The 68,160-nt window shown below is 53.4% G+C and overlaps 2 protein-coding genes across 2 annotated transcripts in view; one reads left to right on the top strand and one right to left on the bottom strand.

Moving 5' to 3' along the window:
- Nucleotides 1-12,577, top strand: part of CLIC4 (CLIC family member 4) — a 22,422-nt gene extending 9,845 nt beyond the window's left edge. Inside the window, exons 2-6 of the mRNA XM_088531150.1 lie at nt 3,206-3,315; nt 7,433-7,558; nt 8,592-8,698; nt 10,945-11,126; nt 11,905-12,577. Coding sequence (XP_088387276.1) covers nt 3,206-3,315; nt 7,433-7,558; nt 8,592-8,698; nt 10,945-11,126; nt 11,905-12,069 — 690 coding nt within the window. The 3' untranslated portion in view covers nt 12,070-12,577. The remainder of the gene's footprint in view (nt 1-3,205; nt 3,316-7,432; nt 7,559-8,591; nt 8,699-10,944; nt 11,127-11,904) is intronic.
- An 18,805-nt stretch (nt 12,578-31,382) lies between these two features.
- Nucleotides 31,383-55,799, bottom strand: RUNX3 (RUNX family transcription factor 3). Its single transcript, XM_088531019.1, has 5 exons — nt 55,454-55,799; nt 54,253-54,409; nt 51,277-51,381; nt 42,057-42,221; nt 31,383-31,906 (listed from the first exon to the last, which is right to left on the bottom strand). The coding sequence occupies exons 1-5, from the start codon at nt 55,712-55,714 to the stop codon at nt 31,383-31,385; spliced, it is 1,212 nt and encodes a 403-aa protein (XP_088387145.1). The 5' UTR covers nt 55,715-55,799.
- Between the last annotated feature and the right edge of the window lie 12,361 nt (nt 55,800-68,160).

Below are 68,160 nucleotides of genomic sequence, written 5' to 3' on the forward strand. Positions count from 1 at the left end.
TTTATCCAGGGGAATGGTACTTTCTTGGTGGTATAATCAAGTAGCTTCATTAGACATCCTTGGCAAAGAAGTATTTTGTGATGTGCTTCTCTAAAATGGTGTCCTAATGGTTTGGGGATCCTTCTAAGTGGTTATTTCCTCCTTTATTGAGTGGTTCTTTCCTCCTTTCAGTAATTTCAGCACCTTGGTAGTGGTAACCTGCACAGGTTGTTGCTTGAGAGTCAAGCTTATTTTTGTTACTGCAATGAAGTGCACTATTATTTAAGTTTTTTGTAACTCTTTTGTTCTTTTTTGAACATGCATCCTTATTTAAGTTTCTTTAAAAAGCAGCCCTGGTTCCACATTATACTGCAGCGTATGTGCTGCAGTGGTGGAATGCCCAGTCGTTTCCCTCAATGTCATGTCTAACAGTTAATCTAAGGTCCATTTTGTCACCTTTTCAGCCTTCTATTTTAAGGTGTCCTGGAGGGTGACAGTTTTGTCCAAGGCAAGTGAACATCTTTAACCTTTTCTCGCTGTGACAAGTTCTCTATGGCAGATGTTGGCTCAGTCTGTCGGGTGGTGTCTGCAGCAAAGCACGACTTGGTCGTGGGTCTTAATCAACCTGATGTTCTGTTTAATCTTTAAGCAAAATATTCACTTATTAGTGAAAAATACCCTTTTGCCTTGGTGTGTGCAGTGCATGATTTACAACCAGACAGGGGAAAAAAAATGCAGCGAATGCAATACCTGGTACTCTGTTGTAGTTAAGAACTTCATGCTGCTCTTATGTTCAAGTCCTTTGGTGGATGATAGCAGCTTCATTACAGGATAATGGAAAATAGTCTTTAATGCAGGAAGGTTTGCATCATTTTGTCTTAAAGAATAGCCTGAGTTAGTATAGAGAAGTCAAGACTTAATGTTTTCTTTACTCCTGTGAAGTGAAGTTGGTGGTCGTGGGGGTTAAACACTGAAGATGCTGCAGAATGCTGTGGCCTGAATTCAAAGATACATTTTCTGGCTAAATTTCTGCCTTCTAACTGTGCATTTAAGAAAAAAAATATTATTTGATTCATCTCTTGTGTGACTAGTCACATAAGATTTCAGAATATTGTTACAAAATGGAAAGACTTGTAGTTTAGTGTCAGCACAGTTCTATTCCAGTGGAGAAAATCAGCTCTCTAAAACATCTACCAAGTTCATCTCCCTCTGAAAAAAAAAATAATAATAATAAAATAATAATAATAATAAACGCTTTTGTGGTTGAAGGAGAACATGTTGCATCTCCAGGCTGGTGTTTCTCTTAATGACTGGTCATAAGAGATGTGGTTGGTAGCTCTGGGTGCATCAAATAAAGACGATATTAGACGAACCTCTCGGGTAAACAGTTACAGAGCAGAATTCCTCAGCTCAAGAGCGCTGAAGCCAAACGTTTCTTGGCTTTCCAGCCGCATTCCTTTTTCAGTATGTGCTCAGAATAACTTGGGACTTTTTGGAACATAAGTGGGACAAACTTTTGAAAGTAGACATGAAGATGTGTGCTCAGTTTAGGTATTCAGCTGCAGCTGTTGAAATGCGTTAGGTTTTGTTTGACTTACTGTATGTTAGCGGACTGTAGTTTTTTTCTGATTCAAATTATCCAAGTAGTTCCTCTTGCTTAAATAAAAACAAATGCTCTTCATTAAGCCCCTTGTTCATTCTGAGTATTGTGTTTGCCTGGGGAGAGGAGAAAAGTTATTGTAGAAGCTTGTACTAAAGTGTAAATGCATTTTAATGCCTCGTCTGTGCGGTGATGACAAGCAGCTGCATCCAGCGCTTCTTGGTTACATGGCTTTATTCTTTCTATTTCAAGGCTTCCTCAGTTCATATAAAACACGGTTTCTGGCAATGTATGTCATGTTGAACCAGTCTGCTCTCTGGTTTACAGGGCAGAAGTGCTGAATAAAAGATGAAGGCTAAGGAAAGCTAATCTGCCAGCCGTGTACTGGCTCCTGTGAGTAGGACAGGCTGAGAACACGCTCCATGGGGCAGATCCAGGCATCTTCTCTGACAGCAGCAACGTGAACAGTTGCTGTAAGGTGACTTAAAGCTTCATGCCTTAAACGTGCTTGCTTTTCCATCAGAATAAGTGAGATAAAGCTTCACTGACACTTACTGGACAAGGACATGCACGCTTGTGCTATTGCTGCAGCATAACTCATGTACTTTTATTTAAATAACATTGCTGAGGGTACTATTAATTCTAGCCTGAGGTCAGTTCTGAAGAAATAATGTCTTTCAAAGCAAGAATCAGCATGGGCAGTACAAAAATTTTCTTTAAATTGGCTGAAGTTTGTAGCTTTCAATATTGTTTTTTGAAGGAAGTAGGCTCCAGAGTGAACAGTAGTTCTTAATGTTCACATGTTACAAGGTAGGAACACATTCATTTAAATAGTTGGCAGAATTCTTAAAACTGTTATACATACAACAGGCCATGATTTTCACTACTATAACACAGAATGTCTCATTTTAACCACACTTTGCCCCAGATTTCTGCTTTGGCCCTTTGGGCCTTTGCAATGTGCTTCACTGATGTGCTGGGGGTGAGGAGCTTGGGCTGCTTTTTGAGTGTGTTCCCCGATTGTGTGTGCACGTCACTTCTTCCAGACCCCGAACGCCACGTGCCAGCTGCCGGGACAATCTGCTATTGTTCATCTGCTGAAAAGTTTTACGTAACTTTCCCAACATAAAGAAGGCAGTTGGCGCTTGAGCAAAAAGACAGCTTCTTTTCTTTTCTTCTTGCAAATCTTCATTAATGAAGCTGGCGAAGGGTTGAAGAAAAATAACTGTGTACTCAGGGCTGGATTTTGACAGCGAGGTTTAAGGTTTTATGAGTGTCTGAGACTTGTTCCCTAAAAACTCAAGTTTTCCGGCTCAGCAATGCGTACTTCATTGTCGGAGAGCGCTCATGAGTCGATGCTATCACTGAATGTCCTGGAGTGCCTTTCTGTTACTGTTGTTATGCAATGGACTTTTGTTGTGACAGGACAAAGACTTATTGATAAATTGCCTATAAAAAGTGCCTTTGGAATATTACTGCATTGTCAGTTAAGTCCCTATGTACTTACAATTATGTCTTTCCTTGCAACACCTGCGATGTGATAAAGACTTATAGCTCTGGTTGCCTAATTGCAGAACTGCACAGGGACACAAGTGTCTAACAGAGGTGCTGTGTTCTCTTTTGCAGGCTGGCAGCGATGGTGAGAGCATAGGAAACTGCCCCTTTTCGCAGAGGCTCTTCATGATCCTTTGGCTGAAGGGAGTGGTATTTAGTGTCACCACAGTTGACCTGAAGAGGTAAGGAATCTTTGTTTCTTTTTTATTTCTGAGAAGCAAAAGTGCAATGTTTGGTGTTTCCGGGGTTTCTAGATCTTGCATGATTTATTTTGTGAAGTTTCAGAATACCAGGAGGAGGCCACCTTTACATAAATGCTGTCTTCGTTGATGGCTACTTGTAAATGTAACCGAAGAGACTTTGTTCTCTCAGGAATCTCGATTTCCTAACTCTGGGTGTACTCTATTAAAAGTGGAAATGTTAAATTCAGCAGAGCCCTTGTATTTGTTTTCAGTATGAAGTAATGTTTTCACACCGCTGGTGCCCTGTTAGTCACTTAACTCCCTGGAGAAAGGGGAGACTGTTCGTGCTTCCAAGCCTTATTTTCAGAGATAAAGCCAATAGAAATATACAGTGTGCTTCAAAGAATAAAGCTAGTAAAATGTGTAAGGAAGAAATTATATTTGCTACACTTAACCCCCTTTTGTAACTTTTCTGCAAGAGAAGTATGTTTTCCCTTTTTTTCTTTAAGAAAGAACCTCGCTGCCCCTCATCCCTTTTGACTTGGACAATACTGTTTTTCAGCCGACAGATGTTACCTAATTCCGTGCTGCTTACTTCAATGCTGGCAACTACTGTATATATTTACATGAGTAATATGGCCGAGGCAGAGGGCTCAAAAGCAGAGGGGAAGAAAGCAGCCTTTGTGCAGCGTGCATTTGGAGCAGCTTTAGGCTTTTCTCTGGCCTCTGTGGGATTTTCCTGCAAATATAATTGTTGCTGCCACACAAACCATGTGCATCCTCCACCTAGCACTGCCTGTGGTTTGGAGCTTGTGCTTAAGTAGTGCTTGCAGTTGTGGACTTTTTACTTTTAATGTTGACACACACAACCTACTGCTGCCCTCTCGGAGGCTGGGCAAGTAGGAAAGGTAGAAGGAACTGTATTTTATTTGGAAGTGTTAGAACTGATGAACCATTCTAAGAAATACCATAAAAATGCCAAGGGTTCCTGTTGAATTGGCCTTCCTTTTGTTCTTTTAACAACTTGGAGCTTTTTTTCTTGTGCCTAATATAGAAAAGACACAAATACACCAGAAAACTGGGTTCTAGTGTTTTATGCATCCAAATTTATTTTGCTAGCCAAAAAACTGTGGGTTTGCTTGCAAAGCATGTTCCTGCCTCATAGACGGTGCAATTTCTCTACAACAGAAAGGCAAATTTTGGCTGGTTTTGAGACTCGAAAGGTCATGGCTGGGTACAAAAGTTCACAAGTAACTTGGGACACATGGAAAAACTGAATTTAACTTCATTGCCTTTCTATGACATATTTTTCCTTTCCGTAATTGCATTAAACATAGTAATACGCTAACAAAAGAACATTTAGCAGATCTAAAGTCTACTTTTTATAACTTTGAACACAAAAATGTGCACAGAAAAACTAAGTGGGACACATCGCCCTTTCAAATCAGTCGTGCCATTCTGGCTTGTGTGCAGGCAGACAGAGACTTTATTCTTTGCCGCTCGCAGCAGCGTTTTGGCGTGCAGAGCTTGGACTTGCTCTGGTGACTGGGGCAGGTTTGTGGCACACGAACCCTTTGGTAGCCTTGGAACAACGTTTGAGGCCAGCTTGGGTTCAGCTGGGTTTGGAAATCCAATTTTGAACGTTTGATCGTGTGGTTTAACAATTACGTTGAAGGACAAAGACTAAATACAGGGCTTGGTGAGTATTAAATACAGCCCAGAGGTGAATGTATCTTCAATTTAGGGCTAGGGACAGGGCGCTTTTTCCCTGCTGGCATTTTTTCTTCACATTATTCTCCAAACCCTCATAGCAGTATTAATGTAACTTATGTATCATTGCAGAGCATGTTGCATCTGGGGGTGGCTTTTGTGTGATCTTCAAGAGACTGTTTGGACTCTAATTGCTCTTCTGCTTTGTGGCAGAGCCATGGGGTGTTTAGAGCTCAACTCTGATGTTAAGCAGTTTCCCTGTTTTAATTAACCAGCAGTAGCCAGGTATTTCATGTGGTCCTACCACCAAATACACAATAAATATAGGGACGGTTATGACACAGACATGACCAGCTCATGGAAGTGTTTTGAGTGGTTGCAGAAGGGAGGGCTTTGTTTTAAAAGTTTTTTTTCTTTTGTACTGCCCCGTTTTACCCCTGAAGTAAACTTCCCTATAGGGATTATTTTTTATTTCTTTATTGCCTTCTTGTTTGAACTGACACCCTTGGCCTTTTAAGGATATCCCAGTGCACTCATGGGGCTCTGGGGACTGGGGCTTGTGCGTGAGGAGCCAGGGATTGTTCACAATCTACTGGCAAGGGAGGCAAACTGGAAGTGAAACCCTGTGTCATGTCCGAGCTTTGGCTGTGGGATGTTAATCTCTAAAATTATTATTTATGACAGATGCAGGTGACCCAACTGGAATGACCAGAGGGGTTAATAGAAGAGCTCTGGTTCTTTGGGAAACTCTTTGGATATTTCATTAAATTCTCTGTTTCTGAAATGAAATCTACCCTTTGCCTGCATTGCTGCAAATCCGGTGGTCTTGCCTCCTCAGTTTGTTTGTAAAATAACATTCCTAAAGAGGAATTTTATCCTTCCGACAGGCAAAACTGGAAGAGAGCCACAATGACTTCCCGTAATTGTTGTGGGTTACAAAGCTGTATTTAAATGAAGTGTTAAGCTGCTTAAAGCATTAACTGATGACAGACTTTAAATCCTAAAAGTAAGAGAGTGATGGCTATTTAGTGAGAAATGACTTTTGGGAAGCTTGAAAATGAATTGAAAAATATCAAATTTATAAAAAATGTTAATATCTACCATCTGTCACCTTGCTAAAAATATTGTGCTTAATGCTCCCGAGTGAAAAAATGTTTTCTTTAGTTTTACATAGTCATCCAAGTTGTATGTCACAGGTGCTCTTTGGAACTATATACTGATAAGCTGCCATTGTCCCCTCTCTTCCTTGCTTAAATGCTCCATTTGTGATAAGGGAATGGGATTCCAGGAGGGGTTCCTGGTTCTGGAAGTCTGGCTGAATGGGGCCACTGTTCAAGGGTTATTCTCCCGTTTGGGTTTGTTCAAACAGTAGCAAAGGGGCAACTTTATCTTGGCCAACTTCCTACCAGGTCAGATAGCGTCTGTTGTTCCTCGTTGAGTGGAAAAGATCTCAGAAAAATCCGTGCTCGTGTGGCCGAGCTGTCATCCCGGGCTGCAGTCAGTAGCTTTATCACAGGAAGTTTTAAGTGCTGCTCCTGAAGAAGTGCCAAGTGGTGCCAGAATTTAATTTCTACTCGAATCGAGGCCATTGCACTAGCATGGGGGTAACCCGTATCGTGGTGGTTTACCAGGGAAAAATCGACTGCAGCTTTTTGGGTGATGCTTAGGATTTTATAGCTTGCAGTAAATCCACTTCTCGTTATTGGATTAACTTCAACTTTTTATCTGGCCCTACTGATGAAACAAATACAAGAGCTTTACGGCGCAGGGACCTGGGGGCATGGCCTAGGTGGGTGCACACGTGTGGCCGGCGTGCAAGGCTCTACGTAAATACCTGCAGTGTCATTCCTTGTCACTCTGGCATCAAGACCCAGGTAGAGGAAAGAGGGTTCTCCTCCCCTTGCCAAGCATTCAGCTCTTAGTAAGATTTTCCACCGAAAGAAGTTTTGATCTTGATTATTTTTATGTGTTTTTTTTTTTTTGAGCATCTGTCACCTTGCCTAGAAGCAGAGCCCATGCACACTTACTAGGTGTTTTATACATTGTACTCACTTATTTCAAGAGAAACTCTGTGCAAGGGGTTAGGATTATCACTGATCTCAGATTATGCTATTTTTAAACTCCATACTGTAGACCTTGACAGAGATTGGATGCCCAGAAGAGGGTGATATTTTATTCCCCCTCAACTGCACTATTCAACGTTGAATTATTAGCTTGGGATAAAACCTAAAGGAAGGAATAAGGAGCAGGTTTTAAGCACTTTAACTGTTATTGAGGAAATACTAAAAATGCTATGCTGTAGGGTTTTGAATTTCTGTTCATTTGAAATACCATGAAAAGACAAACCTCAGGCCAGGGTCATGGAGGTCCTATGCTTACTTTTGTATTGGTTTGTATTTCCATGCAGAAAACCAGCAGACCTTCAAAATCTGGCTCCAGGCACTCATCCTCCCTTTATAACGTTCAACGGGGAAGTGAAAACAGATGTGAACAAGATTGAAGAGTTCCTGGAAGATGTTTTGTGTCCACCCAAGTAAGTGTTAAGATGATAATAATTTGGTTATTTGCTAACAGTTTCATTCGGTAGTCTTACCTTAGATTAGATGGTGTGTTCAGAGAGAGGTTTCCTGCATTGCTTAGGAAGTTCTTCAGTGTAGCCATTCTTCTAGAAATAAGCTGGTATTTCAGTGTTGAAGAACTGGTCGTATTTCTGTTCTGTCCAGAAGTATCAAGAACTTCATGTTTCATGTTAAATATTTCCCAGTATTCCTCGTGTAGCTTTCTATAAGTAGATGGACAGCTGCTAATTGTACAAAACTGGTGATTGCTAAATGCAAATTGGAAGTAAGCTTTTAAAAATACAGCTCTTTCACACGAGGCGTAATGATGTGCCCTGGAGATTCAGTCTTTAGGGTTTGGAAGTTATGATGGGAAATGTTGAACAGTGTTTGATATAATTAGACCACACAGTGCAAGCGTGGGATGTGCTCGAGTGTTCCCTGAACTCTTGGCTTCCTTCTCCCTCAACTGGCAGGCAATGGCAAAATTGAGGCACTGCCTCTAGCAAACTGAACTGCTTTTGTCTTTTCAGCATGGAGAAACATTACTTTTTCATTATAGGATTTGGGATCCATGATCTTTTAATTTAAATAAGCAAAACAGCTCCTGTGAACAGAACAAACCTATCAGACAGTTGTGTGTTTGGTCCCTAACTGTGTTCTTGTCTCCAGGACGGGGCTCTGGCCTTTGGCAGCTCTCTGTGCTGCGGGGAGGGAGGGAGCTGCTCTAGCCATGGCCTGTTTCAAAGACACTGCTTGGACTATATGCCTGATTTGGAAAGAAGAAATGTGCTTTGTTACTCCCTGAAAAATGATTCTAAAAGTGCTGGGTTTAAAAATCTTTAACTCGGAGAGGATGTGTGATACTGCCTGTGAGATGTCAATCTTCCAAAGTAATCTGAAAGTTTAAAAAGTTGATGAATTAACTTTTTTTTTTTTCATGCTAACAAATATGTGATGATCATTGTTCTCCCAAATGTACTGAAGATTTAATCCTTTCTACTTTAGGTACCTAAAGCTTTCACCAAAGCATCCAGAATCTAACACTGCTGGAATGGATATATTTGCCAAATTTTCTGCATTTATCAAAAATTCTAGACCAGAGGCTAATGAAGGTAGGTTATTTGGGGCCAAGTGTTTCATTGTCTGGTGTGGTCAATAGCGGTCTTGCGTGCTGCCTTTAGAGCTGCTCCTTGCATTTTGCTGCCTTTCTTTCCTGCTCCTATTTGCCCTCTCAAGGCTAGGGCAGGATATGATGGTATGTTCAGACAATATTGTTACTTAAAGTAACTTCAAGGGAAAGTCCTCAAGAAGCTGTTCTATCGAGAAAAAAATCTGCAGATCTCTTTTGTAATACATCAAACAGTCATCTTGCAGTTTTAATGGCATGGACAAATATTCTGAAGAACTCCTGAGGATTGTGTGTACAGTTAAAAACAGCACTATTTATCCTGTCTTCCTCTTCTGTTTTGGAACCAGCTAGTGGTAATAACTGCTTCTGAGCAGTTTAATACAACTCTACACCATGAAGATTCACTGTTCTGTAAGTGCTGTCACTGTTCATCTGATGATTAACCCTGACCCACTCATTACTGCAGCACTTGAGGGTTGTAAATGTGCAAAAAAGCAAACATCATGGCAGATCTTGGGGCTTGTATTGTCTAGATCAAAGTCTTCCTTTATGGGAACACGTAGCTTTTAATCCTTTGGAGCAATAATAGGATGCAAGAATTATTAGTATGCCCTGACAGAGCAGTCATAAGATTCCAGCGACATGCTGGGAATGCCGCTCAGTCATTCCTGAATTCCGGCCCCTTAACTCCAGGGAATGGGAATGCGTTTTGAGAGGCTACCTTGGAAGAGATGCAGAGCAAGGCTTGTGGGTTTTCTCTGCAAGTTGCTCACCTTCATCTTCAGTATTTTAGTCGCATACGTTGAAATACTCATGTGTAAATCTGTTAGCTGTGGGGAACGACTTCAGTTTTCTCGGCTATTGGACGCCTGAGATATTTTTATCTCTCCTTTTGACAGAAGTTTTCAGTCCTCTGCCTTGGCCTTAATGGATGCATGAGGGTGGATGCATTTCTCAAGAAAGAGGCACGTGTAGAGCCTTAGTGATTTCTGAAGGGAAGCATGGAGGCATTGCTCCAAAATGTTACCTGGAAGTTGTGCAAGACAATGTCCTAACATATTGACAGGGCTTCTCTTTGTAGTCAAACTAGTTTTGCAAATATGCAGTACAGGGACTTTCTGCAGCTCTTGACTGCTGACTTTCCCCACTTTTTTTTTTTCACGTTTTCCTTTCTGCTATTATAATCTTGCAGTCAGTATTGCGCTTCTGAAAATGCACAGCACTTTATAGTTTAAACAGGCCTTTAGTGCAGGTCACTAATCATGCTTTGAACTCTCCATAGTGGGAGTGGAACCCGATTCGAAGTCCACGCTGGAAGGGCGCTTTCCATCTGCTCCCGGTGTTGGTCTCAGTTTCACCTTCGGTTTTTCCGCGCGGTGCACACACAAAGTCTCATTAATCTAAATCCCTTGTGCAGCGAGTGGATTTTAAGTCATTTAGCACCAAGCTTTCACTCTCCAAGCTCCGGAGTCACGCAGTGGGAATGCCTTTCCGCAATATTTCAAAGGGAGGAGGCAAAACACTTGCAAATAGTGATATTCTCGCAGAAGTTGTTCCGTTTCGCGGGGTGTGCTGCCCTCTGCCGTTCCCAGCTACCCTCTTCAAGTGCAATCTGCACGTCCACTTGTGCCAGTTGAGCTGAACACGTGACTTAAACAGATTAAACTTAAGTGAATGCAAGCCCTGGAATAGCTTAATTCTCGTTAGTTTAAACCAGTTAGGAGGAGTCTTAAGAAACTGGCATAAGCCACTTTTAAACCCAAAATAAATGCTTGTGGACAGCCCTAGCTTATTTAAACCAGTGCAAGCTCATGTATAAAGCAGCTACTAGTGACCACAAAGGCAGCTCCGGTGGTGGCATTGCCACAGATTGCGCTGGCCTTGGGAATCCTTCCGTGCGTGCTGTGTCCTGGGTGCTCCAGGAGGAAAGTTGTTTCAGGAAGCCTGAGCTAGCAGCACTGTGGGGAGGGGGATGATCCTTCTGCTCCAGATTTCCAGGCTACATCTTTATTTTGAAAATACATCCTGGTTTTAGCATCTCTTGGAATGGAGTTTTATGAAATTTTTAATGATTTATCTTTATAAACCTTTCTATTTCACTTTGTTTCCATTCTTTGACTCTGTTTCAGGACTGTTGCTGAGTGTTCTAAATAGTAACCTGCTTTGATACGTGTGTGCATCATGGCTTGACTGTTTTTCTTGTTTTTAAAACTGTTTTTTCCTTTGTAGGCTTAGAACGTGGCCTCTTGAAAACCCTCCAGAAGCTGGATGAGTATCTGAACTCTCCTCTTCCTGATGAGATAGATGAAAATAGCATGGAGGATATTGCAATTTCTACCCGCAAGTTTTTGGATGGCAATGAGATGACATTAGCAGACTGCAACCTGCTACCAAAACTACATATTGTCAAGGTAAATGACTTGTGACATGTTCTGTGTTTTAACACGATAATGAAGTGAAAGGTGCTGATGGTTTATGACACTTGGGTGTCCATCTCGTTTCAACTAGATGCAAATTCCCAGATAATTGTGTCTCTGGTATTAAACATACATTAAATTAGGTGAGAGTTGAGTTCAGGGAAGGTGTGAACAGGCAGGTGAGCAGGATAGCAGGTGGTTCAAGCCAAATCCCGTTTTACTGCACCGGCAAAATGCTCCTGTGGAGCAAGTTGCGACACTTAATGAAGTAGTGGAAGGAAAATGAGTGTCATGTGGATGTTAAGTGGCTGCTTTCTCACCTCTGGAGAGGAGACTGCTCTATTTGTTACAAAGTAAATAGCACGATGCAAAATACAAGGATTGTAAAAAACGAAAACATTGGAATTCTTGAAATAGGTAGTACAGGATAACTACGGGAGTGAAGATTTGCCCATATAACAACAGCTTGGTTGCTTTTCACCGTCTTGCACGATCTCTGTCAGTTCTGTACTGCAGATGGAGCTATAGATTAAGTTTCTGCCTTCTTGTAGAGGTATTTATCTCCTATGAGGGCAGTAATACAGACTGAGCAAGACAGCCTGCTGCCAGGTCCAGGCACATCCCAGAGGGGCAGGTCCTACTGAATGTAGAAGCAGCTGTGAGCTTACACTTCGCAAGGATAATGTAAGAAGAGTGAGCTGGAGTGGACACAGAATGGCAAGTTGGTTTAAGCTGAAGCATATGAATTCATAACCTAATTCTTTTGTTCTAGGTGGTGGCCAAAAAATACCGCGACTTTGAGATCCCCAAGAATATGACGGGGGTTTGGAGATACCTGACGAATGCTTATAGCAGGGATGAATTCACCAATACCTGTCCTGGAGACAAAGAAATTGAAATAGCTTACAGCGATGTAGCCAAGAGACTCACCAAGTAAACAGCACTTGCAAAAGAGATGACTTCTTGCATATCCCATAACAATGCTTCTAACAGACTGCTCTTCTCGTATAAGATAGCAATTTTTTTTGCATGAACTTGCAGTTATTCAAAGTTATGGTGGATAGACCAGGTACAGTAATTACCTAAAGTTTGCAGACTTTAATTATAGGCTTGTTTTTCCTTACCTCCTTTCATAGCAAGTCTGAATATCATTAATGCAGTTATGTTAATATTGCATGGGGGTGATGATCCTTCAGTGTGAAGGGTTATCCTGCCCCCGCTACTTTTCTTTGCAAACATTTGGTCCCTGTCTATGAATTGGTCTAGGATCCTCTCTTTCTGTATGGTACAAGGAATATTTATGTATTTTGGAATTTACTGCTTTTCCAGAAGATTTACACAGAATTGTCATATCTGTGGCGCATTGAACTGTACCTGCTCATCTATGCCATTTACATGTAGAAGGGAGCTTATTATCAAAAAGAGCCATTTGTAGAATATTTGGCCACAAATTTTTCTTTTCTTGGATTTGAAATCACAGGGATGATTAAGAACGGACACAAATGGGGAAACCTGGATTTGAACAACCTCAGGGAAGTTTGAATCCAGGCCTGAATGCTACAGGGGGGAGCTTGCAGTTCAGGTAGTGCTTAGCTGTGTGTCTTCAAGAGCTTGACGGACTCAAAAAAAAACAAAAAAACCTCCATTTGTCCTGAATTCTGAGTTGCTGCAGATGAATAATGATCGAGATGCCCTTTTACTTCATGAAACCAAAAGAACCAATGCTTGCCCTCTGTTCACCTTAAAAATTACAAGTGGCTTTCTTTTTGGTAGCTAAGAACCTTTGTTTTTGTGTAGTTCTTTCTGGCAATATTTACTTAGAAAAGCCTGTACTGTCATAAATGAAGTACCTGTAAACATTAATGTTCTAGTTGACAGATAGCTACTGTATGTGGTGAGTAGTAGTGCAATGATTAGTTGATATAAGACCACACACTTACAGCAGGTAGAGGTGGAATCTTTTTAGGAGCTTTTTTTAAGCTATTTTTTTTCCTGAAGAAAGCTAAAGTGACCTTTAAACATAGCATTTGCCTTAACTTATATTATGCATTTTTTTTTTCTGAAAGGAAACTTTTAGTTACTCTTGTAAAGCAACGGTGCATGAGAACCTGGTCCTTTACATTGGATTGGATCTGAATTGCTTTTCCACGTATGTGGACTACAATTTTGCATTATCATAATCATTGCACTACTATACATAATCTTTTTACAGCAACACTGAGGAATAGCACTGCAATTTTTTTAAAAGCAATTTTCAAATATTTCTAAACCAGGGAATAGTTTTCTTGTTTAAAATTAATGATTTTGATGCATGAAATAAACTGCTAGGTTATTTTTTAAAGACCATCATAAGCAACTCCAAAGAATGCTAGACTTATATGCCTATTTTTTTGTAAAGATACTTTTATATTTAACTAATTTTAGAAGCTGGAAAGTGCTATTCCTTGTAGGTTGTTTTTGGAATATTTAACATCCTGCAATAACATGAAAATGCTCACATAAACACTTTTATACACTAATTTTTTTGGTAAGCACTGGCTTTATGAAAAACAGCCCGACTTTTCTAAGCGTCCTACTGCTTTTGCTACTTTATATACCCATGAGGTTAGCTTGACATATAAGAGGTAAAGATCCATATTTGTATACATGGCTTGTGGTGCCTTGTCTTGCCTTCCTAGAAGTAGAATTCCAATATAAAGGCAATTAGCAGTCCTGTTTACGTGGCTTTCGAAGACAACCATAGATACATTTAGACCCTATTATGATTTATTACGAGTATATAGACACAGGGGAAAAAAAAATTCTGCCGAGCAACCTGTTTAGGAAAAGCTTAATTGTAGCCATTCTATAATTCCTGTATTCTAATGTCACGTTCTCATCCTGAATAAAGTTTCTCAGCAGTAATAACCCTCTTTAGAGGTTCAGTCTTTGCTATAACGTGACATCTAGAAAGAGGAATGAATTCCTCTCTCGATGGATAAAAGCAGTTTTACTGAAACACAGGGTAAAGAAAAAACCTCATTGGTCTGGTGCTTTTTGCCATTGTACAGTCAACCTTTAACAACAGAAAATAGGAAGCATTGTAACTGTGGACCTAATTTTGCTGAATTTCTGCCTCTGTGTTAAAACCTAGAACAGACTGGCTCTTGGAAGTTGGCTGAGGTTGGAGTAATCAGGTCTTGCTCCTTTTAAAAACAAATTAGCCATTGTTTACACACGTTTCATAGCCAGACAGCATGTGCATATGGTCATGAAAACGCTTTCGTGCAGTTTTCGAGCGTGCACTGCCTACATATGAATGCACACAAAGGCTTACCTTGTTAAGATGCCAGGCTTGGTCTCTTTTATAGATAATATATTCTCTCTATTTTTAGGCAATCTTCAAACAATTGTAATATGTTATACTCAGCACTACGTATTTTAATGATTGTGTCTGAAAGCTTGTAAACAAAGTCGAAGCTCTTGCTGTAACTAATGTATTTCTTATCTCAGTACAGTGAAGTATTGAGTGTCGGAGCCTTTCCCTTATAGGTGTAATTCAAATGAGGACCAGCTTAGCAAATTATAAGGTGGTTACCAGATGATAACTGTTACCTGTCCTATGTGAAAGGATTTGGTGTCTTCCAGGCTTCCTATTGCACAGTTCAGTCGTGTTGTAACAGGGGCCGCCGGCCTCCGCGGAGCCAGGAATCTCATGGAGAGGAGGGAATATTTTCGCCTCGGTAGGTGATCCCTTCAGATCAGAACAGCTAGGGTGGTGTGTAAAGGCTGAGCGTCTGGTGTGGGTAGAGCACTTTCATCTGGCCCCAATCACCAGCACTACATTAATTAAAAAAAACCCTTTCATAACTATGTAAATTCTTGAGTTCTGTCAACTTGTTTACAATCTGATCTTTAAATGCATTTTTAATTTCATCAAACAGCAATTAATCTACCCCCTGTTTAAATTTAAAATGATGCTTCTAGCCCCTTCTACACTTGAAAAACAGCAGTTACCCTTTCAAGTAGGCATTCCAGTTTGCGAGCTGGTTGCATGTATTAGCATGCTGAATAACTTACTTTATTCTCAAGCTGAAATATTCAATTCGCATTAAAACAGGTGACTCGTGTGTTTCCTGAACATAAAGGGAAAACCCATCATCTTCACCCTGTTTTTGTGTGGGAGCACAGATATATGCATGATTTTTCCTTAACAAAGCTTTCCTTCTTGAAGAGGCTTCTTGTGTGTACAGAGCTGCCTGTTGAACAGGAGGCATGTGAACTTCTGAAACAATTTCATGCACTCCAGAACTTCCCTATGCATCTTCTGTTCCCCGCTGCTCTGTACAAACGTCCCACACGGACAGTTGCAGCCCTCTAGCTTCAACATTTGTATTTTCCCATAAAATTGGTGTTTTTTCCGCAATGGGCATGTCTAAACTGATTGAGTGAGAGTTGCGTGCAATTCCATGATAAGAAGGGAGATATAATCAAGTTTTTATGCTAAAGTAGCAAATTAGCATTTCATATCAAAGGAACACAGACATGAATAAATTGAAGATGCTTGAGCCAAACCCACTGATGCCTATCTCGATGTAGAACAAAAAGTGGCTAAGTACAGTCAACTTTTTATAACTCTTTGCCACTCAGAGTAGTATCTGAACATATCCAATTAATATTTTGCAGAAGAAAGCTTTATTCCAAGTGAAAAATATTTAATCTGCCTCAGAACCTGTGCCACCAGCTATTACATTTTGTTTCTGGAGGGTGTCGGGGGGATGTGAGAATAGTGGAGCAGAAGAACATAGAGAGACTGTCAAGACAGGACCTCTAGAATTGGAGCATTGTATACAGGAATACTTGAAGAGTTGATACAACTTATTGTAGTTTGCTTATGTCTTTCACTCTCTGGAACATCTTTTACAGATATACCAGTATACTGCTGGCAGCTATTGTTAAAAATAAAATTATATTTTCACTACCAAGCAGATCTTTCTGTTATTTCTAAAGGCTCCAGTTTGTGTATGTGTAAGCTATGAGTAGCATAGAGTGTGCTGAAGTATAGAATGACACTTTATAGTAATTATATTTTCAATTTTTGGCTTCCTTTTTTCTACCAGAGGCATGTGACTCGAGGCAGAACATGTGCCATTTTTTATGTTATAATGGGTTTATATAATGCTCCTTAACAGAAGGGAATAGAATGAGCTGGGAAATTCTCCTACAGAAACTCTGAATTTTCTTTTTTTTTCCAGATTTGAAGTGGAAAGCTTGAGAGCTCACATTTTGGTGGCTTGTTTTTGCTCTGGAATTCTAGATTCTCAAAGTTAAACTGGGTTCAAAGTTCTGCTATTTGAGAAGTGATTAAATATGTCAAGAGGAAAATCATATGTTTGCTTGGAGAAACGCATTTATACCCAAATAGCCCAATAAAAATAGCCACTTCAAGAGCCAAGGTTGAATTGATGTTTCTAAAGCAACCGCGAATGTCCATTTGCAGCGCTCGTTTTCTGAGCTCCGTTGTGGTCTTCTGCTTTCAAGTCCATCATGACCCGCCATGGCCAACCCTACCCCTGCCTTTGGGTCGTGTGGGAACTCCCTACGAGGCCTTCGAGGTCACCAGGTGCCAGTTGGTGTTTTCTGCAATATTCCCTGAGCGTTTCCACGTCAGCCTGTTCTGTGAGTGTGTGAGGTGCACCTGGGCTCTGATTTTTGTTTTCAAAAGGAGATTTGTGGAATGCAGAAGACGTTCCTGGCGCCTGCAGACCGGGACGCCTTCATCATCGCCCTGCCTGGAGTAGGAGCCAGCACGTGGTAGGGGGACGTATCTGTAGCCCTGTGTGGTTCTGACCGTGGCGCTCGTGATCAGAACAGGGGTTTGCAGGAAGATTCGCAGTCACCTTGTTTGAGTTTGGTCACGTTTGTCCTTGAAACGCAGCGCTATGGACCGTGGTGACACCCTGTTAATGTGAGGAGCAGACTGAGAGGGAGCAGAGCTACGGAGATGCTCTTCCTGCCCGGCAAGGGCAGCAGACTCGGGTATCGGGTATTTATTACATCTGTGTTTGACCACCTCATTATCCCTGTTCTCAGGGATAACCAAATAGTCTTGAACTTGAAACCTAAATCCAGGTTTCATAGCTCTGGTCTGTGTCTCTCCCTCCAAAACTGTTACCACGTTCTATAAGGAAAACTCCTTAGGGCGCTGTGTAGCTGCCGATTTGGGATGTGGAGCCGGGTTATGGTGTGTGGCAGCCGGGAGCAGCCACGAGGAGGGAGAGCGATGGGGTCAGAACCGCGGCGACCGCTTTGGGCGGCCCCACACGCTGTCAACAGGCTCCAGGCTGGACCCCGCTCCCATTTAAACGATCTTTTTCTTTCTATTTCCACTCCGACCTCTCGTAATTCAACCTCGTGATGTGCTGAGGGTTGTGTTAGTCTATGGTACCAAGCCGGGGAAGGAGGATCTGCTGCTCCTGACTACTGATTCACTCCCTTGGCGGTGTCCATCGACTGTGTTGGTACCAGCTTGGAATCCCATCTGGAAATACTGCTTTAGATACTAATCAGCTTATTTTTGTGACATTTCACTGAGAATTTCCTAGAAATAAACCAGATTTTTGTTAGCGTAGTTCCATTGATTTTATCTAGGGCTAACACATACTTTTCCGAAGATGGATCTGATTTGTCTGGTTCATTCCTTCAGCAATTGCAGCACTTTACCAGGGTTCCAGGCTTTTCATTATAAAGAGGCTAAAATACCCCAGTTGCCAAACGCTGCGATAATAATTGTGCTGTGGAAACTCCAGAAACAATTTTCTAATTACTTCCTCAACGCAGTTTTCTTATAAACAGCAGTAAAATGCAGCAGCTTGAAGGCTCAGGAGACCCTACGAGTATCTCTCTGGGGCAGGAATAAACCAATTTGTCAGAGGATAGTCAAGATTTTCATGGAAGGAAAAAGAAAGCTGGGCAAAGCTTGGTGTGATAGAAAGGAGCTCGTTTGGCGTGGTTGCCGGAGGGCTTTTGGACACTCATTACAACGAACACTGGGTATGAGCCGAATGTCTAAACATTTTTGCTGTCTGTGAAAGTCTCCAGGAGAAAGGGTGGATGGGGTGAGTCACGAATTAAGAACACGCTTCGCTCCAGCGGTTCCCAAAGTCCCGTCCGTGCATTCCAGGTGGTCCAGGAGAGCAGGGAGGGCTTTTATGGGCTTGTAGGAAGCAGGGGATGGTCTCGGCAAACGGGATGAAGGGTTCTGGAAAAGTTGGCTGGTGTTTTTAATCCCAGAAATTTGGGAACTGCTGCTCTGGGCTTTACTTTCTCTGAATCCTTTCTGGAAAAGGAAAATTCTTGGGCAGTGCCTAGTTGACACCCAAGTTCGCAGTTTTGGGTGGTCTCCTGTAATCAGTAGATACCGTGATGAGACTTAAAGCACTTTATTATATAAAGAAAGGAAGAAGGAAATGCAGCAGCATTGGCACCAGCAAAGCCTAAGAGGTCCCTGAGCAACTCAGGGTCGCGATCACAGCGCTCAGGAGTAACCAGAAGCCGGAGGAGGGAAGTCAAGTGCTCCCACCAAGCGCCACGAGATGAATCCGGAGGCTGAAGGTGACCCGGAGCCGCCTGTCTCCTGCTCCATGTGAGAAAATGAAAACTCTGGGGGGAAGGAAAGGGCTTTTCTCTCTGCAGATCCTGCTGCACTTGGTCCTGCTAAACGTACGAGCTCCCAGAGCTGGTGCTGGATGGTTTCCAGAGCCGGAAGAAGAGAACTCATGATTCTTTGAGTCAAGAGAAGAACTGCTGTGTTCTTACCACTGGACACAGAGATGAAAACGGTTGCTAAACAAAGATCAAACATGTGAACTTTATAAATAAACAAACAAAATTGATGCTAAGGGACGTCTCAACTCGTTTGCCTAAGGCAAAGGGCTTGGCAGGACCTAGGCGAATGACTTTGTCAGTTCGCACACGGAATTCTTATTTTGAAGAGTCTGATTAAAGCGATACTGCTCTAAGAGTTTGGAGGCCGCGCTGGTTCAAAAGGCCCCAGTGCATGAAGGGGAGAAGAGAAATCGCTGCTGAGCCCTGACCGTCCAACGGGGCAGGATGCGAAACGGGCCGTGATTGAGGGGCTGCTCGGGGTGGCCGTGGGCCCAGACCCGCTCCCGGCAGCAGCGTCGGGCGCTCGAGGGCGTCCCCGTCCCCACGGGCTTCTCGTCCGCCCCCGTGACGTGGGGCCCTGCGTGGGGCGGGAAGGGACCGTCCCCCGCGACGCTGCTGTGCGGGTGGGAGCAGAGCCCGGTAGCGCCCACGGCGGCGGCGGGGAAGCCCTCCCGGCCAAGGGTGGCCCTGCCAAAGGGTCCCGAGGCCGACGGGGCAGCAAGGTGGTTCCTTCTCCCTCCCCAGCGTCGCCCTTTCCTTGCCTTGGAACAGGGGAGCTTTTCCTTTGACAGCTTCCTTGGAAGGTCTGGCCGCGCTCTCCCTGTCTATCTACCAGCAGGGAAAGCCTCAAAGAGAAGGAGGTACCTGGGCCATCCCCGTGCTGCAGAAGCCACACGGGGCCCCTTGAAGGGCAGGACGTTCTCCCGGGCAGCAGGGCTGGCTCCGGGCACGTCCCGGTGCCTGAGGTTGCCGCAGTGGCGAGGGTACGCGAGGATGGGGACGCGCAAGGACGAGGATGAGCGAGAACGGGGACACGCGAGGACGGGGACACGCGAGGACGGGGACGCGCGCCCCGGGCCAGCCGCTCTTCCTCCATCGCTCCCCGGTGCTGTTTATCTCCCTGCGGACGCGGCTCCGCGGGGGGAGGCGGCCGCGTTCGCGACGGCTCTGCGGCTTTCGCAGCTCCCGTTTGATCTGTGCGGCTTCGTCTGCACCCCGGAGCCGCTGCCCTGCTGCGCTCGAGGCCGACCGAGCCGCAGAGCTCGGGATTCTCCTCCCGCTGCTCGCAGCACCGAGCATGACAAGGACAAACGTGGCCTCGCTGCGGCAAAGGGGCACGTGGAGCCGGGACACGCGGACCAAGGTCGCAGGGACGTGGGGTAGGAGCCTGCGGAGAGTTACTGCAGGTTCTGCTCATAGCCGTGGGTTTAGGTGTAGGCGGCATCTGCTGCTTCAGCTACTTCTTGGTTTTGCTTTCCCCAGGCAACGCTTCTTATAGGGCCTGGGAGTTCCTGCAGTCGGGGTTTTCATTAAGGCAGCGGTTGCTCTTTGTGTCGCTGCACCCACTTGCCCGGGAACGGGGATCCGCAGCAGGAGCGGCGCATCCGCAGCGAGGGGGCCGCGCTCTCCTCCGCAGCTCGCAGGGTTTTCAGAGCCTGTTCTGGGTTTCGAACCAGAGACACCCGCGCAGGAAAGGCGGTGGCAGGAGGGGATGTGGAATACGCTGCTCTTGGGTGGATTTTGTGCTCCGCCAGGGAGAGAAATTTCACCCCTGCAGGATGGAGACCGTCCCTGGCTCCCAGGGCAGGAGGACTAGTGCGTGTGACAGCGCTGGGTTGTCTGTGCCCCTTCCTGCTCCTGGCAGGGCAAGATGCCCATGACCAAGTGTTCCCCCTGCTCCGTAACGTCTCCCTGCTTTCCATTTGCTCTCCTTTCCCAGACAACTTCCATCCGCATGTTGGGTTTTGCTGAACTCTGGGGTTGTTCTGAGGCAGCCGGTGTTTCACGGCGTCCTTGGGAGCGCCAGGGGTTGGGGACTCGGAAAGGCGCCTTGTGCAGCGCTGAGAAGGAAACCCAGAGCCCTAAACAGGGCTCCTCAGGGCAGGACCTGCCTGGGGCCCTCAGCGCTGACCCGCAGGTGCTCGACGGCAGGTCCAAACGGTTAAGGCCGCGTTAAGGAGGCAGGGAAGGGCTCCCAAAAGTGTTGGATGGTTGTAAGCAGGATCCCGAGTATCGTAACGCGACTCCGTGTATTGGAAGCCTTTGAAGTCTTCTCCTGACATCCATCCCGTAGCAGCATCTTTCATCCCTCGCCAGCGCTTCCCCAGCTGAAGCTATTAAAGGGAAACTACAGAGGCCGTAAATCTTGGCTGTTAACATCTCCAGCGGGAAGATTGCACAACGAGCCCGAGTTGCTGCGAAAGATAAGAGGAGGCCTTGAAACCGGGGCAAGTTGCGACTGGCTCCGCAGAAGCGCTGAGCTCCACAGCTTCGTTGGGGGTCCCTCAGGGTGACTCCGCGGCACCGGCGCACGTCGGCGCAGGAGAGATTCCCCGGGCTGACCCGGGTGAAGCCGCACGGGCCGGGCTGCGGCCGGGCCGCTCCCGAGCGCCGATGCCGTCGTCCCCGCGGGGCGCTCGGCTCCCGGCGCTGCCGGGGGCAGCCGAGGGGTCGGGAGAGGCTCCAGCCGCATCCCCGGGGTCCCCTCTCGGGCTGCCCCCGCTGCGGCGGGCGGCGAGATCTGCTGGCATCGCCACGCCGAGATAAAGCAGGCGCCTTCCTGCCCCTATCGGGCCAGCGCGGAGCGGTGATTCCTGGGAATGTTTCCTTGAGAGAATGGGAACGTGGTTAGCGGGCGAGCCGGAATGGAGGGGAAGCGCAGCCCTGTTTACACCCCTGCCGCGATGCCGATCTCGGCCCGCCCGGAGGTCGCCCCGTCGCCGCGCTCGGCTCCGCGGGCCGCGTCGCTGCCGCCCGGCGCTTCCCTCCGCGGGAGCCTTCGGTTCTCGCCAGCACCGGCCAGGCAGGTCCCCTGGCCCAGGGGGGCTATAGGGAGAGCGTGGGTGCCCGTCAAGAGCTGGTGGCACCGGGCAGAGCCCTCGGAGGGTCTCGGGGCTCTCCGTGGCAGCCACTTCCCCGTCACTGCTGCCGTCGGCCCCAGCGAGGCAGAGGGACAGGGAGCAGCTGCCATTCCCGGGAACGGCTCCGAGCCGGTTGTCCCGCTGGTGCCGTTGGCCTCGCTCTGCCCCTCCAGCGGGTGTTGTGTCCATGGGGCAGGTGTTGTGCCCATGGGGTGGATGTTGTGCCCACAGAGCGGGTGTTGTGCCCATGGGGTGGATGTTGTGCCCATTGAGGGGGTGCTGTGCCCATGGGACGGGTGTTGTGCCCATGGGGCCAGTGTTGTGTCCACGGGATAGATGCTGTGTCCACGGGGTGGGTGTTGTGTCCATGGGACGGGTGTTGTGTCCCCGGGGTGGGTGTTGTGTCCCCGGGGCGGGTGTTGTGTCCACGGGGCCGGTGTTTCCGCCCTGTGCCGGTTCCTTGTGGCCCGGCTGCACCGAAGCCGCTGGGAGCTCCCGGTGCCTCCGAGCGGAGCCGCGAGGGCTCCGGGGCTGCGGAGCCCCCGGTGCTCCCGGCCGACGCGCAGGGGAGGCCGCTCCGCTCTGCGCCAGCCGCCTCCGCGTCCTCCTTCCCGCGGGGACAGCGACGCCCCCACGGACCTCGCGGGGTCCGGACGCTGCTCCGCTCCGGACGCTGCCGGGGACCGACCGCAGCCGCCTGCAGGATCCCCCCGGGACGCCCGGGATTTGGGCCGGCGCTGCCGCCAGGGCCGGAGCCGAATCCTGCATCCGTGCGACTTCCCTTCCCGTTTCCCATTCCCGGTCTGCTGCGCCCAGAGCCACTGGGCGTCAGGACTGCACAGCCCCAGCTCTTGGCAGGGCCACAATTTCAGAGCATTTTTCTTACCATTCCTCTTTTACTTTTTTTTTCTCTTTTCCTTTTTCCCCTCTCTTTTTCCTTTCTAAATCCCCGCTTCTGTGCATTTTGGACCCAGCTTGTCATATTTCTTTGGGCCTCCTCCATCCTACAGACTTTCTGGAGTCCTCCTTGTTAGCCCGGGAACTGCATGATTCATTGTGTGCTGGAGATTTAATACTGCACGTAAAACATTCCCCGCTCCCGTTTGTTTTCTTTCTTTCCCCCACCTCCTGCTTTTTCTTTTTTTCCTTGTTTCTTTTTTTCTCCCTTTTTCCTCCTTTCTTGGCTTCTCGCTTACACGCTGGAATTTCTTTGCATGATATAAAATAAATACATTCCCAAATACGTCCAGGAGGAAACGGCCCACTCGGGGGTTTCGGCTGTGGTTTCAGGGCCCTGCGGCCCGTTGAGTTCGCTCAGGGCTGGATGAGGGTGGTTTTCATGCTGAAAAAGCCCATTTTGGGGCAACCGACCTGCCTGACGTGTCCGAGTGGGTAGAAGAGATGGATCCGGGAGGAATCGCGATGCTCCTGCTTTGGTGGCGCTGGAGGGGAATGCGGATCTGGGGGAAGGTCTCGGAAGGGGGTTCCGGGTTCCTGGCCGGAGCCGCCTCCTCGCGCCGGATTCCCCCCACACCAGGTGCCCTCCAAGCGCCCTGGCCGTGGGCCCGTCCCCATCCGGGTTTTCCCTTGTGGTCCCTGGTGACACGTGGCTGGAGCCGGGCGCTACTCCGGGCTCCTGATTCCTAATCCCGGCAGGAATTGGGCTCCCCAAGCCTCTCCCTTGCATTGGAAGTGGGTGACGTTGTCCCCACCGCATGGGGACACCGGCACTGCCGCTGGCCCGAGCAGTTTGTCGTCTTTTTTTTTTTTTTAATATATATTTCTGCTTTTCTTTTTCTGCCGCTATTTGTGTCCCCTGTGGTTTTGGCAGCCCCGGCGTCATTGTCCCGGCTCCGGGGCGCAGCCGGGCCCGGCGGCTCCTCGCGCCCTCCGCACGGCACCGGGGACGGATTCGGCTCCCTTCCCGCTGCCCCCACCGTGGAGCCAAAGAAACCTATAAATAACTGGGTTTATTCTCATTATTCTCCTTATTTTCTTTGCACCCTGCACCGGACCCGGCGTTCCCGGCCCTGCGTCGCAGCCGCTGGCTCAGGGTCCCCCAGGGCTTGGCCTGGGCTCCCTTCCAGCCGCTCCTTTTCCATCTCTGGAGCTGAACCTGGGCAGGGTTTTGTTGGCAAACGCCAAAAAGAAAAAGGTTAAGGAAAAAAAAAAGGAAAGGATTAATCCTCGCCTGCAAAAACAGCTGATTCAGATCCGTAGTATCTTGATGTGGCAGAAAGAAATTAGCTGCTGCATGTGGGCTGAGCAAGGCGGCCGCGCCGGGAGCGCGGGGGCGGCCCGGCCGCCGCGCGGCTCCTGCTCCTTCTTCTCTTTCCCTTTCATGATTGGGATCTCGCTCCTCGCCGGGTTCGTTTGCTTTGGAGGCGCGTGGGGACGGGCCCTGCGGCGGGTCCCCGCGCCAGCGGCCCCGGGGCCGTTGTCACCTCCTTGTCCTCCCCACCAAGGGAGCAGCAGCCGGAGCATCTCTGTGCCTGGGCCGCCCATAAATTGTGACTCTTGACACCCGCTTTTATGTGTTTTTCTGCTTTTTCTTCCTCCAAGAATAAAAATTCCTTTGTAGACGGGAAGCTGGAGTCTTGCAGGGTGACTGCAAACGCTCCCAAAGGCCGGGAAGCAGGACCCATTTGCGGAATGGCAAATCCAGCGGGAAAGGCCAGGACCCTTGTCCTGGGGCAGGGAAAGGGGAGCTGAGCCCCAAACTGGTTTCTGAGCCCATTTCCTTTCCCTCTCCAGGCCCATTTTGAGCATCTCCTGTCGCAGCATCACCCGCAAGGATGGAAAGTCACCCGGCGAGCGGCCACAGAGCGCGGAGCGGAGCCGGGGAGGGAACAGTCGGAGCTGATTTTCACACCCGAATACGTTCACAGCCTTCAGATGGGAATCGAGGCTGCAGCAAACGGGGCTTCTTAGGGTCTGCATTTGCCATCCTGGACCACGGGGCCAGCTTCGAAAGCCAAGTTTATTTGTAAAGTTGCAGCAGGCTGAAGTAGCTGCTCTTAGGGGTCTCTTTTAAAGACACATATATATATATGTATGTGTGTATATATATATATATATATATACATAAACTTCAGCCTTTTGAAATGACTGGGCTGGGGAGGAGGGAAAGGCTTCATGAAGAGGGGCTTGTTTTTAATCTAATCAGCGGCCTCCCCCCCTAGGCAAGTGCTGGGGCTCATCAAGGCCGCGCACATAGAGGAGCCTTTGACATCTTCCTGCATAAACCGGGATTGTTCGGAGCGAAGCAGCGGATACGGCAGGACCTGGGGGGCTGGGGGCCCCGGCGGCCTCTCTCCCGGGGGCTCGGATGGCTCCTTGGGAAGCCCCATCCCTGGAATAGCTGGGAAGCCCCATTCCCAGAATATCCCAGCAGGGCTCGGAGGAAGCAGCATCCACCTCCTCCGCGGGATCTGGGGGGTCTTCCTGCCTCCCTGCATCACGGCGGCTGCGGTTGATAACGAGGCAAGGGAAAAAATATTAAAAGTTCATTTCATATATATTCAAAATTCATTCTATTTTATTTATATAGACTATATTTAAATGACCCACGCGCTTGTTCCTGGCGGCAGGAGGCGATCGGGGTGGGTGAGGAGGGAACCGCGGCCGGTGCCGGGATTTTCCCGTGGGCAGCGGCAGCGGAGCGGGGCCGAGCGCCGCGTGCCGCCCCCGGCAGCGGCGGCGGCAGCCGGATCGACCGGTCGAGCGGCGCCGCCTCCATCCCCGCCAGGCGCTCGGGCATCGCCGGGCGCGATGCGAGAAGAGCAATAATACAAAAATCCACCTCTGAGGAAATTCCTGTGGCGTTTTCCACCTTCTTCTCCCCTCCCTGTCTGTTTTTTGGGGGAGGTTATTGGCTTCCGAAGCCGCGAGAAAGTAGCAGGGTGTTTTTAAAGCAGACCTCGTGGTAAATGGAGGCGATGGTGCCACTTCTCCTGCCTTTCCTGCGCAACTGGGGGGGATAATAGTAATGGTGATAATAATAATAATAAAATAATCCCCACTGGCACTGTCGTTTGTTGCCGATATGGGATAGAGAGGTGGAGAACATTCTGAAATGCTCTGAAAACATTCGCTCGGCTGGGAGAATCAAAGCCCCATTGAGAGCCACAGAACCCCTCACATCGGCGGCTCTAATGAAAACCAAATTTCTCCCTGCGCGTGTTTTGCTTTGCGCCGATTTCCAAGGGCAGGGAGCTGGGCCGGGGCTCTGCAGTGCCCGGGAGGCCTCTCCTCTCCTCTCCTCTCCTCTCCTCTCCTCTCCTCTCCTCTCCTCTCCTCTCCTCTCCTCTCCTCTCCTCTCCTCTCCTCTCCTCTCCTCTCCTCTCTTCTCCTCTCTTCTCCTCTCCTCTCCAGGAGGAAGGCCCAAGTTCAGGCTGGGATCCGGGCAGCTGGAGCATCTTTGTACCCCACATTGGGAAAAGCATTTTTGTGCCAATTTCCCCCACATTCTGGGAGGGAAAAGCATCGGCTTTGGCTCGGCCAAAAGGTTTTGTCACCCCTGTGGTGCAGCGCCAAGGTTCTGCTTCCCTCCTTCACCCAGCTTCCATGCCAAAGATCCCGGCAAGGAGGGAACGGCCCTGGCACATCCCTCTTTGGAGCCCTATGTCCCACCAGGAATGACCCTTCCCAAGCTCTTCTCCATTGGAAAAAGCCTCCAGCCACTGGACCACCCAGCACGGGGAAGGGGCGCACGGGGAGCCCCCGTTCCCGTTAATCCCCTCGTTAACGCTCCCCTCCAACAATCCCCCCTTTCACGGAGGCTCCCGCCGCTTTCCAGCTCATTACACTGATGACGGCGGCTCCGGGATGGATTTCACGGCAGCCGGGAACGCCTGGGTGTTCCAGCCGCCCGCAGCCCCGGGAGCCCCGCGGCCGAGCCAGCCTTTGCTTTTTTTTTATTTTTCCTCTCCTATTATTCTTTCCCCCCAATCTTAAGGAATTAAATATATCTACGTTTTCAGGGTCCCACAGGGCTTTGCAGCTCGCTGGAAGGGAAAGGAAATACCCTGCCTAGTAGTGCCGGTATGAAATATTCCTGCTGGAGCTGAGCCAGGAGCGGGACGGGAGCCGGAGCTGCCATTCCCAGCCCCATTCCCAGCCCTCTCGGTATCCCCGCGTGGATGAAGCCGGGACTCGGATGCCCTCATCCCGCATCCACTGAGGCCGGTGGGGAGAGGCTGTTGCGTTTGCAACCCCGGGCTGATGCTCTTATTGGGATGGGCTTATATTTTACACATACATACCTATATATACACACATATATCCATATATATATGTATATGTAATCCATATATATATATATATATATACACACACACACACGTATCTCGCCGAGGCGTGCGGTCCCGCTGAGCAGGCAGATGTGGCTGACGCGGAACCTAGCGCTTTCCCTCATTAATTTTCTGTGTTTGCCACCGTTGAGCTTCTAAATAGGCAGTGTTCAAAAAATAAAATGACATTTTAAAAAAGGAAAAAGGGGAAGGAGCCCCCGCTCCGTCTGCTCCAGCAGGATGTGCCACGAGCGCCTCCCGGACAGCGGATTGGGTGTCCAGGTGCCGTGGCCAGGGCGCCTGGCCTTGGAAGGTGGAAAATCACCCGGGGCCTTCAGGTGTGGGTGATCTTGGGCATTGGCTGCTGGCGCTGGCGTTGGAGAGTGGCCGAGAGGAGCCTGAGGGCCTCTGGCTGCTGGTGGCCCCGTGGAAGCTGGTGGTAGTGGTGGGAATGTGGTAATGGTGGTGGGCACATGATGGGTACCTGGTGGTGGCGGTGGGTACATGGTGATGGTGGTGGAGGTGGGCACATGGTGGAGGGCACATGGTGGTGGTAGTGGTGGCCACATGGTGGTGGTGGTGGCTACATGGTGGTGGATACATGGTCATGGTGGTGGGTACATGGTGGTGGTAGTGGGCATGTGGTGGTGGGCACATGGTGATGGTAGTGGTGGGTACATGGTGGTGGGCACATGGTGGTGGATACATGGTCATGGTGGGGGGTATGTGGTGGTGGTGGGTACATGGTTGGTGGGCACGTGGTGGTGGGTATGTGGTGATGGGTACACGGTGGTGGTAGTCGTGGGCACATGGTGGTGGTGGTGGCTACATGGTGGTGGATCCATGGTCATGGTGGTGGGTACATGGTTGGTGGGCACATGGTGGTGGCAGTGGGCATGTGGTGGTGGTAATGGTGGGTACATGGTGGTGGGCACGTGGTAGTGGATACATGGTCATGGTGGTGGGTACGTGGTGGTGGGTACATGGTTGGTGGGCACATGGTGGTGGTAGTGGGCATGCGGTGATGGGTACATGGTGGTGGTAGTGGTGGGTACATGACGGTGGTGGGCACATGGTGCTGGTGGTGACATGGTGGTGGTGGCAGTGGGCACATGGTGGTGGTGGTGGGCACATGGTGGTAGGCACATGGTAGTCATGGTGGTGGGTACATGGTGGTGGTGGGTACATGGTGATGGACACATGGTTGTGGGCATGTACTGGCACTTCATAACAAAGGGCTGCTTATTCACCTTCTTTCTTATTATTTCTCCCTTCTCTCTTCATGAGGGTTTTAAATGAGGCCGTGAGTAACGAGCAGGTCAACGTGGGCTGCAAAGCTCCTCCGAGGAGCAGCTGCGCTCGGGGCCTCCTCTCCGTGCAGAGCGGGCGGCTGCGGTTCTGCTCTGCGCTGCCCTTTTCCTTCTGCTTTTTCCTTAGTTTTAATTTCTCTGCGCTCCTGCGGCCATGGGCAGGTGTCTAGAGAGGAACGGGAATAACGAAGCTGATCCGGACACGGCCCCGCGTCACACGGGAGCATCGGGATGGGAGACCCCGCGGGATCCTTGTCCCCGGAGCGGGTCGTGCCGGCACAGAGCGAGCAGGCGGCGGGAGGCTTTGAACCGTACGTTTATTATTCCACATGGAAAGGCATTCAAAGGATTACACGGAGGCCTGACAACATCGCCACGTACATCGGCTAGAACACGGATCACAGAAAGCAGCTCCGGGCCCACGGAGCGGCTCCGGCGGGAGCCTCTTCCCGCTGGCGCCGGGAGCAGCCCCGGCCTCGCCGTCCCCAACCTCCCCCCTCCCCAGTGACAAGTGCTACACGTTAAAAACATGGGCTACATATTAAATATAGGGCATTACCTTCAAGTAGGGCTGGTACCTTACACAAATAACCACATTATTTGGTATTCCTAGCTCGTTTTCTTTTTTTTTTTAATGTCCATCAGAAGAGTCCATTAAAAAAAAGCAATAAAACTTCCTCCTTCTTTACCTAGAGATCTCTGTTCTCGTCTCCTTAGCTGCTTGGTGCTGTTTTTTACCCTGCACATACAAGTATTTATTAGAAGCATTATTAAGAATCGGATCCTTCAACACATTTAAGAATTATATTATTATAACAAATAAGACCAAAAATTAGATTTTATAGTTAAATATTCTGAGAGCCAGACAAAGGGGTTTCACTGTACAAGCGATTGTGCATTTCTTTCTTTTTTTTTTTGTAAAAAAAAAGCAAATTATAGTGCAAAGCAAAAATCGTTGGCCTGTCTCGTGACCACTTGCATACAACAGAGGTGCGGATACTTACACCTTCACATGACAATATGTCATAACAACATCGTTGCCATTGCTTTTTTCTTTTTTTTTTTCTTTTTTTTTTCTTTTTAAATTCACTCTGAACAGTCTTAAATTAACCTCGTCCCGTGAATGCCTTGGTTTTTCTTTGTGCTTTCAATCAGTGGTAGGAGAAACGTAAATGCACTGAAACGCAGGCTGCTCGAGCAGCCTCAGGCGAGGGCAGGTTGCAGTTTGCTGGGATAGGGTGGGTTTTTTTCCTTTTTTTCTGTAGTTTTTCGCCGTTTTTCTTGGCGGTTTCGCTCAGGAGGGGTCAGCGAAGCCTCCCGGCTGTTTTGTGATGCCCCCGGGGTGCCCCAGTGCGACCAGCTGCAATTTGGGTTTGGCGATGGGGCAGCAGCGTGTGCGAAATCCCTGCGGATGCAGGATGGAGCGCGAGGCTGGTCCCACGCGCAGGGGCTTGGAGGTAAAATCCCGGCTGCCTCGGACCTTTCCCAAGCATCCGGGGCCAGGAAACCCGGAGCCAACCCTAACCCCCATGTCAGGCACCGATGGCTCAACGTAAACCTGCCACTAAACCGGGCCTGGGACTCCCCTTCCTGGTGTCCTGCTGCGCGTTGTTGGGGTTGCAAATCCTCCGGGAGCTCATGGAAGTGCCCTGAGCACCAGGAGGCTCCGGGGGCTGCTTTGTGCTCAGGATGGGCCAGGACTTGTGGTGGCCGTTCCTCAGTTCATCACCTACCCGTGCTCTAGTGCGCTCTGCGGGAAAAGAGGCCGGAAAAGAAGGGGATGGGGTGGAAAACACGGGCTAACATTGCGTCACTCTGTGCCCACCACCAAGGGGTCTGATTAGAGATCGCTCCGGTCTCCAGATCTCAGCGAGAGCTTTGGAAAGTCCTTTCTTAACGAAAAAAGAAAAAGCATCATGGGTGAAAACCCGGGAAGGGATCGTAACAGAAAGAGGAGGCTTCGCCACGAGCTGCATGTGCATCTCCCACGATCCGGGTCGTCCCGGCCGCCGCTCCGGCCACCACCGTGGAGCCGCGCGGAGAGGTCGGGACAAAGAGCAAAAGGAAACACAACGAACCACATCTCATTAAAAAATACATCTCGTTTGTAAACATAGAGCGGGGGGGGCGTCAGGCCTGGGATCAACCACGGTCCTGTCTGGAAAACAACAGCAGTGACAAGAAAAAAAAAAAAATGAACAAGGCAACCTCTGGCATCGAGGACGAGTGGCAGCGACGGCGTCGCCGCTGCGGGGACGGGGCTGATGCCGACGGAGCCTCCCGGCCCCGCGGGCTGTAAACCAGACTCGTGTGCGGCCCCGAGCTCTTTGGTGGCCAGAGGCCCCAAAGTGGCCAGGAGGGAGGGAGAGGAGACAGAAATAGATGTTTTTCTTTGCTTTTTCTTTTTTTTTCCTTTTTTTTTGTTTTTTTGCAGTTCAGTCTTCCTGCATTGGCTGATGGGCAGCTTGGCCGATTTCCTGCACTTTCCTCCTCTCTGGACACCTCAGGCTGTGCAGAAGGGCAATTTTTTTTTTTTTAATCTTTTCACCGTTTTGTGTGGGGACGAGGGGGAGAGTGAGATGACTGAGAAGTGTTCTGTAATAAACAAATATCTGATTCCACACAGCTTTCTTAAAAAAAAAAATCTGTTCCCTAGCTACAACCCACATTTTTCAACCACATGGGAGGAACCACATCAAGCGACACATTCAAGCCTCGAGGACGTTCATCTTGAAATGTAACGCAGGGCCGGGGCCGTCTTCACTTGATGCTCGCCCATGCAAAGGATCCTGGTTGGCTTTCGGTTTGGGAAGACTTTGGTTTATCTGTTCCCTAGGCATCGTTTCGCTCTATTCACTGCCCAAAGGAGTAACGTACCGGTGGCTGTCGGATCAAGTTAAAGCTATCGGGGTTGAGTTCCTCCTAGTAAGGTCTCCAGACAGACTCATCCATCCTCCCGGTGGTCGTCATGGCGGTTGGCGAGTTACTGTGGCTCCCGTCCGCGTCCACCCCGTCACTTTGGTTGCCCAGGTTGGGATTCATCAAGTTGTTCCCCGCCGAGGCGCTCGTGCAGGACGAGAGCATCCGGGTGGGCGAGCGCTCGCCGCCGGCCACCATGGAGAACTGGTAGGAGCCCGAGGACGTGCCGTAGTAGAGGTGGTAGGGAGAGGGGTTGGCCTGGAAGGGCCCGCTCTGGTTCTGCGTGGAGCCGGGGTAGGGGGGCGGCAGGTAGGTGTGGTGGAAGCGCGTCGTGGCCGGCATGCTGGTCATGCTGATGCCGCCGATGCCCGTGGCCGAGGGCGTCGCGGTGTAGGGGAAGGCGGCCGACATGGCGCCGGGGTAATGCATCCGCGGGTCGGAGAAGCGCGTCTCCGTGAGAGCTGGCAGCGCCGGGAAGGAGCGCTCGAACTGCCGGGGGTCGGAGAAGGGGCTCAGGTCCGACGTGCCTGTGTGGGGGCAAGCAGAGAGCGGGCCGTTAGGGATCTGTTCATGGGTATTCCCGGGAATCGCCGGCCGCTTCCATGGAAAAGGGCTGCCTGAAGGCCGCATGCCCATCCCTGCGTGCAGAGAGGCAGATGCAGGTCCTGTGGCTTGGGCACCACCTGCCCGAGGAATCCAATCCATAGGGAAAAGCCCCTCGGATCAGCCAGGAAGAGAGCTGGGGAACTTCAACACAAAATCCCCAAACCATTTGTTTAAAAGTTGGTCCCATTTCCTGTCCTAAAATTTGTTACTTCCTACCCAAGAAGGGACACGACTAAGCTGACTTCTCTAGGGGTCTATTCATCTCTGGCTGCTTTTAAAAAAAATCCTCATAAACACAGGGAAAAAAAAATGTTTAGCCTTTACATGCTGTGTAGTAAATAAATGGAGGCAGGCCCCAGACGGCGGGTCCCCGAGCTGGTCGGCGCTGTGTATACACACGCACACGGAGGCAGGGAGCGAAGCTGGAGTCCAGACCAGCCTGCTAAGCCTTCCTGTGGGTGGCCTGTTCGTGCTGATACCATCAGGGGATGGAGCTGATAAACACACAGCTGAAAGCTCCCAAGCGAGCAGCCACCAGAGCCCCCTGCTTGCTTTTCGCTGTGTATTTTTCTCCTTCCAAGAGGATAAAGAGAGTGAGAAATTCAGGGTCTCTTCTGCTGGGGGGAAGGGAGGGCTGGGTGAGGCTGGTGAGACCATGTCCAGCTCCTGGAGGACCCCAGGATTTCGCTTCTGCGGATATAAACCCAAAGGCACCTTGTTAACGGGATAGGGATACGTGCAGGGTGCTGTTGTTCCCGTCCCCACTAGCAAATCCACACGGGAAGCTCCTTTGAGCCCCTCAGGACTTTTGGGGGTTTGTCCTTCTGTCCCGAAACCTGTGCCATGGAGACCCACCTCTTTCCCCAGTCCATGCTCTGAAGGAGAACACAAACTAAAAGGCAGGGTGAAAAACCATAAAATAATTGTGTTGTGCCAGGGTCTCCAGCACATTCAGCATATTTACAATGCTTAGAGCTAACACATAAAAGCTTGTTTATCCCCAAAAAGCAAACCTAGCCAGAAAGACTATTAGCTATCACTGCCTGTCACATCAGCTGGATTCTCAACCAACTCCTCACAGTGAGAAAATGTGTGATGAACACAATAAACTCATTCGTTATTCTTAGATATGTATGTATATACATACATATATACATATGCACATTTATATTTATATTTGTATGTATACAGATATATGTTATATACATATACTTGTTAAGATGAAGCCATTTTAGCTTCTCAGAGTGATCAACAGCTTTTATTCCCCTCCTCAGCACGTCTAGAGAGGAACTTAAATGGAGGTGCGTTCCCGTTCTTGCAGGAATGCTGGAGGGCGCCCCTGCCCTCTGCTCCCTTCTCCCCTTGAGCAGCCAGGATGGTGCTCCAGGCCCCGGTGGAACAAAGCACCCAAGGAAACCCCTTCTGGCAAACTAATGGTGAAGGAGGAGCAGATCGGGATGTTTGAGCCCTCTTGTAACCCTGGGTGAATCCCTCAGCCACTGGTCCCCAACTGGAGAACGGGCCATGGGTTCCTCTCTGCGCTGCAGTCGTGGTGCCACAGGATAAGGTCGGACCAAAATCCTGGCTGGACTTGGTGTGCAGAAGGAACTATCATGGTGAACAAACCTCCTCCTCACATGTCCCAGCAGCCGGGCGGTTTGGCTACATGCTTGGACTAGCCCCAAAATCCCTGGTGGCTCCCCCGTCCCCCCGGCTTGGCCATCACCGCCTTTCCTAGTGCAAGGCGACCATCTCCAGCGAGCAGCATGCTCTCCTTCATCAGGCTTCATACGCCCATGAATAATATCCCATCAAACGCAAATTGAAATGAAACGCAAGTGCTCAGGGCACATTTCCCTGTTCCTCTATAACACTCTCAAAGGTTTCTTTATTTTTATTATTCTTTTTTAAAGGCTGTGTTTTATTGGCCCGAATTTGCAACATTTGGCAATCAGCGCTGGCTACTAATTTAGAGGCGAGCAAGGGTATTAATTACGGGCTGCGTGTGAGGGAGCGAGGGGCACCCGGCACTGCCACCAACTCGCGCTCTCCTCGCTGCGCCTTGAGGAGCCACCCAGCATCTGCGGGCTGCTCTGAGGGATGCTAAAAAAGAGTAAAATATAATAAAACACCCTCAAGATAACTAAAAAAGAGGAAAGTCCGTAATGGCAGCCCTTGTTCCGCCCGATCGCCACAGGGTTCCCGCCGGCCTCGCCTCAATGGCCGCTAGAGGGAGCCGCGCGCGCGGGAAGGCGCCCGCGCGGGGCTGCCCCTCCATGGCGGTGCCCCCAGGGCGCTGCCCCCTCCATGGCGACCTCATCCCTTCCTCCATCTTCCCCCGCAGGGTCTTTCCGAGGGCTTTGGCACCCCATGGCGCCGTGAGGCTGCTCTGAACAACCCGAACGCCCTCCGCGTCCTGGCGGATCAGAGCCCCGTCCTCAGCGCGCTGCCCAACGCCGGCGGGGGCTTCCCTGGCTCCACAACAGCGCCAGTGTTTCCAAACCAAACATCTGCACCAACGTACGCCATAACCACCTAATTCCACAGCGGAGAAACCCTCTGCCACGTTCTGCCAGTTATCAAGCAGCCATCCAGAGCGAACAACAGGCGCCGCAAATGCCAGGAAAATAAGAACCGCCAGAGCCTTGGGCCCCACGCCGCCTTTGCAATCGCAGCTGACAACGCGTTTTAATGTCACATCTCATTGTCTCCTTCTCAAACACACACAGAGCACAGCGCGTCTAAAACACACATCTGCGTGGTAGCGTCGACGCCGAGAATTTACTACGGTTTGCCTTGCTTACTCGCTGTCCAACCCCCATTTGCTTTTTTGGACCCTGGCAATCCGAGCTTGAGTATTTCAGTTGTCCAGTTGCCAATCAAAATATTTGAAGGAAATGTTTATTTTCTTCTCGAAATCACACCAGCTGCTGCACTAACTGAATAAGCCCATTTAGCTGTAAGAATTTAACCATTGTAAGAGTGAATTGAGTCCCCCAACCACTCCAAAATCTGACCCAATCTATCAGCGGAAATGTCAATGTTTTGGATGGGAGTTTGGGGAAGTGTGGAATGTGTATTAAATAAAAGCCATGTAAAGGTCAGAGCCCTGATTAGTAATGCCACTGTCTCCTCATTAAGACCGGGCTGCCCAGGGAACCCTGTAGGCCAGGACACACCCGAGTATTTAATTGTGCAGCTGTAATTTGCACTTCTCGAGGACCCTCGAGTCCCCCCTCCCGCGTACCCGGTTGCGCGGAGATATGGGCGATCGGAGCCCTCTTCCAGATAAAACAACTGTGCTCAAGTGACAGCAGCTTTATTTTCGCCCCAGCCTTGGAGACAATATAGGCCTTTTCTCGGCTCGATGGCAGGGAGATAAATGGGAAGGGCCACGTTTGAGCGGCTGCACAGCGGTGGCAGCCAGACTGTGGCAGGTCTGTGGCGAGAGCTGGGCTGGGAAGGAGGGGACCGGCTGCAAGCACCGAGGTTGGGAGGCTGCAAACCGCAGAGGACGGGCTGGGTGTGATGAGCCGCCTCCCTTTAGACCAGGCCTGGCCTGGGAGCTTCCTGGGGTGGCCCAAGCGGCTCCCCGGAGCCGGCAGCGCTGCTGGCTCCATTCAGCCTCCCCTGGAAGCCCTTCTGGAGCACAACCATGTGGATGGATGCACCGTGCTGCGCTCGCTGGGTGCAGAACGGCCTCTGGGGAGAGCCCGTGCCCTTGCCTAGGGTGGGCACCCCCAGGGCACAGTCTCTGCTAGGTTAGCTGGCCCTGCTGCTTCTCTCCTTGCCCTTTTCCTCTTGCAGGGCCTGCCCCAGGAGTCCCTGTGCTGGGATGCGTGGCTACCTGTCCAACAACTTGCCTGCCTTTCAGATGCCCCTGCAAAAGGTTTTGAAAATGAGCAGCACTTAAGTGTGTCCAGCCCAGCACAGCAGCTGGGACTTAACTTTGGCTCCAAACATGGGGGAAAAAAAAAAGTCTGTTCTGTCTGGATGGCAAACAGAGCAAAAACGAGCTCAGCACCTGCCAGGGCTGCAGCTTTTGAGGAGCACTGAGGGGCAACTAAACAACAAGCTAATGCAGTGCCCGGAGCACAGCATTAAGGATGCGCCCGGCTGCAGCAGGAGCAGCGCTATGTGGGGACAAGCAGTCACATAAGGAACGTGATAACCCCATGGCGCCCCAAATATTACTGTGTGAACCCCTTTTTGGGGATGGAGACATGGGGAACACACAGGGGCTTCTCCAGGCCAACAGCAACAAACGTGAGCCTGTGCATGTATCGCACAACGCAAACGAACACAGAGAAAAGGGAATTTAAAGGCAGCTTGATAGCATGGCCCTCGCCTACTACATCTAGCATATAACTACCTTGAGCATATCTCACTGTTTTATTTATATGCATATACATGTCTTGCTAAATTGTCATGAAATGTCTTGCCCGGGGCGGGGGGAAATCTCCCTTCCTGCCCGTGATGATTGACGACAATGTAAACACTAAGGATAAAACACATGCGTGCGCGAGGCGGAGCGACGGGTGAAATCCTCTCTTTACATCCACCTCCAGCTACTTTTTCTGATCTACTTGGAGCTCTGAGTGTCTTTCAGCATTTTCCCGACCTCTTTTCCTGTCTGCTTCCATCCCGCTAGCCCGATGGCTCCGAGGGGAGCAGGAGGAGGCAGGTGGCCCAGAATGCCGGCGCGTTGCAGCGGCTGGAGACACAGCTCATCTCTAGAGAAGGTGCTGCTCTCCCCGCCGCCCACGCGCGCTCTCACGCCTCTGCCGCCTATGTGAACAAGTTCATTCGTTTCCAAGTCAGAGCCAACTAAAAAAGAAAATGGCCCCTTCCTCCCACCCTGTGAAAAATAGAGCAAAAAAACCCTTTTTTGGGGGGGGACGGGACGGGGGGGAGGTGTTGAAAAAAATGAGGGTGTGAACAGCATCCGTTGTTACACGCCCCGGGAGCAATTGTTCTATATCTGATAGAAGCAGCTCACGGACGGGGTGCAAGAACTTCCTCTGCAGGGTCTGAAAAGAAAAAAAAAACCAAAACCCAAAAAACACAACACCCAAACCAAAACACAGCAGCGCACGGAGCTGTTCGCGGCGCTGCACGGCAGCTCCGCCGAGCACGGCTGCTGCTCGGCTTTCCAGAGCTCTTGAAAGAACCCGGCCTTCTGTGCAGATGCTCTCGGCCCCAGACCTACTCACAACCCAGTGCCACCTTTCCAAGCACTTTCAGTCAGATTCCAAACACCCCGGGCAACGGACCCTGTTCTGCGAAAGGGAGCGAACCGGGGGCATTCCCAGCTCTTCGTGCCTTGGGGAACCATGCGCCACATCACGGTGTCCTCTGCAGACTCAAGGGCCACCTGGTGGGTTTTCCCTCTGCCCCAAGCTGCTGGGACGCACCTGGATTCTAACAGCCACCCGGGCCAGTTCAGCCCCATCTCCTGTGCCAACACTGTCCTTCCAAGCTGCATTAGCCTCTCCCTCCGCAGTGTTTACCCCCTTGGTGTATTTATACGGAGCAATCCCAGCCCGCCCTGTGCTAGACTAAACAAGCGACGCTCCTGCAGCCTCTTCCCGTCCCCAGCGCCCCGTCTCGCCCCGCGTCCCCTCGCTGCCACCCCCCGCGCTGTCCCGCAACGCTAATGAAGAAGCTAACGGTGCTAATTGGAGCAGGTGGGTGGGCTGGAGGGGAAGAGGAGCTGCAGTCGCGCTTTGATTGCAGGCACTCCCTCTGGCCTGCCTGTGCTTTGCTCCTTACCTGTATTCAAAGGGTATTAAAAAAAAAATTAACAAGCCCTGACTACATAAAAGGAAGTAGCTGAATTTACAACCCAGCCTGCAGCTAGACCACCTTGCCTGCCGAGCAGGTTTGGGCCAGGCCGAGGCTGCCCTGGGAAACCCGCGGGACGCGGCGCTGCCGGGGGAGCTCCCGCCGCGGGACGCGGCTCCCGCTCCCGCTCTCCTGCGAGGGGGCCCTGCGGAGCCTCCGCGCGCGGAGCGGATCCGCACGGCTCCTCCGCGCGTGGGCGGCGAGCGCCGCGGGGCTGCGTGCTCTGCAGGGATGCTCCGGCACCGCGCTGGCTCCCGTCTCATCCCTGCCCACTACCTGGCAAATTAATTGAAGGGACATCCATCGTCCAGCGGGCAAATGTAATGGAGAGGAGCAGAAAAGTAGTTTAAAGATAGGCACAGAAGCATTCAGAGCCTGAAAGGAGGCAGGAAACCCATCTTAAGCGTGTTCCTTCCTTTGAGGCTGAAGTTAAATCCCACAATATGTTTTCTTCCCACTAATGCTTGCCTAGCTTCCTTTGGAAACAATTTAGTCTCTGCCCATGGTAGAATGTTTTTATCCATTAAGAAACGGATATTTTAAAGAAACCATAAGTCGATCTGGACAGGGATTAGGAAGCAGCAATTCAGTGTATTTGCTGGGCCCATAATTCAGAACTTAACCTCAGAGCAGCCACGTTGCATTTCGGAAACAATAGGGCACTCACTGCCTATGCCAAGAGGCTTCTTAAAAGTAACATAATACTTTAAAAATGTATATTTAAAAAGAAAAAGAGGGAGAGATTTGACTTTAAATGCATATGGTGAAGCATTCTGCTGATGCCTGGCCTACATTAAAAATGTTGCACTGCCTTTAAGTAATGGATTGGAAACCAAGCTGGTTAAAACCGTGTAGTTTCCACATCAGGCGCTCTGAAAGCTTTTCACCAGCAAGGACAACATTTCCACAACCGCTTAGCAGAAACTAAGGCTGGGAGCAGCAGGATGGAGTTTGCAAGAGGATCCAGCATTTACTGTTTGCCCTGCGAAGCCAAAGGAATTTGGTTTCGCCAGAGTAACAGAGATGCTAAATGCGTTCATCAAACCAGCTTGCTCTGCTGCAAAGTAGATCGAGCTTAAAATCACTCTGCAAGTGTCCCCGTGAACGCAAGGCCCCTCCGTGCCGCCGGCCGCCGCGCACAGTTGCTCGCGAGCGCTTGAGGATGTTTCCACCGCAAGGCTGGAGCGCAGGAGCCGGCTGCGTGGGCGGTCTCGCTGTGTTGCAATGCGAACAAAACGGTTCCGCACGAACCGCGAGCGACGGCGGGGCCGGGCCGAGCGCCGCGGCGCGGAGGAGGGGGCCGCAGGGTCCCCCCGGGGATGTGTGACACTTCCCCAAAGCGCCGGCGTCCCCAGGAGCACCAGGGGGGAGGCAGAAGCAAGTTCCTTCGGCCGCTTGCTTGGCTTTCCCGAGCTCCTTGGTGCGTGCCGGGTGCTTTTTCAAGCTGCAAGACCAAACTCGAAGCGCAGCACGCAAGGCTCTGGCTTCGCGTGCCCCGTAATAAGGAACCATTTCCAGCCATCCTAATGACAGCGTGGTGTCTCGCTGCGGAGACGGGAGAGCCAGCCCTGCAAAACCTCAGGTTTTTCAGCCCTCACTGCAGGGGCGTTGGGCCAAATCCTCCCTGGAGGCAAATGGCTCTGCCCAAGGCAGGGCAGCAGCCCGGGCTGGCGCTGCGTGGGGCTCCTGGCTGCCCTACCTGCCCAGACCAGCACCCTGTGAACACAAAGTGACTGTTTTTTTCCCCCAAAGGCTGTGGAAATGAGAATAAAAATCTGCTGCATACAGGGCTAGCTAGAGGAGTAAAATTAACTGGCGCGCAGGCATGGGAATGGATGGATTCTCTTATCTGCAAGGTGTAAAGCAAAAAGCCGGTAAGATAAACTGACACCGAGCAGTGTGAAACCAGAGTGAGAGCAGGATCTGACCCGTGTGGCCACAGTGCTGGGCACGCTCTCCTCCCATGTTTCCTGGCGTGCCCTTCAGAAACGATTGGTTTGCTCTCACCAGGAGGTTTTTGGTTTGAGACCATTTAACCTCAGCACGATCGCTTTACGCAGGGGCTATTTATAACCTCCCGGGGCTGCTGCGCTGCAAGTCTCGGGGAAGCGGCCGAGGGCCAGATCCTTCTCCCGTTTATCCCTGCTTGCCCTGATCTCCACTGCAGCCACGTGGCCTCCCTTGCAGGGGGACAAGGCTGGGGACCGCCCGGGACACCCACGGGGACAGCATCACACATTGGGCAGAGTGTCATTTCACGGCGCTGCAAGGAGGTAGCCACCAGCACCAAGGAGCCTCCGGCTGCTCCGCATCCCACGGGATGGGACCGGCTGCTCCGCATCCCACGGGGTGGGACCAGCACAAACACCTCCAACCACCACCCGTGCTGGGTTTGGGAAGTCCTGGAGAACCGGGTAGCTGGGGCTGGAGGGCTGCCCCGCTCGTCCCTCCTAACCCAACATCTCGCTCTGCTTTCTCTAATCGGCTTCTCGTGTGCGTTACCTAAGAACGTGCCAAGTCGTGAGAATTACGGGCCTGTTAACTCCCGTGTTGTTCTTGGCACGGGCCAGGCTCCACTTGCTGGGGTAAAAATTATGTTCTCTGTGAATAAGCCGTGTGTGTGCGAGAAGGGTGTTTTTTTATTATTATTATTGGTTACAGTTAGTGTTGTGTCAAAAGGGCACAGCTGAGATTAAAATTACTAAACTGATTCTGCTCCCAGTTAGGCCAGTCTGAACTCACAGTAATGATGATTTTAGGGCAGTTCCTTCAACTTGAACAACTTGAACCAGAGTCCTGAGCAGCGGGTGCACTGACTACGCTTTGCATCAATCTCCACACTTTGAATCTCCTCTGCAAGGAACAGTTTTAGACTGCTGATTTTCTGCATCTCCTTTCCTGCTGTCATTTGACGCTTGAGAATTTGGCACAGGGAGTGACTGGGGCCAGTTTCATTTTTTTTTTGATTCTGTGTCATCACCTGATTCTCCGCACTTGCTCTGAACGGCGCTGTTCGAGTTCCTGGCACCACAGGGGACTTTGCTAATTTAAAATACACATCTATTTTTTTTTTCCCCCCAAAGAATCTCTTTATTATAGAGCCAACTAGATGAGCCTATGAAGCTCCCTCTCAGTGAAAAATCAAACAATAATCCTGCACAAACTGCTTCTTTTCATAACCTGTGCTAATATCAATGAAAATTCCAAGCATAAACATTTGCATTTCAATGAGAAAGAAATTAAACCTTCACAGTAATTTTGGGGTTGGGAGGAGCAGTGCAACTTCTACAGTTCAGGTAACGTTTTCAAACATGTTTGTTGTGCCCGAGACACCCTCTTTGCCAATGACACCGAGGTTTTCAGACATCTGCATCGCATTTGAAAATGCAACATAAAGGCTTTTGAAAAATTTAGGACCGAAACCCTCTGATAGGGTTCACCAAAACCCCAAGCGCAGCCTGCTCAATTTGCATCCCTTAAATCCCTGTTAGCCTCTCTGCTGATCTTCAAAGGCAAACAACAACAGGATTAAAGCAGCAGGGAAAAGGAGCACGTGCAACACACAGGCGAGAGAAAAGGCTTCTTTAGTGCATCGTGGTGGGGTTGGGAACGTGCTGGGAAGTCCAGGATTGCAAAGCACCTGGATATTTCCCAATACAGCGCCTGGTTTGGGGTGGAAATTCAGATGCATGGAAATAGGAGCAGCCCGACCTCTCTCGGGCAAATACCTCGAGGACCAGGGGCAATCCCAGCGTCTTCCCTGGCTCCGATACGGGGGATGCCCGAGGGCTCTGCTCTGCATGGAGGAGCAGGGCTGCAGGTGTGCGCGCGCCGGGGAAGGCCGCTGCCGCAGCGAGGTGCTGCATCGCCGGGCTTGGCACGAACGCAGCGCAACAAGATAAGAAACCATCTGGATTAGCATGCAAAGAGCGATACACCCTTCTGGTTGATGCTTAACCGTCTCCGCGGGTACGTTCATGTCAAAAAAGCGACTGGATTCAAAGGGCCTCGCTTAGATCTCCCTCGCATTCCTCCAGAAACGGCTGCTCGGTTTTCCCTCGCCCCACATCAGACGCTGCACGCGGCGAAATCGCCCGCGTTTACGGTGCGGCCGCCAAGCACCGGGATCCGCTCGCGTGACGGGAGCCAAAAGGCCTCCGGGGCCGCGAACCCCAACCCAGACCCTCCCGGTTCTCCTCGGGGTTCTCAGAGCGGTGGGACGGGTACCTTGGATCGGCGTCTGGGCCTGCGAGCCGAAGTGGCCGGGGGTGCTGAGGGAGCCGCGGGGCGCGGGCGTCGTGGGGGTGACCCTCATGGACTGCCGCAGGCGCTCCAGCTCTCCGTAGCGGTCCGGGAAGGGCTTGCTTTGCTCCTCCAGCTTCTGCCGGTGCCCTGCAAGGCGAGGAGAGAGTCTGGGGTGGCCAATCGCATCCCCGTCCCCGGTGTCCCCTCGGGAGCGGGACACGGCGCCGGGGGTGCCCCGCGCCGGCTGCTCGCGCTGCCCCGATGGAGAAAGGGGAACGAACGTGCGCTGGGAGAAACCCCGTCATCCCACCCGGCTGTTTGGAGAGCAGGGACGCAGCGAGGGAATGGGCCGCGGCTCCGTGCGGCCACCGGGCGCTCCCGGGGCGGCAGCTGCGGCAGGAGGGCCATAATCATTAAATCCATGCGAACCGGCCCGGGGCGAGAGGCGCGCGGAGTGCGACGGGCGCGCAGCCCTCGGGTTTGGCTCTATTAATCATCGCTGACTGGCTTCACTCTCTCTCTGGGCCGGCTTCCAGTCTCAGCTGCACCCGCACAAAGCTGGAGGGCCTCCAGGGAAGCCGGGGCCGCCGCGGCCCTGCCCCGGCGCCCGCCGCGGCCCTCGCGTCGCCCTCGCTCCTCACCGGCCGCCGCCTGGCACCTGCCTGAGGCACCTTGGTGGAGCGGTCGGTGCGGAGCGACACGAGGGGCCGGCGAGGGGCTCGCCACGTCCCTCGTCACGTCCTCGCGTAGGGACCCGCAGGGCCTCCAAACAGGAGCGGGACCCGCTCAGGGCGAAGGCGACAGCGTCCCCCATTTTCCACACACACGACGATGGTGGCGGCGCCACCCGTCGCGCTCCGCGTCCCGCCGAGCTCTCCCGGGCTCCGACCCGCCTGGGTGGAAGCCCTGACTGAGCTGAACCGGGCGGCCGGCCGGGAGCAGAGCTCGGTGTGAAGGATCCCCCACACAAAGCAACACCCGACGCTATTTTAATTCCCTATTTTCCCTCCTGTGTGAAGCAAACCAAGGAAACCTCAAATCAACATCACAGAGGATCTCTCCTACTCTCCACGTGTCCCTGGGCCTTGGGCACCTCGATGTTATCCAAGGGGCTCCCGAAATGCAAGCTGCAACTCGGGGCCCACAGTTTATTATTTTAACTTGTATTTTAACACACAAGGTGGAAAATTGGTTATGTTTCTGCTTTAAGCAGCTTCTCGGGCAGGGGTTGGCAGAAAGGCTGAAAAGCCAATCCCCCCAAAGCTGAAAATCTCAGGTAAAAAGGAGGTAGAACAGAAACAAAATGAAGGCAAACATGGGCTCGCCCGGGAGGGCAAGCCCAGAGCGGAGCGACGCCGACTTTCCCGGCTCTCCCTGGACTTTCTCTGATTGACACCGGAGCCGCCACAGCTCCATCTGTACAGGCAGCCCCGATCAGCATTCCGACACCCTGAGGAAGCGAGTGAGTTAAAACCCAGCACCTCCAAGGACAGCGGGACTGCACTGTTGGGCACCCATGGTCTCGCCAGGACGTCCTGCCCGCTGTCGCTTACGGCCAGGGCCCTCCGGCTCGTCACGCGAGAGAGAATCGCTCGCGATGGGTTTCTCTCCTCAGAAGGACCCGGGTTGTTGAGTTTCTGCAGCCGCAGCTTCGGCGCGAGCCCTCGCCCGTCTCCCCGCCGCTGTCACGCAGAGGAAACCAGCGCCGCCAGACGAGCGGCGAGAAGGAAGGTGGTTTCTAACGCGACTGACTCAAAGGCTGTGGGCGGATTCGCAATCGACTTCAAGCAGCTCCAGGTCCCATCCCAAGAAACCGGCCAGCGACGCGCTAACCACGCCGGCGGGCGACCTTTGTGCGCGCGGCCTGCGGCCACCGCGGAGACTTTCCGATGGGTTTTCTCCCGCGTTTTGCTCCTCTTCGTCAGCGCCGTCGTACTTCTCGCTTGCAGCGCGGTATTTGCGGAAACGACGGGCTTTCCTGCTATAAAGCGATGGCAGCTACTGACCCCAGGCATTTCTTGTCAACGGAGAAGGGGGTTTAAAGACAGCTCGAGTTTCTGAATCGGATGATATTCAATATGACAAGATGTAAACATTGACAGATCTCTTTAGATCCCGATGGAGCAACAAGATCGGTATCGGCCTCTCACACAAACGAGGCCATTGAATATTTCCCCCCTGGAAGAAGCGATGTGAATTTGACACGTTAGGGCAGTAACAAGAAGCATGTTGGAAGTTTAGGATGTTTCCTTGGAAGGCAGACAGCAAAGCAGTGCATGCTGCAGGGAAACTCTGGCCCTCACAGCCCCAGTTTAAAGCTGTGCTTTCTGCTTTAAAACACTTCAAAGGCCAAGTTGAGTCCGCTCTTCCTCGCGGCACCGCACAACCTGACGGGGCCTCCGAAACGGGAACCTACACGGGCTTTCCAGGCTGCACGGGGGTAGTCACAACATTCTGCAAAAACTACTTATTTCCCCAAATTACCAAGATGCAAAATGCAAGCTTGATCAGAAAAGGAGCTCGAGGAAGCTCGTGGCTTGAATGACACCAACAGCCCGCCCGGAGCTGGCGGATCTGCAGCGTGACATGGAGACCGGGGCCATGTGCTGGAGCCCGGCAGCCTCGGAGCTGCTGGCCATGCTGGTCCCCAGCTTGAGCTCATGGAGCTTCAGCACATGGAGCTGCTGCCGGAGACGCACGCCGCGGCCTCCTGCTTGGCAAGCTCGGATCCGGGCGTCACGTTCGGGCCGGTCCCCCCTCCCGCGGCTCCCAAAGGAAGGGAGAGCAGCTGGTGGGAAGTGGCTTGGCCCTCGGCGGGCGCCTCGCCGCGCGGCGCTGGCGGCAAGCTGGAGCGGAGGAAGCGCCGAGCCGCTCGGCTCGGGCAGGGGGTGTTCATTAACACGCACATTTGCAGCTCATTTCCTTCGCTCCGCGCGCAGGAGACGGTAGCCGGGGCTGGGGGAAAGCTCCGACGTGCCGCGGCAGCGGCTCGAGCGCAGCCACCAGCTGCACCCCACGCGGCCACCTTTCAAGTGTGGCTCCGGAGGCTCCTCCCGGCCCTCCCCCGAGGCGCTGCTCAAATATTAATAGCAAAACCCTCCGGCGAAGCCAAGGAAGCAGCTCACCGGGAGCAATCCCTGCTGCACACAACCTAATGGCTTCGTCTCTACATGTCCATGAGAACGGACCACAAGAAAGCAAGCAGCAGCGGAGAAAATTTCAGCTCAGCACACAAAACATACCTCTCAAATCCTCCCCGTAGCCCTCAAAATAGGTACTTCAGAGAGACACCAATCCTCCACAGAGGGTTGAATTTGTTCCCAGTCTGAGGCTCGGCTAGACCATCAAGTCCCAGCATGTGCTCCAGAACGAAGCCACATGTGAAGCGCTCGTGTTATGGGAACATCAGGCCTGTCACTTGGAGCAGATGCTCAGGCACTTTTTATCTTTGCGCACCTCTAAGGCAAAACGCGGAGGAATGTCCCCCAGATTTCCCTCGGAAACCCACCTCTGGCTCAAGACTCCGTATGGGAAAATTGCCAGCCGAGAGGAATTTGGTGGAGAGCCCTGTGACCGCTGAAACAGGGGAGGGAAGGGCAGTGGGAACCAGGCTGGACGCGACTCAACCCTGACATCTCTGCAGAGGAAGATGGAGATTTCCACCGAGCTCCTCGGAGAGCAACAGCACCCGGCAAGCGCCAGCGCCGCCTCCAAAACCCAAGCCCAGAAGTTCACAGGAGGGAGCAAAAGGCGGAAAACATTAGGGGGACCCAACCGAACAAAGCGGAGCACAGATAACTCCTTATTCACACGTTTGAAGCTGGCCTGCTTGCGCCGTTTGGAAGGAGGATCGGTCACGGCGAGGCTTTGCTTCGGTTTCCTCTGGCTTTCGGGAGACACTGCAGCTACTGTCTCGCGGCGGCGGCGAGGAGGGGAGTGTGTCGCAACGCGCCGCGGCCCAGCGCCTGCCAGGACAACGGAGGGAAAATAAGATTGGACGGGGCGGGGGGAGCGAATTAAAAAAAAAAAAAAAAGAGGCTGCTAATTTATAAAGCTTTTTTAGCCGTGGTGGTCTGAGATGAATTGGCTGCCTCTAAAAGGATGAAAATAAATATCCCTCTTTTTGAAGGAAATGCGCTGGCTTGCCGCCAGCTGGCAGGAAGCGCCGAGATATGTTGCATTTACAGTAGGTTTTTACTGTCTGAAGCTGCAGCAGGGGGAGAGATGTTCGTTAGACGCAGCCTGGTGCTCATTAGCCGCTCTTGCGAGCCCCTAATCCCCTCTCCTTGCGGGTTAGTCCCTTGGCTTTGCCTCGGCCTGTCCGCCCGGTGCCCGCGCGGGTGCCACGGTGGCACCTTCCGATGGCCCCGGCTGCACTTGTGGCCTTGGTCACAGCAGCAGCCCCTCTGGAAGAAGATCAAAGCCGGTCGTTAACGCAGATGTTGGAGCAGAAGTCGAGGGCTGCGTTTCCAAAAGCTCCCGGGATGGAGAACGTGGTCCATGTTCACAGCAAGAGGGGCACCAAACGCAGCCTTAGGTGCAGGTCCCTGTTGGGCATGGGCTCCTCATTCCCAGATTTTCAGCAGGGAAACTGAGTTTTCCTGGAATTCTGGAAATACTTACACACTTCAGAGCACAGGTTGGTGCCTAGTGGGATCTTAGATGGACAAAATTCTTTGTATTTAAGCACTTCGCCTGCTGACAATCCCCACGAGAGCTTTCCTGCACCTTTCAGCGCTCAGAAACCTTTGCAATTCCAGCTGGGAGACTTCAGGCTGAATTCAGAGGGTTTTTTTAAAGCTGTGATTGAAGATTTGAAATTTTCACCCGAAGGGTGTCATAAACTCGCGGGCAAGCGCACATCCGTGGGAAACGCCGCCGCTTCTGCAACCGGTGCAAAAACCACCGGCCCCACTGACGTCTCTGCAGTTGCTCCCGTTTCCAGGAAGGCAAAACTCAACCAGGGGCTGCGATCTCATGGAAATAGGAAAAACAGCCGGGGTTTTTCGCAGGGTGCTCGAGAGGAGCGGGTCGAGGTGGAGGCTTCGCCGGCCCTACGTGCGCCGGCTCGCAGCAGCACCACGTTATCGCCTGCTATCTCCCAACCCAAAACGGGACCCGCGCGGTACCAGTACGGCTGGTTTTTCCCAGCTCCGGGAACCTGTTCCAGTAGGGCAAACGCATCACATTCCTTTGGGTGACACGGGTTACGGAGACTCTCCGCGGGACGTGCAGCACCGGGGCTGAGGCCGGCGCCAGGAACGCGCCGCGTGGCCGCGGCGCTGGGGAACGCGGCCCCGTGCAGAGCAGCTACAAGGTGGGCCGAGGCTGAGGATGCTGAGCCCCAACTCTCCCCTTTCCCCTAGGATGGAGCCGGATCCGAGTCGCCCATGGGCTTGGGATGCGCTCGGCTGCTCCGGCACGGCGTGACGGCTCGGAGGCACTTGAGCTCCCCTCCTTGCCAGTTTCCCTGTCTTTCCTGCCCTCTCTCTACAACAACGTACGGATTCACTGGAAAGAGTACGATAAAATAATGCAAAATCATGTCTAAGCACCTTCCGCTGCAGGATATGATTTATCTCTGGCTGATTTCAGAGCAGGTGACTGGGCTCCGGCAGCGGAAGAGCAGGGTCTTCGGAACTAAATTTCATCTCACTCTGAGTCAAATCCTCTTCCTCCCTCCGCCACATCATTAAAGTGATTGGTCGCACTGATAAGCCCTTTCGAGAGGGAGAAACGAGACGTGTCCTGCCCTGACATCTGATGTGATCTTGCGGTTTTGTTTGATAGCGCTGGTCCCTTAGCTGTTGTCTTCCCTGAAATGAAACTTTCCTTTTAGCATTGACTTCTTTTCTCTCTCTTTTTTTCTTCTTTTAAATACACAGCACCACGCACAAGGCTCCCGAGCTCGCAAACGCTGCCAGACGGAAGCGAAACCTGGGAGATGCCGGGGAATCCGTTGTCACCCCTCTGCACCAGTGGATCCCACACGCAGGCCTTCCCGAAGGAGCCAAGCCTGGCTCCTCCACAGAGAATCCCGGAATATCCCGCTGCCTCCCATCCCAGCAGCTCCATCCCTTGCAAATATTCCCTCTCTCACAGAACACTTACACCCCCAATTATGATTTTTTTCCCCCAAAGTCAGAGCAGCTCTGCCCATTTACCCCAGCAGAGAATCGTGTCCTGGGGTTTTCCAAAGCCGGAGGTGCTGCAACCCATTTAAACAAGGATTGCTTTGTACAACGCAAGCGAAAAAATAATTCCCCAGTTCTGACTCCCCAGCGTGGCTTTGCTTAGAAAATATTGGGCGTTTTTAAGTAAAATGATTTTTGCAGTTATTACGCACTGGGCGATTATAAAAGGAGAGGTGGAATTTACTGCATGCAGCAAATAAAGTAATTAAAGGAGCGAATTTACTGGAGCCGGGGTAATTTTGGCTGGCCGGTTAATATGCTTAAGGCCGGGGTTGCAGACAGAGTCAGTGCAGGATCGACCCAACCACGTGGCCCGCAGGGACCCGGTGCCTCCCGGGGCACCCTGGGGACCCCCCGGCACCCTGGGGACCCGCGAGCGCGCGGGGCCTCATCCCGCTCCCGGCGGGAGCGAGCGGCTCCTAAGGAAGCAGAGATCCATCCGTCCCCATTTCCTCCCCAGGGAAGGCGACAGGTCTCAGGAGCAGCAAAGCGGCACATTTTCCAGCACCGCATTTTCAATTAGAACAAATTGTAGTGATTTTACACTGACAAGTAACTGTCCAGGAAGCGATGAGGTCATGCGCTTACTTAAATGGTCTTATTGGATTTATTTATCTCTCTTACGTCTTTTTTCGGCACCATTTCCCTTTCTTCTTCTTGTTATTATTGTTCCCGGACAAACTGGGAAATATTTGCCTATTTATAACCCGCTTAGGAGAAGCGGCGGGGGAAGGAAAAAAAAACAAAAAACCCAACTGCTACCCAAACCCATCGGCCACGGGGGCACTTCAGGCCACTTCCAAGTACTGACCCTCCTTGCCAGGATAAAGATGGGCAACAGCCCCGGCTCCACATCCCGGGAAAGCGAGACCCTGGAGTAATTTAATGGCCCTTCATGTCCCGCTGTTGGCTTTTTTAGGCTCTAAACCAGCTAAACTGGCACTCGGAGCCCCAGGACGCAGGGATGCCTCATCCCCATCCCTCATTTTTCCCCCCTCTAATCGGAGCAAACAGGAGAGCCCTCAAGAGCTGCTCCTGGCTGCAAGTAGCTACAAGGGATGAGAAATCCGGCCAGTGCCCCACAACACTTGAAGAAAAATAGAGAAAATTACAGCCCACCAGTGAGCAAGGAAACGACCGACTGCACAACGCATTAAACACGTCGTTTTGTCCTTTTGATGGTGTCTAAGCTGTGATGAAAACCCGAGCGCGGCTGCCCTGGCCCCGCAGCGCTGGGAAGCGGCCCCGGAGCGGTGGCTTCTCCGGCGCCGCTTCCACACGGATAAGGAAGCCATGGGGAGCTGGGGGGTGCTCGGGGGGGCTGCTGCGTCTCTGCATGACCCAGAGCATGAAACGAGTTTGCTCGGGCTCTGCTTCCCTCACAACACTGCAGGGAGAAGGGGCCAAAAGCAGAAACAAGGGGGCAAAGGAGAGAGACTAAGACTGAAAAAGAGGGAGTAAAAAAAGAGGGAAAAGAGCCCGGCAGAACTTGCTGCTATTCCCTAGGGGGATTTTGCAAGCAAAGGCGGAACGGCAGCACGCGCGGGCTGCGCTCAAGAGCGGCCAAGGAGAGAGGAGAAAATAGAAAAAAAAGGAGGAAATTCCCCAGGAAGTTCAAGTATTTTATTGCTTCCTGTTTGCACAAAGCATGTCAATGCGGCGCCCGGCGCGGCGCGCGCTCCAGCGCAAGGTGTCAGCTTGAAGCAATGCCCTTTTCCTCCCCAGCTGGGGTCCATCCAAACATAATAACAAATAACACAAATTAGAAAATAAAGAGTGAGGCAGGCACGTGGGGGCTGCGGAGCGAGGCCAGAGGAGCAGGGGTAGCGCGATGCTCCGGCCGGCGCTCAATGTGGCACGACAGGGCACCCGGATACCCCATTTCTGCCTCCTTCCTCAAATCCCAAGCACTTCTGGGACCAGATCAGGCCAAAAGTTTCACTCAAGGGCCGGGATGAAGCAAGCGACCAGGTGGTGGGAGATGAACAGGATGCAGCAGCAGTGCTAGGGGGACATATGCTGGGACAGCCGGTGCCCAGAGCTTTTCCCAGCTCCAGGACAAGCAGCCGTTTCCTCATGGGTGGATTTTTCCCAGCGGAAGAAGCCAGTTGTCCCTAGCGCCAATTGAGCCTGAGATGCTGGCGCCAAGGAGGGCCCACGGCCCAGCCAGGGAGCCTTTGGGCTCCCTATCTCCAAGCCAAAGTCAAAGCGCGGCGGCGCGACGTGTCGAAACAGCGAGGAGGAGCGGCGTGATTCAGCCGAGACCGAAGGCCGGCAGAGCCAGCGCAATCCAACCGCACGGCCGCTGTCGCGCCTCGATTACTATTTACGCATCCCCGAGGACGGCGATGATTACGGTTATTAGAAAGGCCACTGATGCAGCAGATAGGAGCCGGGAGACCTGGTTGCTATTCCTGACCCGGCGCCGTTGCGAAATTCCCAACCCCAAATTCCATGGGATTTCCCCCCCCCTTTCCAACCCAGAGTCCTGAAGAGCCAGCACCGGCGTTGCCCATATGTTAATAAAAAAGAGAAAAAATTCAAAAAATAAAATTGCACTCTGGCTGGAGCTGGGCACCCACTCTGCATGTAAGCGCTGCAGTCCAAAATAAAAATCAAGGGAGGGAGGGAAAAGTTAAATAAAAAAATTCTGGCAAAACCAAGCCAAATAGAAGGCTTGTGCCGAGAGCCCCGGGCAGCCGGCGCGTGGCCTGGCCCCACGTCAAGGGCAGCAGCGGTGCAAAGCGTTTCCCGCGGCGTCTCTAGCGGGATCACACCGCTTCCCTCCGGCACGATGGCTTCACACGCCGCGGGAACAAGCCAGGCTTCATGGGCCGCGGATTTTCCGGTGCTCCTCAAATCCCAGGAAAAATAAGGCCGAGCGTGGCTGACCTCGCAGCCCCGGGAGACACTTTGGTGGGTTTTGCGGCTCCATTCCGGAGCCGTTCCTGCTCCCACAGCGTTTTCCCCGCGCGCCCCGGGAAGCGCCCCGGCCGCACGGCACTTACTGCGTGGCTCCCGCGGCCCGTCCACGGTCACTTTGATGGCCCGGTGGTAGGTGGCGACTTGCGTGGGGTTCGTGAACACTGTGATGGTCAGGGTGAAGCTTTTCCCTATAGGAGTTTGGGGAAGGAGTGGGGAGAAAACAGAGAAAAGAGAATTTTCACATGAGTTTCAGCAGTTCTGCAAGTGAGTGCAGACGCAGATATCTTAGATGGGGATGCACCCCAGCACCTCCATTAATTTTAAGTGATGCTATTTTCCCCACAGCAATCTCCCCAAAAACACCATGCCGGGATTGCCACGAGGAGAGGTTTGCCGAGGTGGCACAGCTTTGCAAGCAAGCATGACATTTGGTGTCTAAAAAAGGTGTTTTGGGGCCCACACAGCCCCAGACATGGAGCAGCCAAGTCAGTGTTTGGAGGAGAACCCCAGCTCCGGCCACGCTCCTCATGACACCCTGGGACAGGCCCAGGTATCCGATTTGCTGCCCGCAGGGGCTGCACGTGCCCAGGGTCTCCTGTCCTATGACCGTGGGTATTTGCACAGCAAGAAAGAGTAGAAAAAAAATCTTAAATATTTCTTTCAGAAAACATCCTGCAATTATCCTGGGCGGAGAAATTTCCTTACCGGAGCATTGCGGGGAGAGAAAACACTGGCTTTAAAGAAGACAGGGAGCAGCATTCATGGGAACCAGCCGCCTCCGTGCCCCACAAAGCTCTTAAAGTAGGACCAAAAACCACGCACGAGCCTTCAGATCTATTTTTCTTTTCCCGTTCCAAGCCAGATTTAATTCGGAAGCGAAACAGCTGCAGCAGGAACCGGCACCGAGGAGCAGCGCGACGGCTCCGCGCAGGGGGAGCAGCGAAGTCCCCTCCGTTACCGGGAGGCCGTTTGCTCCGGGGGCTCCGGCTCCCGCTCGGCCCGGGACGCCCCGGGCTTCCCCGCACCTCCCTTTCCCCTCCTCCGTGAGGGCCAAACGGGGCATTTCGCCTCCTCTCCGAAATCCTCTCCCATGCACCGAGGATGACGATTATTACTCAGCCCCGTTTTGATTTTTCCTTCTCTCTCTCTCGCTCTTTTTTTTTATTATTTTTTTTATTTTTTTTAAAACCACTCATTTCTTGCCTTCCGGGGGAGCGAGCGCGGGGCTCGTCCCGGCGGGGCGGGATGCGGCGCTCCCGGGGATGCCCCGGGCACCGCGCGGCGCTTTCGCTTTATGCGGCGCTACGCGAGCCTCGAGGCTCGGAGCAAATGGGAAGAGCGAGCAAAAAGGGAGGAAAAAAACCAAAACAAACAACACAAAAAGCGCTCTTTGCTGCTGTGCAAAAAGAGGAAGCTCAAGCCTCCCCCCTCCCTTTGCACACGGGAATTTTGGAAAGAGGGGGAGCACATAAGGACTCGCTCTCCCCCGTTCCTCACCTGCTAGGAGACAATTATTACCCACTGCCAAAATAAAAGGGCCCAGTCCTGCCCGCCTCGCGACTCGTTTTTGCAAGAGGGAGCCTGGATTTGGCTGCGGTTGAGCAGAGCCCCGCAGCTCCGCGCACCTCCCCGCGCCGCATTTACACACGCGGCTCCGCCAAAGCGTTTCGAAGCAAATGCGGATTTCTGCCAGAATAAACGAAAGCAGCCCGGGGCTTCCCGAGATCAAGAGGGCAAACACGAGAAAGCAACTGCAGCACCCGGACTTAAATAAAAATAAATAAAAATAATAATAAAAAAACGCAGTGGAAACGATTTTCGCCCCAAACTCGCTGCAGGGTCTGCCCGGGCGGTGCTGCCGAGCTCCTCCCCGGGAGGACTCGTCCGTCCCCGACGAGACAAGCGCACCCGCGGCCCCGGTTTCGCATCAGTTCCGCGGACGAGCTATTTTCGTGCCGCTTCTCAAAGCGCCCTCCGCAAGAGCACGAGAAGAAATTTGCATTTTGGTTGCCCTTGCGGAGCTGCTCCTCTCGGCCCATGTCCCCGGGCTGGACACAGCCGGGGGAAGCAGAGCCATCCCCCCCGCCTCCGAGCCCGGGCAGGTGCTCCCACTACTGTCATGAGCATCAGCCGGGGCTCAGCTGGAGGAAGGAGCTTTCAGGAGTCTGCAAACTACTGTTATTTCAGCGCTGAAGCACGGGGCCGCGGAGGAGGAACGTTAATAATGAATTCAAGAGTCAAACTGAGATTGCGTTGCATTCGGTTTGGAAATTTGTGTAAAGAGAATAAAAAAAAAATAAAGAAGAGAGCTCAAGAGAATAATTGATTACAGAAATGAAAGCTTAATTCATAAAAGAAAAAACATTTTCCATTCATCAACCTGCAACCAGTTAAGTGGAGAGTTTTAAAGAAACTGCGACTTGGAGAAGGAGCCAACAGGAAAAAGGAAATGTATGAAAGAATGTAAACTATTCAAGTTTCATAAAAAGGAACAAGTAAACAGTTATTACATGCAAATAATTCGCAACATCGCTGCTTTTAATTAATGCAGAGAAATAAAAATGTCCCCGACATTCTATAGGCACACGTTTGAATAGCTTGAGAAAATACTGCCGTACGACCATTAAAATAATTATTCATTTAGGGGAAAAAATAGGAATACGCTAAGCGCCCTAATCTGCAGTGTAGGAAGTGCTGGAAGGGGATAAATAGAATTTGAAATTCAGGTGAAACGACGGAACAGGAGCACCCCCCCCGCCCGCCCCTTCCAGCATTTCCCGCACTCCCGGGCGGGCTGGCGGCCGCATCCAGCTCCGAGCGCCTTCACCTGCCGCTCGCCCTCGGGAGTCTCTCCCAGATTCCCTAAACATTCGGGCTGCCAAATGCCGGGACACACTCGCCGCTTCCCCCCCGCACCCGCGGCGACCAAAGAACCTGCGTTGGCAGGCGCGGAACCCGCCGTTAAAGCGAAATAAAACGACCCTTCCAAAAGGAATAATAATAATAATGATAATAATAATAAAACTAAAAAAGTCAACCATTTCCCTGCCGATACCTACCCCTGCCGCTTCTCCCAACAAACCGGAGGTCGTTAAACCTCGCCACTTGGTTTTTCATCACGGCGGAGGCATTGCGGAGCTCTGCGGAGTAATTCTCATCATTCCCGGCCATCACCGTCACCACCGTCCCATCGGGGACGTCTCCAAGGGCTACGACCTAGGAGTAGGGCGAGAGGATTTTTTTTTTAGGCTAAAATTAATTGCGGCCTGGGCTAACCTGTCCTACGATTCCCCCCACCACACACAAACCTAGAAGACAAACCCAAACCAAAACCAATGCGCGGCCCCGAGGAAGCTGTTTCACCATGCAAACCGGCGAAGAGGAAAGCGGGGGACCGAGATTGAAAGAAAAAAAAAAAAAAAAAAAGGGGGGGGGAGAGGGAGGGAGGAGGGGGTTAAAACGCGCCAGGCTTTTCCACGGGGGGCGAGGGGCGGCCGCAGAGCTGGGGCTGCGGCTTTCGCTTTTATTTTGTTTAATTCGCGGAAAAACAAAAAAATAAGAGCCCCGCGAGCACGGGGCGGCCGCAACGAGCCCGGAGCCGGGCCCGACCCGCCGAGGGGAGCTGGAGGGTCCGCAGTAGCGCGGCGGAGAGGGGAGAGGAGCTGGAGCGAACCCGCCTGGACCCCCCCGGCCTCGTAACCCCCTCCCGGCCCGGCGAGCAGCGCCCCAAAGGCCCCGCTTTGCCCAGCCGCCCCCCGCGACGTCCCGGGCTCCCCGGGAAGGGGCCCCCGCCGTCCTGCCCGCCTCGATCCCGGCCCCGGGGGGCCCCGTCGGGCCACGCCGACACCGCGGAGCCGCAGCCGGGCGGGCGCGGGGAGCTCCGGCCGTGCAACGCGGGGCCGCCGCGGCAGCTCCGCGCTCTCTTCTCCGCTCAGATTAGATCTGCCTTTCGCTGCCTCGCTCCCTCGCCCGGGAAGGTTAATTAACCTTCGCTCTCATTAAAAACTTCAAAGTTGCCCGAGAGCTCCTAACTGTACGGAATATCTAAGATGCTGTGACCGCGGGGCAATGCAGAGCCTTGATTAAAAATAATAAAAAGAGGCTCCCTTGACGGTGATGTCAGGAGCGTGTCCAAACGAAAAGGGGCGGAGGGGAAAGGGCGAGGGGGCAGGGAGGGGGCAAGGGGCACCGCCGCCGTCCCGGGGCCGAGCCCCCCACCCGGGGCCGCCCCGCGAGGAGCCGCGGCCGTCCCCGTCTTACCTTGAAGGCCACGGGCAGCGTTTTGTTGCACCTCCAGTGCGAGGGCAGCACGGAGCACAAGAAATTGGGGCTGTCGGTGCGCACCAGCTCGCCGGCGTGGTCGGCCAGGACATCCACGACGGAGCGGACCTCGGGGCGCGCTCGGGCGCCCGGCGCGGGGGCCCCCAGCGCCCCGCTGTTCTCGCCCATCTTACCGCAGGGGAAGGCCGTGGACGGGGGGGTGAAGCGCCTGCTGGTGCTCGGGTCTACGGGAATACGCATCACAACAGCGGGCGGCACGGAGCCGCCGCGGCCGGAGGGCACGAGGAGGGGCGCGGGGCCGCGCCGACGGGGCTCCCGCAGCGGCGGGGGCGTCGAGGCGCCGCGGCGGGGACCCCCGGTGCCCACGGGGGCGGCGGTTGGGCGGCCCCGCGCTGCCGCCCTCCGTGCCGGCAGATTTCCGTCCTCCGCGGGGAGGCGGCGAGCAGAGAGCGGCCGGGCGCGCTCGGGGTGCGGGAACCGGGGCTCGCCCGGCTCCTCGGGCCGTGTCGGTGGCCCCCGGTGGTGGAGGCGGCCTCGCTGCTGCCCCGTCCGCGGAGCGCGAGCAGAGGCGGCGCCAGCAGAGCCACGTCGCGGCCGGTGCCCTCGGTCCCCTGCGCCGGGCGGCCCCGAAAGCAGCTCCCAAGTGTCAGCTGCGCCGCCCGGTACCGTATTTACTGCCGGCCCCGGGGGGGCGGGCAGCGCCCTGACCGACGGCTCCGCTCGCCAATAGCGCGCACGGGCGGGCCCTTGTCCCCGCCCACCACCCCGCTCCCGCCGGCACGACGGGCGGGGGCTCGTAGAGAAGGGGGCGGGAACATGTCAGAAAGGGGCGTGGTCTCTATATGACCACGCCCCCCCTCCCCGGGCTGGCACCGGCGGGGCGGGCGCACGTCGGGGCCGCGGTGCCTTATTAGGGGCGCGGGGCCGGCGGCGGCCGGGGGATGGGATGGAGGGGAAGAGGAGGTCGGGGGAAGTTTTGGGGCTAGATGAGGCCTTTTGGGGTCCGGAGGTACCGCAGCGCCCGCCTCTCCTTGCCGAGCGGTGCCCACCGCCCCCGGGCTCTACATCGCCGATGGGGAGGCAGAGCCGGCGGCGGAGCCGCTGGACCGCTCCGCTCCTCCCCGTCCAAAATTAAACGAACCGGGTCGCAGCATCCCGGGGAGCCGGCGCGGAGCTGCCGGCAGCGGTTTGGATGCGCGGACGCGCAGCGGCTCCACTGCAACGACGCGCGGCCGCCGCAGCGCGGATTTTACGGCCACAGCTGTCATGAGAGCGCGGGTTCTCGGCGCGCAGCCCCGCTGCCCGCGCGTGCCGCGCAGGAGACGCTTCCCCCGCTCCGCGGCCGCGCACCCGGGTTTCAAGAGTCTCACTGCGCTCGCCCGAATTTCCTGCCAGTTTTGCCCGTGCAAGAGCAGGCGGCGGGGGGAGCTCGTCCGTTTTAAACTATCATCAAAATTAAAACAAAATCCCTCTTTCCCCCGCAAACCTCTCCGCAAACTCAGGGAGGATTTTCCTCCCCCGGCTACACCACTGAGCGCGGCCGCGGCGGCCCCTCCACGGGGAAGGAAACGAAAAGAACCGCGTCGGTCCAAAAAAGAAAAGAAAAAATGAATTAAACCAAGCGGGAGGAAGGGGAGGAGGAGCAGCGAGTTCCCTCGCCGCGGTGCCCCGTAAACCACCGGGCAGCCCCGGCGGCGGCGGCGCGCACGTCGGGCTGCCTCCCCGCTGCGATTTTAAGCGCGGCGCGCCGAAATCCTTCCCTTTTTAGGTGAAAGCCGCTGGGCACCGGGGCCGCGCCGTTTATTTTTATTTTTTTGCCCCCCTCCCTTTTTTTTTTTTTTTTTAGCAGCGCAGGAGCCACCCCCGGGCCCGCTGCGTCTCGCCCCGCGGGGGGGGCTACCGGCGGGGGGGGGTCGACACATCGAGACCCCCTCCCAGCCCGGCCCGCCGCGACCCCCCCACTTAGGTCCCCCCCCGGGGCTCCCCGGGCCCACGGCAGGCGCGGGGGGGGGTTGATGGGGGGAGCATCGCGCGTGCGCAGCGCGCCCCGTCGGCGGGCGCGGCGCTGCAGTGCGGCGGAGCGGCCGCTAGTTGGCGCCGCGGTGCCGTCCCGCGGCCGCCGCGACGGGGCGACCCGGACACCCCCCGCGCCCCGGGCCCTCCACACGGGCCGGGTCCCGCTCGCCCTCCGCCGGCCCCTGCCCCCGGCGGCCGCTCCGAGGGGGCGGTGGGACGGGGCGGGCAGCCAGGTTTTGCCGCGGGCGGTTGAGCTGCATAAGTCCCAGTCCTGCTGCCTCTCTGTCACTGGCAGCAAAGGGGCCGCTGGCATCAGGGACCGCAGGCCGGACAGGGCCATCAACAGGACAGAGCTGCCTCCCTGCTCCCCAGCAACATTATCCCCCACTCGCTTCCAGATTCACTTATTTAAATTTCCTAATATCCTGCACTTTTTTTTCATTCATTCTTTATTTTTTCCTTTTTTTTTTCCCCTTAAAAAACTCTGCTTTTTAAAGTGGCTCTTACTAAAACACACTGTCTCTGCAGGGCCTGGCCAGCATCCCACGTCACCTTGGCCCCTTCGTCCCCACCAGCCCCAGCCACTGTGACACGCGGCAGAGGTGGCTGCGTCTCTCTTCCTGTTTCTAGAAGCCACAGAGTGAGAAGATGATCCAGTTACAGGCAGCCGGGGGGGTGTTGAGCTCAGCACCTGCCGCAGTTCACGTCAAACCCCTCGGCCCGTTTTCGGGTGCCAGCCGGGGGTGGCAGCGCCCCCCGCCACAGTGGGGGCTGTGTGGGTGGGCCGGGACCCACCGGCTCCAGCTGGGGTGGCTGCAGCTCCCCAGGCTGGGGCTGCCGCTCGTCCTGGGTTTGCACGGCCCCAGCGTGGCCAATCTGGCCCTTCTGAGGCTTCCTTGGAAAGGCCTCGCCTTCCATGAAGCTTCTGGCAACTGTGGGGCCGCAGGGCACTGCGGGTCAGAGTGGCAGAGAGATGTGATCTGGGAAGGGGACACAAACCTGGCCGCTCCCTGCAGTCCCTTCCCCCTGATCCCGCAGAATCCAGGTGCCCGGGCAGGCACATCCCAGCCTTATCCCTTCCCTATCACTGCCATGAATTTGCCTCTTCCCTTGCTGACTGGAGCAAAGCCCCTTCCTGCCACTCAGGTTCCCCTGTGCACTACGAGAGCTGTCGGCACGCAGGAATATCCCCCCTCTGCCCTTTGTGTGCTCCAGGAATCCTTTAGGGATGGTAAGACCCAGGATTTGCACAAGCCCCTTTGCAAACACTCGAGAGCTACTGTGCACATTTCAGGGAGGGCAGAGGCGCTTCCAACCATCCCTCATGGGGATTACGGCCCTCAAAGTCTCCTCGGGAGCTTCCAATTCGCTTGAGCTGCTCTTTTGCGACCGAACCGCTCGCTCCCACGTTGAGGAAGCAAAGGCAGAGCCGCGTAGGAAGCTTTCTATTAAAAATTCATCGCGCGCTCCGGCTCCGACCTCTCCGGAGCCGCGCGCTCCGTGGGGCCGGGCGTCTGGATCCGCTTTGCAGCGCGGGGCCGGGGCTCTGTGCGCGGCACGCAGCGAGCGAGCGTGCAATCCATTCATAAATCACACAGCAGATGCCGGGGCCGAGCGGGCGCGCGACGGTGACACTTATTAACCCCTGAGTGCCACGGGCTTTCATGGCGCATGAGATGGGGGAAAAAAAAGCACTTTCTGACCCAAATATAACTTGATGGGTGAGAGAGCAGCTTGGAACCTGTCCCCCTGCCAGGTCCAGCAGTGGCTCTGCCGGGACGGTGCCGAGTGGAGCAGCCACCACATGCAGGGAAAGACCTTGGCACCTGCTCCAGGGCTGGGGCAGCCACTGTGCGCTCTGGGACATGCATTAACCCCCTGGGGACCACAACAGTCCAGGGCCACCTTGTCTTGCATGCTGGCCACCCTGGAACCTTGCGGAGCGCTCTTGCTTGGGGCAGGAGGAGGAGGAGCTGGAGTCTAGGACCAAGCCAGGAAAAACCATCACGAAATCCCCCCCTTCTTTTGCTCCCTGGAGGACTCCAAAGGACCCGGGCGGCTCCTTGGGCTCGGAGGGGTTACCCGGCGCGGTGGCCTCAGCAGCACGAGGGCCGCTGACGTGAACCTCGCGGCGGGGAAGTCACGAAAGCGCCGGGCGCTGCTGCCGGGGGCCGCGCCGCCGCGTGCGGAGCGTGCTCGGGATGCGCATCCGCGGCGCTATTGATAGCGCGGGCGAGCGTGCCGGAGCGTGGGTCCCAGCTGCCGCTTCCACTCCTCTCCAAAGGCTCCTAACGACTGTCAGATCCTTTTCGTCCTTAATTAATTTCAGAGTTCGACTGCAAATAGGAAACAAGGCAGCTTTTGCCCTTACGCATATGAATATTACTGTTCCATTTAATGTGGTTAGGGGAGGAATGCTGTTATTCATTCCTGCCTGCAATAAAAGCCACATGTTTTTAAAACTTTGCACTTGAAAAAAACTTTTAGGAAAGAAATCAAGTATGTTTTGTATGCATGGCATGAGATAAAAACTGGTCATAAATATTCAAAGAACAGTTTGCGCTTTATGCTCGATTTAAACAAGTGAACGGAGGAGCGGGGCTGCCGGAGCAAGTGAGGAGCGAACCCCGATGCCGCTCGGAGAAAGGCGCGCGCGGACAAAAGCAGCTATTCATGGAAAGGTTATGGAGCACCTAAGGACAAGGAAGCTCCTCCCGAGTGCCCAAAGGTGGATAACACAACGGGAAGCAGCGATTCATGGAGAGCTGCTGAAGTTCACAGGAGTTTCTCTCCCTTGCAGGGGCTTCGGAGGTGCGACGGATGCTTTGCCCAAACCCTGCAGACAACTGGGATTTTCCCTCTTGCACGGAGTGAGATGAGTGGTCCAAGGTGTTCCAAGCGAGTGGGCTGGGGCCTTGGAAATGCACAACCCGCCCGAGTGAGAAATCAAAAAAATTCCAAAGGAAAGAAAAAGGGGAAACGTCTGGATGGGTGAAAGAGGAAGCGAAAGTCACGTGGAGCCGCGGGTCGCACGTTACGGCGCTTTGTTTCGAGGACATGGAGCACACGGAGCAGGTCCTGGCTCGGCGGGCGCTCCGGGGCCGGCTGCGGAGCGGGAAGGCCGGGCGCACGTGTCGGCTGCCCGGGAAGGCTGAGGACGCTCCGCTCGCACGGGACAGGGCCGCTCCAGCATGGGGGGTTCAGTGGAAAGCTTGGAAAAGCCCCAAAATGGGCTCAGTAAAGGCATCTAAAGAGTTTGGGGCTGGAGAAGCAGGGAACTTGCCCTCAGGGCAGGCCGGGGCCGGGAGCTCCATTTGCGCATCCCATGGGAAGGGCAGAGCCGGCGCCTGCCTGTCCCGGAGCTCTCCCAAGGGACGATGCCACTGGGACCGTTCCGAAAGCCGGGGGGCATCGCAGCCTCCCTGCCCTTTTCGTTGGGAGTTTTTCCCAGTGCGATTCCCGGGGCCTGCGGGAAGCAGCAGCATCGCGGCCCCCGGATCCACCAGCCTCCGTGAGGCTTCGTCCCACTAAACACAGGAGCCGGGAGGACTTTTGCCATCCTTAACCATCCCGCGAATCCCGAGTCTGTCGCCAAGGTCAGCCCTCCCGCGGGATCCTCCTGTGCAACGCAGACTGTCACACACACACACACACAAAAGCATTTTCCAGTGTCTCCCTTCCCAACTGAGCCCTTAAAAAAAAAATAAAAAGCCCGCCCTTCTCCTCCTATTTTGGTTGTTTTTATATTTTATTTTACAATAGCTCTAGTAATGCGTTCCTCATGTTCCAAAGGCCCTGGTAGCTTCCAGCGCCAATGGAAAATCGTCATGGCTTTTTATTTTCCCTTTTCTTTTTTCTGTCTTTTTTTTTTTCTTTTTTAATTTTATGTGTTTATATTATGGAAAATCCCCCCAGATCGCAGACGCGTCGCCTGTCCCAATTTCTTGCAAAAAAATAAAACAACAACAAAAAAACCCATCATTTTTGGAAAGGCGAGAAAGGAGGGAAGGGCCTGGCAGCAGGGCAGGAAGGAGACACCCGTCTCGGCCGCTTCGGATGTCCCCGTCCCTTTTGGGCACCAGAAATGAAGGTAAAACCTTGCTCCCGTCTCCAGATTTGCAGGGATCAGCGCCGGAGCTTGCGCTGGGCTCCGGTGCAACCATCGGATACACCGGGAACACCAGGGCAAGGAGGAGGTGCTGCTAAAAGGGAAGACGGCAACGATCCGGCCTCGGCTCTATGGAAATAAAATAAAATCCTAAATGCGGCGAGTGCCGGGGATGGGGCACAGGGAGCCTGCAGCACTGCCAGGCCTCGGCTCTCTGTGGTTAGGAAGAAACAGAGAAATCCATTAAAAGGAAGTTTGCCGAGCGGGAATCCCGAGGCAGGGAGTTACGGGAAGGTTAAAAACAGCCCCGTGGGCCCAGGGGGAGCTGGGGACGCCGGGCACTTTAGGAAGAGCTTCGGGTCCACGAGAGGACACAAATGAGCAAAATCATAGCAAAACAGGAAATGCATCCCCGCTCTCCACGAGAGAATCCACGTCCATTTTTATATTAAAAAAGGCCTTTCCAGCTTAACTAACAAACACCTTTGTGCTTATCCCTTCCATTCCTGAAATATCCACGCAACCAAACATCCATTTTCAGGGATCAGCCCAGGAAAGCAAACACAAAATACGAACAGGGCCAAACCTTGGCCGAACCTTCCCCGGGCCTCCCCGCAGGGCTCCGTGTTCCCGATGCGGCGGCCGGGGAAGAGCGGGAATGCGGCGGAGACGCGGGAAGGCCGCGAGCCGGGGCCAACGCGCTGTGCGAGGCCAGGGCCCTCGTGCCGGCGGATGCGACCGGCTGCAAACGGGAATAAACGCAGAAAAGGCTGAATTAAAGGGGAAAAGGAAGGGGGCGCGGGGAAGGCTCATGAGGAAGGGGGAAGCCCCAAGTGGGCACCCGGCCCTGCGGCATCGGCTGCTCCATGGAATCAAGGGCCCGGCCGCGGAGCCCCCGCTGCTTTTTCCCTCCTAATTCGGTAACGTTGCAGCGGGAGTTGCCGGGGGTTCCACGCGCTTGGATGTTTCCCGTCCATCCATCCTGTCACAGCCTTGCGACTAAACAGACCCAAAGGGCTCAACAGGGCCGTGGGGGCAACATCCAGTTACACCTGGTGCCTTTTCCCCATCAGCGGCAGCTCCCAGCCAGTTCCCGGCCCCACGAGGGCCATTCCTGGGTATTTCCAGGGTTGCACCCGCTCCTTGTCCCATGGCCATTGGGAGCCGCCTGGAGTTGCTCCTGCTCCCTGCACTGAGCATTGACCTCGAGTGCCGGGAGGAACGGACACGCGCGGTGTCTCCGGGGTGCCCTGATCCCACCATTCCCGCTGCTCCGTTGTTCTTCCTGGGCATTGCTGGGGATGAGGAGCCCATCCAAGGAGCCACCGTGGTGCATCCTGTGCGGATCCCGCACGGCCCAAGCCCTGGGAAAAGCGGCATGTGACCGCGGCGGCCGGAGCTTCCGCGCCGGCGCCGGCTGAGGACGCCCCCGCTCATCACACCCGGAGCGGCACAAGGGCGCCCTTGTGAAGCACCCGCCGCAGTACGGAGCGGGAGATGCTCCCGGCCCCGGGGCAGGGCCCGCCATGCAGAAAGCGGCCGAGGTTTTGGGGCAAACAGCAGGAATCAGGATACCGGGTCTGCGGGCTCCGGAGCCTGTTATCCAGGGGGAGAAACGGGAAAAAGCAGAAGGCCGAAAAGTGCCGAGAAGTTACAGCTAGGGAACCTCGAGAAGAGCAGACCCCAAACCTCACCCAGTGGTGCACATATCCATGTGCATATTTGTATTTTCTCCACCCAATTTACCACAGATTCTGAACTTCTCAGCTGATCCCACTAGATTTTGCCCCTGGCTTCGCCCACCTGCCCAAAGGCAAAACCTCCTCATTAAAACCTTTTTTTCGTAGAAAAAGGCCTCCTTCAAAAACCACACCAGTCATAGCTCAGAGGATATGTTTGTATTCACAAAACCTCCTTACCCACCCCCTCCAATTTCTTTCACTTTTATGTAGCAAGTTTCATCATTTTTTTTTCCTAACTGAAAAATGAAGTTATTTTTGTTGTTCTGTGTAAGAGAGAAGCAGATCAGCTGTGGCCACGTCCTTTGAAAGGAGCAGGCGGCCTGCGGGAGCGGGTGCTGCGGCTGGGCTGGCTCGGCTGTGCTGCACCGCGATGGGTTTGCAAAATGGGACAGCAGCAAAGCAGAGAAAAGCTGAAATTGGCCATTTTCACCCCACAAAGCAGCCCCTGGGCAGCTCGCCTGAAGTCAGTGGCCACCAGGTCCCCTTGTGCCACCGCATCCTGGCAGCCCCCATCACGCAGTAAAGGGCTCTGCGCAGTGCCAAGGGGGGAAGCGGGAGCAGGGGACACCTCCTGCAGTGCCACCTGTCCCCACGGTGTCCCACGGTGTCGGTGGCACCCACAGAGCACCCAGCAGCAGCCCCACAAGCCGCCCCTTGCCCCGGGCTCCTGCTCCGTGCGAGGAGGCTCCATGGGGCAGCCTATGGGGGCCGAGGTGGCACCAGGCACCCATGGGAGACAAGCGGGATCTGAAAGGGACATCGAAAACCACCCCCTGGGTCTGCACTGCCCCAAGCATTGCCTGTCTGCCCTCTATCCCTGAGCACTTTGCTTTACGTTTTTTGCTGTATCACTTTTTTTTGCAATTTTTGCAATATTTTTTTTTAATTTTTGCAATAATATATATATATTTGCAATTTTTGCAATATTGTTTTTTTAATTTTTGCAATAATATATATATATTTGCAATTTTTGCAATATTGTTTTTTTGATTTTTGCAATAATATATATATATTTGCAATTTTTTTTTTGCATTTTTGCATTTTTTTTCTTTTTTTTTACTCCTTTGCCTCCTTTACCGCCTCTCCTTTCCTTTCCTCCCCTTCTCCCCGCCGCGTCAGGCGGGAGCCGGCCCCGGGGCGCTGGTCACGCTGCGCGGCCGGGGCCGGGGAGGCCGCTCGGAGCCGGAGCCGCTGCTTTATCTGCCGGCATCGGCTGCGCCCGGAAACCGCGGCGCCGGCGGCGGAGGGGGCAGCGCCCCAGGACCCCCTGTTACTTTAGGGGCTGCTCTGGCATCACCAGGAAAATCCTCCCGAGCTATCGGGGCGAAGCGAGGAGGAGGAGGATGCGCGGGAGGAAGGAGCAGCGGCCGGCGCTGGACCACCGCGGGCGGCTATTTAGGGAGCCGAGCGTGGGAAACTGCTGCAGACGTGCGGTTTCTCTCAACTGAGGCCCTCGTGTCTTTGCCGCCGCCGGCTGAGTCAGAGCAAGAGAGAGCGAGGGGAAAGAAGAAGAAAAAAAATAGAAAAAAAAAAGAATTAAAAAAAAAAAAAAGAAATTCCCCCGGCGCTGGCAGCGGCCGTCGGCGGCGGCTCGGCCACGGTGCGGCCACCGCGCGGCCACCGCGCGCCCGGGGAGGAGGGTCAGGCCGCACGGAGGAGGAGGAAGGGCCGGGGATGGGGGGTTGTTGTGTTTTGGTTTCCTCAGCAAGGCAGGAAACACCCCCTGGCTCCACTAGAGCAACATAGGATGGGATAGGATGGGATGGGATGGGATGGGATGGGATAGGATGGGATAGGATAGGATAGGATAGGATGGGATAGGATAAGAGAGGAGAGGAGAGGAGAGGAGAGGAGAGGAGAGGAGAGGAGAGGAGAGGAGAGGAGAGGAGAGGAGAGGAGAGGAGAGGAGAGGAGAGGAGAGGAGAGGAGGGGATGGGATGGGATGGGATGGGATGGGATAGGATGGGATAAAATAAGATAAATAGAATAACCAAAACAACCCCCTCAATCCTCTTCTCTGACACTGCATCAAATGGGGAGGCAAGAGGCACAGATTTTGCCCACCGTGATTGGGGAGGTTTTTGGTCCCTGTTTGCCCACACTTCCCGTTTGGCACAGGATGCTTCCCATGGGATGTGCAGCTTTGCTCCAAGCCGCGGGATGGCCCTGCCCGCGGCTCCGGCTCCGCTGGCCTCGGGGCCCCGGGGTGCGCGGAGCCGCTGCGGCTTCCCCGCTGCGCCCGGCCCGCGGAAGTCTGCGCCAGCCGGGGAAGTCGCCGTCCAGCCAGGCCCTCCGTGCGGTTTCCCGCTGTCTGCGGCGCTCCGGGGGTGGCCGGGAAATCACCGGCGCCGGGGCTCGAACCGGCGCTTTGCCGCTCCCCCGGCCCGGCCGGCACTCGCCCAGGCTTTTCCGGCGGGATGGAGCTGCGGGGCCGGCAGTGCCGCCCGCTGATCGCTCCGGCTCATGGCCACAAACCCCCTCGCCGGAGCCGGGATCCGTCCGCTCCCTCCATCCACCGGGATGCGCGGGGAGCGAGGCCTGGGCTGCAGACACCAGCGTCACCCCCACTCGGGGCACCCCAGCGCTTTGCAAGGTGTCGCTGGACTCATTTCACCCCAGCGAAAACCAAGGCTGGACCCTTATCCGTAAAGAACCAAAACTGCAGCTTGCTCCAGCGAAGCCAAACCCATGAGCTCCAGCACGCTCTCTCAATTCCTAAATCTCGCAATGCATCGAAAGTCTCTTAAACCGTCTGCGCCGGAGGACGCGGTGCGGTTTCCAGGGCATTTTCTGTTTAACTCGCATTAAAGTGTTGCGAGGAGTTACAAGTGCATTAGCGGGGCTGCTCCCAAATTGCTGTTATAACCTCTGCCCTCGGCCAATCCATCTTGCTGACACCCATTAAAATGAGCTCATGGTGCCGTTTTTATGGCCGGATTAAGTGGTAGCTCGGTAGCTCAGGCGGTTCGGTAAGGGTGTCGCACTGCTAATGATTTCTTTATTGATCTTTAATGATTTCCTACATTAGGACAAGCAACATTAGCCTCAACAACATGCGCCGGGACGGATCGACTAAATAATTCACTGCAGCAAACTGTGATCACATAACGGCCCGTCCCGACTCGCGCGGGGGCCGGGAGCGGCATCTGCGATAACATGGGAGATGCTTCCTCCCTGCATCCTTCCTCCTCTTCCTCCTTGGAATAAATTCCAGGCTTGTAAACTTTACCCTAAAGGGCAGCGATTCACCCCAAAGGGCTCATGGGGAGGCGGGTTGGATCCTGCCCGGGTGCTGGGCCCGCAAGCGGGATGCTGCAGTGGCCAATTTCGTCCCAAAGTGCCCCAAAACCTGGGAAATCCAGGGTTTCTTCGTGTTTTTCCTCGAATGGGGACATGACGTTGGGGACAGGGACCCACCATTTCCTCCAGCGCGGCGTCACGGCCACCGCGACTTCATGAGAAAAACCCTCACCGATGCTATCGCTGCTGCCGCCGCCGTGGAGGAAGAGGAGGAGGAGGAGGAAGGTCTGCCCTGACCCCGACCTCTGCTTCCAGCTAAACTCCCCCAAAACATGCAAAATTAAAGGCTTTTCAGGCTTTTTCTTAAAAAATAAAATAAGGCCAGGGTGCAGCTGAGCTGCCCAAGCAAATGAGGCCGCGTCCAAATCAGTCGGTGGCCAAGGGCGGCCGCGGCGCTAAGCAAATAACGCGCCCGCCGCGCCGGCCTGCGTGGGAGCGAGCGGCGAGCACCTGCAGCGAGCGCCCGGCCTCGGCGGCGCTTCCCCGTGCAATTTTGTGGGTAAAAACATGAAAAAACCTGCTGAATCAGGTCAGACGGGCCAGCAAACCCATCCGCGGGCACGGGGCATCGCGGCGGGTGTTTGCGGGTGTCCGTCCCACACAGCGAGCTCAAGGAGCGGGGATTTAACCGGGGAGATGCGTTTCCAACCCGCTTCCCACGCTGATCCCTTTGGAAGCCTCTGCATCCGAGGCCTTTCCTCCGAATTCCTTCTCTTTTATTTGCACCGCGGCTGCTCGGAGCTGCCGCCGGCTGCAGGGAGGGATCCGGGGCCGCGGATGCCGGAGCTCCCCGGGGGTGCCGGGCCGGGCACCCCGCGGGCGCCGCGCGCGGGGCTTTGTCTCCCTCTAGTGCACGGAGCTCCGCAGCCTCCGCCGGCCTCGGCGCCGCACGGGAGGCTCCGGCCTCGGCCGGCCCCGCGGAGGCTGCGCCGCGTCCCCGGCGTCGCCGTCCGCCTTGCCCTGTGCAACGACCCACACAGCTCATTCCCGCCGCCGTGGGCTCCCACCAGCCCAAAGGAGCTGGTTTTCATCCCTTTTTAAAATCACTTATGGATTCCCTGGGAGCGCAGAGGCCGTTGGAGGCTCTACCAGCAGCCCTGTTGGAAAAGCAGGCGGAATTCTGCCCCGCTCTGGGCTCTGCGGCCACCAGGGACCAACACGGGGCCGCCTCAGCCGTCCCCGGCCGCCGGCGCGGGTGTTTCCAGCAGCGGTCACCCCGTCCCGGCAGCCGCCGGTCCCCACTTCTGCATTCGCCCCGCGGAGCCGCCGTCGCGGTCGCACTTCTCCTTCGCCTCCCGCTCCCACTTCCTCGGCGCCGGCCGTTCCCACGGGACGAGCGCCGGCCCCGGCGCCCATCACCGGCCCTTTGGGCGGCTGCAGAACTCCCAGCGCCGAGCGGATCCCTCTGGCAACGAAATACCTGCAAAGCCGGCCCAAAATGGCCCAAGCAGAGCTGTTAATTATTACACTGGTGAATCCCTTTCCCAGCAAAACCTCAACCCAAACCAACCCCGAAGCCA

The sequence above is a fragment of the Tinamus guttatus genome, unplaced genomic scaffold (genome assembly GCF_059628265.1).
Source record: "Tinamus guttatus ecotype Peru unplaced genomic scaffold, ASM5962826v1 Tinamus_guttatus_pri_ptg000397l, whole genome shotgun sequence".
Lineage (NCBI taxonomy): Eukaryota > Metazoa > Chordata > Aves > Tinamiformes > Tinamidae > Tinamus > Tinamus guttatus.

Coding starts and splice junctions, on each gene's coding strand:
- RUNX3 (XM_088531019.1), bottom strand. CDS start 55,714: ATGCGTATTCCCGTAGACCCGAGCACCAGCAGGCGCTTCACCCCCCCG. Junction 54,410..55,453: donor CGCTGCCCGTGGCCTTCAAG/GTAAGACGGGGA, acceptor CCCTACTCCTAG/GTCGTAGCCCTTGGAGACGT. Junction 31,907..42,056: donor GGCCCAGACGCCGATCCAAG/GTACCCGTCCCA, acceptor GCCCCCACACAG/GCACGTCGGACCTGAGCCCC.